The following is a 71,679-nucleotide window of genomic DNA, read 5'->3' as shown; positions in this document are numbered from 1 at the left end:
TGTGTTGTTATGTGGTCTTTCGTGGCTGGCTTCTTTCACTTAGCATGTTTTCGAGGGTCATCCATGTTGGAGCATATATCCATCCTTCCTTCCTTCTTTGGCCAAGAACTATTCTATTGTATGGAATACCACATTTTGTTTATTTATTCATCAGCTGATAGGCATTTAGATTGTTTCCACCTTTAGCTATGATGAATAATACCGCTATAAACATTCAGGCACAAATTCTTGTGTAGACGTATGTTTTTAATTCTTTGGGAAGTGAAACTAGGAGTGGAATTGCTAGATCAAATAGTATCTCTGTGTTTAACTTTTTGGGGAACTTTCTGACTGATTTCCAAGGTGGACGCACCATTTTTCATTCCCACAATGTATGAAGTTTTGAGTTTTCCCAAATCCTGGCCAACACTTATTATTATAGTCATGCTAGTAGGTATAAAGTGGTCTTTCATTGAGATTCTGCTTGTTGCATTTCCCTGGTGGATACCAATGTTGAGGATCTTTTTAATTTAATTTAATTTACTTTGAGACAGAGTCTCACTCTGTCAGTCACCCAGGCTGGAGTGCAGTGGTGCTATCTTGGCTCACTACAACCTCCACTTCCCGGGTTCAAGTGACTTTTATGCCTCGGCCTCCCAAGTAGCCGGGATTACAGGCATCCGCCCCCACACCAGGCTAATTTTTGTGTTTTTAGTAGAGACGGGGTTTCACCATGTTGCCTAGGCTGGTCTCCAACTCCTGAGCTCAAGCCTGCCTCAACCTCCCAAAGTGCTAGGATTACAGGCATGGGCCAGTGTCCGGTCCATTGAGCATCTTTTGATGTGCTTCTTGGCCATTTCTATATTTTTCTGTATTCCTTCCCTCACCACACCACACACAAACTGGTTTGGATCCTATTTCTATTACAATGGACCTTACATTTTTAACATAAACTTGAGGCTTTAAGTCAAACATGATATTAATAGTTCTTATTCTTCTCCCAAACACAGAGATCTTAAAAGAATTTATCACTTTATCCCATCTTAATGATTATCTAGTATTTTATTCCAACTTTATTTTTCACACTTTAAAAGTTTTATCATTTTTTAAGTCAGTATTTACTTAGTAACTTAACTAAATACTAATTTGCCAATTATATTGTTTACCATTGCTCACCACACTTCACTCTTTTCTTTGGGTTCAACTTCCTTCTTTCTGAAGGACAAGCAACAGGATTTTATCCAACAAGACCCTATAAGTGATAAATTGTGTTTATTCTATCAATTTAAAAAAACTATGTCATCATTCTTGAATGATAGTTTCTTTTGTATAGATTCTAATTGACACTTTGCTTTAGTATTTTGAAACATTATTTCATTTATTTCCAGCCCCTGATATTGCTGTTGTAAGTTTGACTACTGCTCCTCTAAGTAATTTGCCCTTTTTCTCTGGGTGCATTTAAGATTTTTTGTGTGCTTTGTTTCTAATATTCATTTTTACTTCTGCATATAGATACCTATATTTACATATTCTGCTCATTTCATTGTGTGTCTGAAACATGAAGATTCTTTTTTTTTTTTTTTTTTTTTTTTTGAGACAGGGTCTCAACTCTGTTACTCAGGCTAGAGTGCAGTGGCACAATCAGAGCTAACTGCAGCCTCATCCTCCCAGGCTCAAGAGATCCTCCTGCCTCCTGCCTTAGCCTCCTAAGTAGATGGGACTACAGGCACATGCCACCACATCCAGCTAATGTTTTTTATCTTTAGTAGAGATGAGGCCTCACTGTGTTGCTCAGGCTGATCTTGAACTCTTGAACTCAAGCAATTCTCCCACCTTGGCCTCCCAGTGCTGGAATTACAGGCACAAGCCACCATGTCCAGCCAAGATTCACATTTTTTTTTTTTTGAGACAGAGTCTAGTTCTATCACCCAGGCTGGAGCGCAGTGGCGTGATTCTGGTTCACTGCAACTCCGCCTCCCCGGTTTAAGCAATTCTCCTGCCTCAGCCTCCCGAATAGCTGGGATTACAGTCATCCATCACCACGCCCAGCTAATTTTTGTGGTTTTAGTAGAGACAGGGTTTCACTGTATTGGCCAGGCTGGTCCCGAACTCCTGACCACGTGATCTGCCCGCCTTGGCCTTCCAAAATGCTGGGATTACAGGCATGAGCCACCACACCCGGCCAAGATTCACATTTTTAATCAATCTGGAAATTCTCAAACATTACCCTTTCAAACTTTACCTTTTCTTCATTTTCTTTTCTTCTTCTGGCATCACACTGTTTGGCTCTCTCCCTTTTCTCCTCCATGTTTCTTATCTTCTTTCATTTTCCATCTCTGTTAATCTGTGCTGCTTTCTGGGTATCTACCAGAAGATTTAGCTTCTAGATCACTAGTTCTCTAGGTATCCCTAATTAGCTATTCAATCACCACTCACCTTTTACTTTCTAATTTTGTTATTTTTTTCAGACGGGTTCTTACTTTGTCGCCCAGGCTGGAGTGCACTGGCATGATCATAACTCACCACAGGAACTTCTGGGCTCAAGCAATCCTCCCTTCTCAAGTTCCCAAGTAGGGGATTATAAGCACGCACCACTGCAATCAGCTAATTTTTAAATTTCTTGTACAGATAAGGTCTCGCCATGAAAGAAAGAAAAAGAAGGAGGGAAGGAAGGAAGGAAGGTAGGAAGGAGGGGCCTAGGCTGGTCCCAAACTGCTGGCCTCAAGTGATCCTCCCATCTTGCTCTCCCAACATGTGGGAATTATAAGCATGAGCCACAGCACCCGGCCCACCTATTTCTTTTTTAGAAGTTCTATTTGAGACCAGGCGTGGTGGCTCACGCCTATAATCCCAGTACTTTGGGAGGCCAAGGATGGGAAGATCACTTGAAGTCAGGAGTTTGAGACCAGCCTGGCCAACATGGTGAAACCTCATCTCTACTAAAAGTACAAAATTAGCTGGGTGTGGTGGTGGGCACCCATAATCCCATCTACTCGGGAGGCTGAGACAGGAGAATTGTTTGAACCTGGGAGGTGAAGGCTGTTGTGAGTCAAGATCACACCATGACACTTCAGTCTGGGTGGCAGAGCAAGACTCTGTCTCAAAAACAACAACAAAAAAAGAAGTTATATATGGATCTATAAAACTTGCCTGGTCTTTTCTTAATAGTGCATTCTTTGCTATGGTTGTAAATTCTTCTAGTGTGTCTTTGATCACTTTGAACATATTTATTTTATATTCTTTCCCATTGTCATTCAGTTATCTCAGTTTCTTAGTGTTCTGTATTCTTGATTTTTATCACTCATAGCAGATCACTTCCCCATGGGTTCTGTGCCTTTTTAGGAACTCATCTTTAATGTGAGTTTTTTTTGTTTTTCTCTCTGACCACCTTTCCAAGTGGTTTGGTATTTGTTTGTGCTAGACAGAACTATCAAAAGCTTAGACTGACATTCATGTTACCTTCTCACCTGAGAAAGATGACTAATGACAGAATCAGTAACCAGGAAATTAGATCTGAGGTAAACAATTAGAGAGCAGATAGGTTGATACTTTTCCCCTTCTCAAAGTCCAAGCTGCTACAGACAAACCATTTTTTAACTCTACCTCTGCCAGTGAGTAGAGTTTTTTTTACTCATATTTATACATTTTTTAAATCAAAAGGCTCCCGATAAATCTTACAAACTATGTATTGTTGGTTTAAGATATAGATGATAGCAGCAGGCTATCACTCCTGCCTTAAGAAAGAAATAGAAAAAAAAAAAAACATGCTGGACACAGTGGCTCACGCCTGTAATCCCAGCACTTTGGAAGGCTGAGGGGGGCAGATCACGAGGTCAGGAGTTCGAGACCAGCCTGGCCAATATGGTGAAACCCCGTCTCTACTAAAAATACAAACATTAGCCAGGTGTGGTGGGAGGTGCCTGTAGTCCCAGCTACTCAGGAGGCTAAGGCAGAAGAATCACTTGAACCTGGGAGGCGGAGATTGCAGTGAGCCAAGACTGTGCCACTGCACTCCAACCTGGGCAACAGAGCGAGACCCCATCTCAAAAAAAAAAAAGAAAAAGAAAAGAAATAGAGAAAAACATAAGCAAAAATAAAAACCATATTTTAAGACACTGAAAAACTACAGAAACAAAATCTAGAGAAATTAAATTCCAGAGAGGGAGAAGTCCTTTCTAGGAAATTGGCGGTCACTTCTATTCTGTTGCTCTATGTGCAACAAGAGTAAGAGTAAAGGGTGGAGTCTCTCTGAGGGAAAACACTGACTTCAATCTCTATGGTCCTTTTATACATAATGTCTGACATATAATGAAAAAGTATGAAATGTGAAGCACAAAAAATTGTGACCTATAATCAAAGGAAAAATAGACACTAGAAGCAGATACACAGGTAACTCAAATAAATAGACAGATGCAATATATTTAATGCTTATGCACCTCATAACATAGTTTCAAAATACATAAAGCAAACTGACAGAAATAAAAGGAAAGACAGACAAATCCATAATCATTGCATATATTAATATATCTCCCTTAGGAAATGGTAGACCAAGCAGACAAGAATATCAGTAAGGATAAAACCGTCCCTATAAACTTTATAAAATAAATCAGGAAAGAAAGGAGGGGTGGGAACAAAAATAAACCAAGCTTGCAACACATTTAGCATTTAATCATTAGATCAGCTTCCTCTCTGACCCACTTCCTCACAATTGTTTGCCTATTGTCTTAGAATTATGTAGGCCCTAGATTATAGTTCTCTTGAACTGCTCTATAAACAAAACTTATTAAACATTATGCAACATTAAGTTTTTCTTTTGAGATATACTTTCAGGTCCTGCACACCAGTGAAACTACTGAAGTCAGCTGGTCTGAAGAACCCCACAAGGAGCTGACTCTCCAAAGAATGCAGTGTCTACATCCTGATGATTTCATCCCCCTTACCCCAACCAATTGATATCAATTTTACAGTCCCTTCCCCTTCATTATCCCCCTTAAAATCTCCAGCCCAGGCTGGGTGCGGTGGCTCACGCTTGTAATCCCAGCACTTTGGGAGGCCGAGGCAGGCAGATCACAAGGTCAGAAGACCAAGACCATCCTGGCTAACACGGTGAAATCCTGTCTCCACTAAAAAATACAAAAAAATTAGCTGAGCATGGTGGTGGGCACCTGCAGTCCCAGCTACTCAGGAGGCTGAGGCAGGAGAATGGCGTGAACCTGGGAGGCCGAGCTTGCCATGAGCCGAGATCGCCCCACTGCACTCCAGCCTGGGTGGCAGAGCGACACTCTGTCTCAAAAAAAATAAAAAATAAAAAATAAAAAATCTCCAGCCCAGAACTCCTTGGGGAGATAAATTTGAGGGTCTCCTCCTATCTCATTACTTAGTACCCTGTGATCATTAAACTCTCTACTGCAAACCCTGATGTCTCAGTGTATTACTATGCAGTAGGTATATAAACCTGTTGATCTTTTAACAGGGTATAAAATATTTGAGTACTACTAACCAACTTGATTCCATTGAAATTTACGAAATACTATACTCAAATATTATAGAACACATTTTCTTTTCAATTGTACATAAATATTTATAAAATACACCACATTCTGGAACATAAAGCCAGTCTCCATACATTTTGAAGGATTGAAATCATATAAAAATATGTATTGATCACAGTATAATTGAACTAGAAATCAGTAACAGAAAGATAACTAAAGAATTCAAAAATGGTGGAAATTGAGAGAGGAAGTCACAATGAAAATTGTAAATTTTATTTAACTAAACAATAATAAAAATTTTTCAGTTGGGCGCGGTGGCTCACGCCTGTAATCCTGGCACTTTGGGAGGCCAAGGCGGGAGGATCATGAGGCCAGGAGATTGAGACCATCCCGGCTAACACAGTGAAACCCCGTCTGTACTAAAAATACAAAAAAAAAAAATTAGCCAGGCATGGTGGCAGGCCCCTGTAGTCCCAGCTACTTGGGAAGCTGAGGCAGGAGAATGGCATGAACCTGGAAAGTGGACCTTGCAGTGTGCCAACATCATGCCACTGCACTCTAGCTTGGGCGACAGAGCAAGACTCCATCTCAAAAATAATAATAATAATGATAATAAATTTTCTATAAAAATTTGTGAGATGCAGTTAAATCAATGCCTAGAGGGAAAACAATAGTTACAATGCTCATTAGAAAAAAAAGTATTTTATTTCAGTGATCTAAGCTTCCATCTCAAGAAGCTAGAGGCCTTGTAAAGTAGCTCACGTCTGTAATCCTAGCACTTAGGGAGGCCAAGACAGGAGGATTACTTGAGGCCAGGAGTTCAAGACCAACCTGGGCAACAAAGGGAGACCTTGTCTGTCAAAAAAAAATTTTTTTTTTAATTAGCTGGGCCTGATAGCACATAAAATCTGTAGTCCCAGCCACTCAGGAGGCTGAGGTGGGAGAATCACTTGAGCCTGGGAGGTGGAGGTTACAGTGATCAGTGATCATACCACTGCACTCCAACTTGTATGACAGAGCGAGCTCCTGTCTCAAAAAAAAACAAGCTAGAAAAAAGTAGAAGATTACACTCAAGAAATTAGAAACAGGGGAATAAAATCAGAGCAAAAAAATTTCAACAAAATCAAAGACAAATATAAATAGGGGGAAAAAATCAACAAATCCAACAGTTTGTTCTCAGAAAAGATTAATAAAATTTTATAAAATTCTAGCAGGACTGGTAAAGAAAGAAAATACAAATTATCAATGTTAGAGAAGAAAAATGAGACATAACTATAGATCTCCACTAACATTTAAAAGGATACAAGATTATTCTGTATAACTGGATATTAACAACTTAGAAGAAATGGATAAAATTCTTGAAAAACACAACTTTCCTAAACTGATACAAAAACAAAAAGTGAATAATCCTATATCTGTTTTTTAAAATTGAATCCATAATTTAAAACCTTCCTACAAAAACATCTTCAAAGTCAGGTGGCTTTACTGGTAAATTCTACTAGCATTTAATGAAAAATTAAGCTATTCATATATAAACTCTTTCAAAGACAAGAACAAAAAGGAACAATTCCCAGCTTGTTTTATGAACTCGTATGACTCTGGTACCAAAACCTGACAAGGACATTGTAAGAAAATAAATCTTCAAACCAATATTCCTCATAAACAAAGACACAAATAATCCTCATCAAAATATTAACAAGTCAAACCCAATAATATATTAACAGGTATATTAAACAATGACCAAGTGGAGTTTATCCCAAGAATGCAAGGTTGGTATAATTTTTGTAAATCAATGAAATTAATCACATTAAGAGAATGAAGGGAAAAACATGTGGTTATCTCAATAAACACATAAAAGTATATAATAAAATTCAGCATCTTTTGTGATTAAAAAAAACTCTTAACAAACTTGAAATAAAAAAAAAACTTCTTCAACCTAAATAAATAGTTATCTGTGAAAACCTGCAGCTAACATTATACTTAATGATGAAAGACTGAATGCTTTGCCCTTAAAATCAGGAACAATGCAAGAATATCTGCTCTCATCACTTCTATTTATCATTGTACTAGAAGTTTCACTCAGTACATAAGGCAATCAAAATAAATAAATGCCATTCAGATGGTAAAGGAAGACAGTTTTAGCCCTTATTCACAGATGACATGAATCTAAATATAGAAATCGTAAGGTAGTCACAACCTCTTAGAACCTATAACTAAATTCTGCCGGATCACAAACTACAAGGTCAATGTTTTAAAAAGCAATTGTTTTTCTACATGCAACCTACAAAGAGTTGGAAATGACATTATTAAATATCATTGTCATACACATCAAATACCTAGATGTGTAAGGGTTCTACACTGAAATTTTAAAAATATTGTTAGGAAAAATAAAGAATAAAAAGACAGATCATGTTCACGTTTTAGAAGATTTAATATTGTCGAGATGATATTTGCTCCCATATTGATCAAATTATTCAATGTAATTGAAATGAAAATCCCAGCAAGAATTTTGTGGGAACTGACAAGCTGAATCTCAAGTATATATGGAAAACAAAGGGTCTAAAATAGCCCAAGATAATGTCAGAAAAAAAACCATGCTGAAGGATTTACATTATCATATTTCAAGACTTGATATCAAGCCATACTAATTAAGAGAGTGTGACATTAGTGTTAGGATACATAGATATATGGAATAAAAATGATTCCATAACTAGACCAACACATATTGGTTACTTGATTTATGATGAAGATCCATGCAATTCTGTAGGGAGATAGTCTTTTCAAAAGAAGGTACTGAAGCAATTGAGTATCAACAGAGAAAAAACATACAATTTTTGGCCCTTATCTAATACCATATACAAAATTTAATTGAGATAATTCATAGATCATAGATTTCAATGTAAAAGATAAAAGAACAAAACTTCTAGAAGGCCAGGCATGGTGGTTCAAGCCTATAATCCCAGCACTTTGGGAGGCCGAGGAGGGAGGATCATCTGCACCCAAGAGTTCAACACCAGCCTGAGCAACCTAGTGAGACTCCATCTCTACAAAAAATTTTAGGGAGGCCGAGACGGGTGGATCACGAGGTCAGGAGATCGAGACCATCCTGGCTAACACGGTGAAACCCCGTCTCTACTAAAAAATACAAAAAACTAGCCAGGCGATGTGGCGGGTGCCTGTAGTCCCAGCGACTCAGGAGGCTGAGGCAGGAGAATGGCGTGAACCCGGGAGGCGGAGCTTGCAGTGAGCTGAGATCCGGCCACTGCACTCCAGCCTGGGCGACAGAGCGAGACTCCATCTCAAAAAAAAAAAAAAAAATTTAAATTTATGTGGGCATAGTGGCTTAGATCTTTAGTCCCATCTACTCAGGAGGTAAGGCAGAAAGATTACTTAAGCCCAGGAGCTCAAGGCTGCATTGAGCTATGATAGCACCACTGCACTCCAGCCTGGGTGACAGAGCAAAACTATGTCTAAAAAAAAAGAAACAAACAAAAAACTTTTAGAAGAAAACATAGAAGACTATCTTCACCATCTTAGGATAAGAAAAGATTTCTTAAATATGAATCAAAAGCACTAACCATAAAAAAAGATTGTTAAATTGGACATCATCAAATTTAAAATGCCTAGATATCAAAAGATACCACTAGGAAAGCAAAAAGGCAACAAATGATTTTTATCCAAAATATATAAAGAACTCCTACAGACCAATAAGAGACAAAACAATTTCAAAATGGGCAAAATCAGACCCTTTATAAGAAGATAGCCAAATAACCAATAAGTATATGAAAAGGTGCTAACTTTATCAAGGAAATGCAAATCAAGGAAATGCAAATGAAACTAAAATGAGATACCTTTACAAACTCACTAGAATGGCTACAATTTTTAAAGATTAATAATTTATCCAGTTGGCCAGGATATGGAGCAAGTGAAACTATTGATAGACATAGAAAATGGTACAATGGCCTTGGAAAACTGCTTTGCAGTTTCTACTAAAGCTAAACATATGCTTACTCTATAACCAGAAACTTGTCTTAAAAATGCATACCCAAAATAAATGAGTACTTATGTCCAAAATGATTATACAAGAATGTTCTTGGCAGGTTTATTCATAATAGATTTAAACTGGAAATGATACTAATGCCCAAAAGCAGGAGAAGGTATCAGTTGCAGTATATTCTTCACTGCAATAAAAAGAATGAACTACTGTTACATATAACATGAGTGAATTTCCCAGATATTATGTCGCATGAAAGAAGCCAAGCATAAAGAATATATACTGAATGATTCCATTTACATGAAGTTCAGGAAACAACTCTATGAGGATAGAAATCAGGATGGCAGTTACTGCTGGGGACAGGTATAACCTGGGAAGGATCACGAGTAACTTTTGGGTTTTATAAATGTTTTCTAGCTTAATCTGAGTGTTGGTTACATAAGTGTATGGGTGGATGAAAAACTCAATTAGTGCACTTGACATACTTTATTATGTCATGCCTCAATAAAAAAACTACTTAGCATTAACACTTGTATTTTAATCAAACATAGACCTAAATGTGAAAGACAAAATAGTAAAACTTCTAGAAGAAAACACTGAGACTATCTTCATGATCTTGGGATAAGTGAAGATTTTTAAATATGACTCAAAAATACTAACCATAAAAAATTACAAGAGATTGCAATAAAGAATACCAGAGAGTCTATTAGTCTATCACCTTAACACATTTATCTACAGTTTATCCTGTGATTTTTTGAGGGTCCCAGCCTTGTACAGAAAGAGAAGATCAGTTCCAATCCCCTCCATCACAAGGCCTCAGGGCCTTCTCTCAGTCTTCATGTGAATGCTAAAACCCCAAGTCCTTAAGTCAACAACTCCCACAAACAGATCGCTAATTTTTTCTCCCTCCCCAATTCGGGTCATCAGCCTTACCTAATGTCTGATGCTAGGGGAAGGGAAATGTTCAACAAGCATTCTTCCTCATCTTTGCCTAAACCTTTTTTTTTTTTTTTTTAAGATGGAGTTTCGCTCTTGTTTCCCAGGCTGGAGAGTAGTGGCATGATCTCGGCCTATTACAACCTCCACCTCCCGGATTCAAGCTATTCTCCTGCCTCACCCTGGAATACAGCAGCTGGGATTACAGGCACATGCCACCAAGCCAGGCTAATTTTTTTATTTTTAGTAGAGACAGGGTTTCACCATGTTGACCAGGCTGTCTCGAACTCCTGACCTCAGGTGATCCACCCACCTTGGCCTCCCAAAGTTCTGGAATTACACTTTGGGAGGCCAAGGTGGAGCCACCACGCCCATCTTTGCCTAAATCTATATATTTGAGCTTAAGCCAAAAAAGAAGTGACATCTTTATTCTCTAGCTCTTTTATGACACTTCTCTCCACCCCCACCCACTGGGTTATCCTGTCCCATGGTCTTCCAACTCGAATAGGAAATATTAACAGCTGCAGGGAAAATGTCAGTTAACCACATTGTACCACATTTTATTCCAGTACATTTGAGAAGCAAAACTGGTAATATTCAGTGTTTAACTAAAGTGGGAAAAGAAGTCCAGGCTTTTGGTACATACGCTTCTTCATGTGATCTTTTTCATAGTTTCTCCTGGCAGTCAGCTATTCTTTCCTGACAGAATAATGAACCCCTGCCCATGACAGTGGAAAACAAATAGGAATGAATTCTACGACCACTGTGATAACTGAAAACTGTGGGAAAACAGTGAAGCAGCATCGTTGTCAGGGGTAGATACCTGAGGTTCGTTGTCTTACACCAAGGGAATCAAGGATGCTGACTCCTAAGAAGTGAGTTTAAGACCAGAGGTTTAATAGGCGAAGGAAGAAAAGAGAAGGAAGAAAAAGAAAAGAGAACTCCTGCAGAGTAGAGTATCGGGGGAACCCGCCCCCAATAGTTAATGGGTTCTTTTCTATTTCCCTAAGTGTCGGCTGGTTTGAGAAATAGAGGGAAAGAGTACAAAAGAGAGAAATTTTTAAAGCTGGGTGTCCATCACATGCCAGCAGTTTCTGTGATGCTCCCTGAGCCATAAAACCAGCAAGTTTTTATTAGTGATTTTCAAAAGGGGAGGGAGTGTACGAACAGGGTGTGGGTCACAGAGCTCACATGCTTCACCAGGTAATAAAATATCACAAAGCAATTGGAGGCAGGATAAGATCACAGGACCACAGGATGGGGTGAAATTAAAATTGCTAATGAAGTTTCGGGCATGCATTGTCATTGATAACATCTTATCAGGAGACAGGGTTTGAGAGCAGACAACCTGTCTGACCAAAATTTATTAGGTGGGAATTTCCTTGTCCTAATAAGCCTGGGAGTGCTACAGGAGACCAGGACTTATTTCATCCCTTTGGCTTCGACCATAAAAGACCTATGGTCCTGAGGGTAGGTCTATGAATGGACATTATCTTTCTCAGGGATGTTCCTTGCTGAGAAAAAGAATTCAGCAATATTTCTCCTATTTGCTTTTGAAAGAAGAGAAATATGACTCTGTTCTGTCTGGCTCACTGGCAGTCAGAGTTTAAAGTTATCTCCCTTGTTCCCTGAACATTGCTGTTATCCTATTCTTTTTTCAAGATGCCTAGATTTCATATTATTCAAACACACATGCTCTACAAACAATTTGTGCAGTTAACGCAATCATCACAGGGTCCTGAGGCAACATACATCCTCCTCAGCTTACAAAGATGACAGGATTAATAGATTAAAGTAAAGACAGGCATAGGAAATCACAAGGGTATTGACTGGGGAAGTGATAAGTATCCATGAAATCTTCACAATTTATGTTCAGAGATTTCAGTAAAGACAGGCATAAGAAATTATAAAAGTATTTATTTGGGGAACTAATAAATGTCCATGAAATCTTCATAGTTTATGTTCTTCTGCTGTGGCTTCAGCTGATCCTTCCGTTCAGGGTCCCTGACTTCCCGCAACAGTAGAGTAAGAGGGGTGCCCAAGTGGATCTTCTGGTTTTGTAAAGAAATGCACTGGGTTTTATAGACGTGCTTAAGGAGGTGGTGTGTGATTTACATAGGGCCCAAAGATTGGTTGGACCAGAAGTTCTATTTGCATAGCATGGGAAGAAGCTGGCTACACCACCCTAATCTTTCATTTTGTAGGTGGGGTCTCTACCTGGCCGGAGCCATGTTATTTGTTCCTTATTGTACACGTGGTTGGCAAAGAAAAGGGAGGAGGCTCATGCCTGTAATCCCAGCACTTTGGGAGGCCAAGGCAGGTGAATCACAAGGTCAGGAGTTCGAGACCAGTCTGGCCAATATGGTGAAACCCCGTCTCTACTTAAAATACAAAAATTAGCCAGGTGTGGTGGCGGTTGCCTGTAATCCCAGCTACTTGGGAGGCTGAAGCAGCAGAACCGCTTAAGCCCGGAAGGTGGTGGTTGTAGTGAGTTGAGATCACACCACTGCACTCCAGCCTGGCGACAGAGTGAGACTCTGTTTTAAAAAAATAAAAAATCATAGCTAACTGCTGCCTCAAACTCCTGGGCTTGAGTCACCTACTAGCCTCCCCAGAGTGTTGGGATTACAGGCAAGAGCCACGGTGCCTGGCCTTCTATGGTATCTTTTGATGAAGAGAGGATTTTAATTTTAATGTTGCAGAATGTTTGGATATTTTCTTCTAGTTGCTTTTCATATCTTGAATAAGAACACCTTCCTTACCATGAAGTCATGAAAATAGTCTCCAAGGCCAGGTGTGGTGGCTCATGCCTGTAATCTCAGCACTTTGGGAGGCTGAGGCAGGCGGATCACCTGAGGCGAGGAGTTCAAGACCAGCGTGGCCAACATGTTGAAACCCTGTCTCTACCAAAGATACAAAACTTAGCGAGTTGTGGTGGCCGGTGCCTGTAATCCCAGCTACTCAGAAGGCTGAGGCAGGAGAATCTCTTGAACCTGGGAGGTAGAGTTTGCAATGAGCTGAGACTGCACTGCTGCACTCCAGCCTGGATGACAAGAGCAAAACTCCATCCCAGGAAAAAAAAAAAAAAAAACAGAAAATTGTCTATTGTCTACTATACTACCTTCTAAAACATTTCATTTTACCTGTCACATAGGTCTTTAGCCCACCTAGAATTATTTTGATGAATAGAATAAGGAAGTGGTCTCATTTCTTTCTCTCTCTATCATCTCTATCTCCATCTCTATATCTCAGAGTTTGCTGATTTGTCCTAGCCTCATTTATTGTCAAGTTCATCCTTTCCCCACTGACACATCACGCAACCTCAAACATACACCCAGTGTTGACACATGTGGGTGTCTTTTTCTGGACTCTCCATTATGTTCCATTGTCTATTTGTCTGTTCCTGCTTCCTTTACCACACTCACATAATTACACATAGTAGCACTCTGTATTAGACTTGATGTCTCATAGAGTAAGGCTTCTAACATTTTTCTTCACCTTCAAGAGTGCCTTGGCCACCTTGAGCCCTTCTCATTTTCATATAAACTTTAGAATCAGCTTAAGTTCCACAAAAGATTGGGATTATATTTATTACAAAAATCAGTTTAGGGAGAATTGTCATCTTAACCATATGGAGTCTTCCAACTTGTAGGCTTAATATACCTCTTCTGTTAAACACATTTTCTTTAATATCAGTAACATTTTATTATTTTATTTGAAGAAGTCTTATGTAGAAAGTAAAAAGTTTCCTCTTCAAAGTTTTCCTTCTTGTTAAAGAATAAATCATAAGTGTTAGAAATAATAGTTTCTTTTAAAGACTTTCTCCAAGCCTCCTTGCTTTGTGCCAATAACTCTTTGTTAAGCCCTATCCTATGTAACTGTTGGACGTGCTCACAGACACATTCCAGCTCACAGCCTATGCCCCTTCCTTATCTGGAAATGTTATTGCTTCCTTAAACCTTTCGTAAGCAACTTCTTTGTTCTTCCCTGCACTTAACTATTTAGGAAAGTTTCAGGTTATTAGTAAATCGGGTATCAGTTTAACATTGTGAGGTCCCACTACAGTCAATGGATGCAGGACACAGAAGTAAGCATGACTCAAATGCGTAAGGGATAAATATGTCTGCTTTTCTTTTGTTCAAGGGTGCTTTTGCCATAGTTCCATCTGCAACTGAGCGCCCTTTCTGCAGAAAGTAAAGATGGCCTTGCTGAGGGATCTTTTGTCTCTGTGCTGACTTTTCTTCATGGCACCAATTATCTCTTTCTAACAATTTTGGCTGTTATGCCCAGACTGTTTGTTCCTCAAAGACCACCAGAGTCCAGAGTCAAAGCCAAGCGGCAAGGATCTTTACTACAAGTTCGAACCTGGTCCCTCCTTTACACAGTATACAAGAGGGCCCCGAACAATGCGAGTGTTTGCTTTTTATAGCCCGAAAGTTGCAGGGGAACAAAGAAATTCTTTTGGCTCCTGCGCTTTCAGTAACCTTGAACGGCTGTCCCCTTATCGGAGACTTTCCAGGTGGTGTTTGTACTGGGCTCAGGGAGTTTGAGAGATATATGGTGGTGGGATGGGAGGATGGGATGTGTTTGTGCTAGGCTCAGGGAGTTTTGAGCCCGGGGGCTGAGGAATGTGCCCAGCTCCTTTCATTCCCCCCTTCTTTTCAGGTATCTTTAGAGCCAATCTTGGGTCTTATAAGTCTGATTCTGTTTCAGCGTTTACAGGTTGGTATTGGGCTCTGAGGACCATGAGTTGTACGGTGTCAAATCTCTCCTTAACAAATTGTAAAATTCTGTTAACAACACAAGGTCCTACGGTAAGCAGAAATAGTAGACTTAGCAGGGGTCCAAGGAAGGGGGCTAACAGAGAAAACATAGAGGAATTCCACCATTGGTCTGCAGCTGAAGCAAACTGCCGTGTTTTTACTTCAGTGCTTAACTTGCGTAACTGTTGGACCCGGTCCTCTACAAGTCCTGATTCATTTATGTAGAAACAACAGTCTTCTTTTAGAAATATACATGTACCACCTTTTTCTGCAGTGAGTAGGTCTAGGGCTCTCCGGTTCTGCAAGGTTACCTGAGCTAGGGACGTGAGCTGCCACTGAAGGGAGGCAAGGGACTCAGCTGACTCCTCCATAGCAACGGCAAATTGTTGGTACAACTTGTTACTTTCTATGAGGGTGTGACCTAGGGTTCCCCCCGCCAGTCCGGCCTCAATGAAGGATGCGGTGAGGGAGATTCCTGCAATGAGGGGGAGAAATATGGCTCGTGCAGGTCTTGGTCCAGGGTCTGGGTGAATAACAGCACTAGTCCAGTTACTGGTATACCCTAGGAACTCGTCAGCAGTTAGTAGAGTCAACCGGGGAACTAATGTAACAGGGAGACACAGTAGGTTATTAATAGAAGGACTAGGTAGGTTCTTAGATAAGGTTCCATTACACCAGAAGAATATGCCCGATGGAGCCCTTAAGGTGATATTAGGGGGCGTTGCAGTGATGCTGCAAAGGCTGGAATTGGTTCCTGAGAAACAGTAGGGAAACTTCTCCTGACTGGGGTTTAGGTATAGGGGCACGTTCAGGATAGGAGCATACGAGAGGTTTCGGAGGTTGTTAGCTTGGGCAAAGGTAGAGGATCCCCATGGCAGAGGGACAGCGGTTAGCGGTGGACGCCTTAGAGTGGCGCACAGAAAGCAGCCAGACAGGCTATGAAGTCCTGTAAGGTTAGCAAGTTCTAGTCCTTTTTGTAATAACTTTAACCAGGAGAAAGGACGTAAGTCTTGTGTTAGTCTGTTTTCCTGTCGTTGGATATTCCTGTGGACCAGGGGCAGTACTTGCACTAGGCCTCACCACAGATAGAGGTGACTGCTAGGCCATGTGGAGGAGGGGGAGTAGTATACAGCCCCATGTTGAGGCGTGGTCTAGCGGGAGTTCCAGGGGTCTCTAACTATCCATGTATATGAAAAGTCTCTATCCCGTCTACGATGGAAGGGCCATTTAGGGTCTAACTGTTTTCTCTCTCCCCAATAACGGGGTCTATGGATGTTACAATAGTTATAAGGAGAGCCGGCATTTTGGTGCCACCAATAGTGTTTACAATTGTATTTAGTCTGATCAAACTCAAAGCATATTATTGGTGTCATAGGTTTGGCTATTTGAAAACCAGTAAAATTTAGTAGAATTGGGCTGTTGCACCCTGAGGAAGGGCAATCAGCACTGGCCAATAATTTTCCGGGCTTATGAGGTTGCCCAGGGTGGGTTCGGTTTTCATAAAGCCAGAATCTCCAGACAAAGGGATTATGAGCTGGTTTTGTGATTTCTCCAGCGGCCACTAGGGCGACTAACGTTAGGGTTAGACTACCTAACTGCATGTTTGCAGTGAGCTATGCTGCCGGCGCAGGGTGAGTTTTAAGGGGTTGTTCCTAGCTCTGTCCACAGTCCACTTGTCCGGTGCTTCAGCCGCTGCCGTGATTGGTCCCAGAAGATCGGAGGTTGGGTCCACTGGCTTGACGTGGGTGTAGTGGATCCACGATGCGATGCCTTCTATCTTTAGGGCGGTGGGTGTGGTTAGGAGTACCTGGAGTGGTCCTTTCCACCTGGGTTTTAGGGTCTCTTGTCGGTGTCGCTTGACCAGGACCCAGTCTCCCGGCTGGTACGGATGGGGTGTCGGCGGGGGACCGGTCTCATATAGTTCCTTCAGCTTGGGCCAGATTTCTTGATGAATTTTCTGCAAGGCTTGTAGGGAAAATAAGAGTTCAGAGACATTTTCTGTTTCAGACTTGAGCAGATCATTTTTTTTAGGCCGGGAACTAAGCGTGGGGGTCTGCCATACATAATTTCATAAGGAGTAAGGCCTAGTCTGTAAGGGGTATTACGGGCCCAGAACAGAGCATAGGGGAGAAGGACCACCCAATTAGCGCCAGTCTCCATAGTTAATTTAGTTAAGGTCTCTTTTAAGGTCCGATTCATTCTTTCTACCTGTCCTGAACTCTGGGGCCTGTAAGCGCAATGTAGTTTCCAATTTGCCCCAAGGATGGAAGCCAAATCCTGACTTACCTTAGCGACGAAGGCCGGCCCATTATCTGACCCTATCTGGACGGGGAAGCCATACCTGGGGAGGATATCTTCCAGGATTTTCTTTGCTACAACCTGAGCAGTTTCTTTCTTGGTGGGGAATGCTTCAGTCCACCCTGAAAAAGTATCTACAAAGACAAGTAAGTACCGATACCCGTATTTTCCTGGCTTTATCTCAGTAAAATCTACTTCCCAGTAGATACCGGGCCTGGTTCCCCTGAGCCTTGTTCCTGTTGCAGCCTGGGATTGGGGGTAGGCATTATTAAGCTGGCAGACTTTGCAACTTGTCACGATGTTGCTGGCCATCCCGGCTGTATGTCTGAATTTGAGCTTAGAGCGTCTGATCAGGTCTATCATCTGCCGAGCACCCAGGTGGGTGGTTCGGTGGATGTGTTCTAACACTTGTCCTAATTTTTTTGGTAGGATGGTTTGGTCATTAGTATCAGTCCACCACCCATTCTGGATCTGTTTCAGGGGAAGCTTGTCAATTCACTGGAGATCTTGTTCTGAATAATCAGGGAAATATGGCAAGTCCCGGGGGCCCGGGTCAGGGAGCTGGAGTGCAAGGAGTTGGCTGGGAGCCTTCACCACCTTTCTTGCAGTTTGGTCCACCAGAAAGTTGCCTTGAGCAGTTGGAGTAGTTAGTTTCTGATGCCCTGGGCAATGCACAATAGCTAACTTTTCTGGCCTCCATAGGGCTGTTAGCAGGGCTAGGATTTCTTGCTTGTTTTTTATCTCTTTTTCTTTAGCCGTCAGTAACCCCCGCTCCCTGTAAATGGCCCCATGTATATGCGCTGTTGCAAAAGCATATCGGCTGTCTGTATATACCGTCAGCTTTTTCCCCGCCCCTAAGGTAAGAGCTTGGGTGAGTGCTATCAATTCGGCCTTCTGGGCCGATGTCCCCGGGGGCAGGGGTTCCGCCCAGATTACCTCAGTCTCTGAAGTCACTGCCGCTCCAGCGTACCTCTGGCCCTGATGCATGAAGCTGCTCCTATCAGTGAACCAGACGAGGTCGGCGTCAGGAAGTGGGCGATCCTGCAGGTCTTCTCGAACTCCATGCACCTGAGCTAGTATCTCGGTGCAGTCGTGGAGTGGGGCATCCAGGTCCGGGTTGGGCAGCAGCGAGGCAGGGTTTAAGGTCATTGGGGGCAGGAAAGTTATCCCAGGTCTTCATGGAGGGCCTCATCGAACAGGGTAGGAGAGTTTTTGAATCTTTGCGGCAGTCTGGTCCATGTTAGTTGGCCACTTATGCCCCTATCAGGGTCATTCTACTCGAAGGCGAAGAGCTTTTGGCTCTGAGGGGCTAAAAGCAAACTGAAGAAAGCATCTTTTAAATCTAAAACAGTGTACCATTGATGTTTAGGGTTTAGGGTACTCAGGAGGGTATATGGGTTAGGCACAGTTGGATGTATGTCTACAATCCTCTTATTGATTTCTCTTAAGTTTTGTACAGGTCTGTATTCTCTACTATTAGGTTTTTGTATTGGCAACAATGGAGTATTCCAGGGTGAGTGACATAAGCGAAGGACCCCTTGGTCAAGGAGCCGGCAGATATATGGGGCAATTTCTTTCTTGGCCTCTAGGGGCATCGGGTATTGGCGTACCCGCACGGGGTCTGCCCCAGGTTTAAGTTCAACAAATAAAGCAGGACGGTGTTTTGCTAGTCCTAAGCCCCCCGTTTCCACCCAAGCTTCTGGATATTGCTGGAGCCAGGTTGCTATGTCCTGGTCAGGGGCCGTTTGCTCCTGGTGGAGCCAGTATTCATCTTCTAGGGTTATAGTCAGGACGGACACAGGTTGATTGTGGGAGTTTGTCACGACGGGTCCCTCAGGGAGGAAATGGATCTGTGCTCCCATATCGACTAAGAACTGGACTGGGGACCCCTCCACTTGCAAAGTTTTCCTAGGTTCGGGGAGGGGATCCGAACCCCGTCTTTTCTAGTCTTTATCTTGAGTGACTAGTACGGGTGTAGACCTAGGGGGTCCCTGTCCTCGTTGTTTCTTTTTGGGGCAGTCTCTTACCCAGTGGCCAGCCTCCTTGCAGTAGGCACATTGGTCTTTTTTCAGATTATCATGCCTGGGGGGCTGCCTGGGTTGGGTGTACTCTGGCTGTAGATGCTCTTTCTGTACTACTGCTGCCAGGACCTTGGTCATTTTTTCAGTGGCCTTAAATTGCCTTTCTTCTGGAGTATCTCTGTTATTGTAAACCCGCTGGGCTATCTGAAGGAGGTCTTGGATCCGCTTTCCTTCTAAGTCTTCTAATTTTTGGAGTTTTCTTTTAATATCTGGGGCTGCCTGATTGACGAAAGACATTACAACAGCTGCCTGACTTCCTGAAGCCTCTGGATCTATGGGGGTGTACTGTCTAAAAGCTTTCATTAATCTTTCTAAGTAGGTGGCTGGACTCTCTGTCTTTTCTTGCAGAATAGAATATACTTTAGCCAAATTAGTGGGCTTGCGAGCAGCTGCCCGGAGACCTGCCATTAGAGTCTGGCGATAAAGGCGTAGCCGTCCCCTACCTTCTGCCGTGTTGTAGTCCCACGCCGGCCTGGTCAGAGGAAAGGTCGCGTTTATGAGGTCGGGGTTGGCAGTCGGTTGACCGTTGTCCCCCGGGACCAGCTTTCTAGCTTCTACCTGTATTCTCTCTCGCTCCTCCGTGGTAAACAAGATTCGGAGGAGCTGCTGACAATCATCCCAAGTGGGCTGGTGGGTGAACATGACACTATCCAGTAAAGCCAGTAAATCTTTGGGGTTGTCTGAAAACCGAGCACTCTGAGTTTTCCAGTTATACAGATCACTGGTGGAGAATGGCCAGTACTGGAGCCTGGGGATTCCTGTGTCATCTGGGGGTCCTATTTCCCGGAGGGGTAAAGCCACCGTGGAGTCAGGCGGCTGGGGGGGGCTAGTCCGCGAAGTGCGCCCTCGCGTCCGCCCCGCCAGCCCCTCAAAGTTACTTTCCCTTTCAGCAGGCCCGTGAGTGCCGGCCGCCTCCCCTCCGCCTGCTCTCTCCCGCTATCTCATTCGCGCACGCTCTCTTTCTCTCTGTCATCCCGTGTCCTTTCTCCTTTACACTCAGTCTCTTTTTCTTTCTGTCTCTCTCTCTGACTCTCCACGTCTGCCGTTTCTTCCCCTTTCTCTTTCCGATTTCCCTTCTCACTTTTTCCCTCTCCCCAGTCTCACTTTCTGTGTCTCTTCCTGTAAAGGAATGTGGGTTAGAATCCTTATAGAGGAAATCTGATCTGACTTATTAATGATAGCTAGTCGCAGGCGCGCCTCGGCAGCCCGGGGACCGGGGCCGGGAGCGCGGCGCCGGAAGCCAGGAGCCCGGGGACCGGGGCCAGGAGCGCGGCGCTGGAAGCCAGGGGACCGGGGCAATTCAGACCGCAAGCGCACACCCGGGGACCGGGGCAATTCAGACCGCAAGCGCGCACCCGGGAACCGGGGTCAGAGTCAGCTGTTGCTCCGGCAACTCAGATCGCAATTTAAATCAGAAGAGAGCCAGGGGACGTCTCCCACCGGTCTCCACTGGCCGTCCTATAGCGCATCCGCCAGGACTGTGCCAGCCTCAGTTTCAGACCTCGCGAGTCACAGATTCAGATTCAGAACAGACACACAGACACAGACAGACAAACGGAGACGAGCCAGCTCACCTATCAGTAGATCGATCTTAGCAGATCCGTTGACCAGGGGTCTGGTGGGCTTGGGGAATCCCGGACGGGCCCCTAGATGTTATGCCCAGACTGTTTGTTCCCCAAAGAAGACCACCAGAGTCCAGAGTCAAAGCCAAGCGGCAAGGATCTTTACTACAAGTTCGAACCTGGTCCCTCCTTTACACAGTATACAAGAGGGCCCCGAACAATGCGAGCGTTTGCTTTTTATAGCCCGAAAGTTGCAGGGGAACAAAGAAATTCTTTTGGCTCCTGCGCTTTCAGTAACCTTGAACGGCTGTCCCCTTATCGGAGACTTTCCAGGTGGTGTTTGTACTGGGCTCAGGGAGTTTGAGAGATATATGGTGGTGGGATGGGAGGATGGGATGTGTTTGTGCTAGGCTCAGGGAGTTTTGAGCCCGGGGGCTGAGGAATGTGCCCAGCTCCTTTCATGGCATTTCTAACAATTTTGGTGGCAACTGTATGGGGATACATTCTCCTTCAGGGCATCTCTAGTCCTCTCTCATGAGGCCCCACGCTGCCTCTTGTGGTGGCCTCAGGGATAAGGGGCTGAGACCCACCCAGTGTGATGAATAAGCCCAGACTCTCAGCAACACGGAAAGAAACTGGCCAGCAACCTGGGGTAAAGGATCCTCATATACCACGGTGACGACTCTGCACACAGACCAACGAAAAAGAAGCCACGAGAGTCGATAAAGTACTTCCTTGGTGGTGAAATTCCACAGGGCTGAATGTGTATGTGTGTGAATGATCACAGACGACCCTGCTTGCCGTGTTGTTTGTGTGACAAGTCCTGCTGCTGGATGGAGTGAGTGGGTCCCCTCCGGGGTCCCCTAGCTACCTCATATGGCTTAGGGTGGATCCTGCCGTGGGATTTATACCGGAATGCCAACACTAAGAGGGGCCTAATTCTCCCTTGGGGAAGCGGCCAGAGAGGACAACATGAGTGGGAAGTGTGCAAGAGACCTTCTGAGGGGGAAAGGGAGGAAACAGGTCAACCTCCCATGGCAGGCAAGGCAAGACATCCCTGGTTTGAGGGGTTGAGCTTTCCGCTAATTTCAGGAGACTGAATCTTACCGGGTACCCACCAAGGGAAACGTTTCCAGTAAAATGAGTAAAATGAGGACAGGGAGTAAAGCTGACTCAGGGAGAGGTGAAGGTGATCAGATTCCTTCTGGTAGTCCTTTAGGGCATATGTTAAAATATTAGAAGGATAATGAAAGGCCCAAACACAAGAAAAAAAAGCTGCTATTCCAGCTTTACCCTCCTTAAGCAGCCATTCCACCTTGTTGTCAGTGTAAACAAGGGCATAGCCTTGGTAATACCCTAATCAAAAATCCTTAACCCAGTAACCTGTGGATGGCCCAAATGCATTCAATCTGTAGCGGCAATTGCTTTGTTGTAGGAAAGTAGAAAAATAACTTTTAGAGGAAACCTGTTTGTGAGCACACCTCGCCAGGTCAGAACTACCCTGTCAAAAAAAAAAAAAAAAAAAAGCAAAAAGGTAGCATGACTGACTCAAGAACCTTAAAGTATGGGGCTGTTCTCTTAGAAAAAGATGATTTAACATTAACCACTAATAATTCCCTTAACCCAGCAGATTTTCTAAGAGGGGAAGATGGGGAGGCATCTAAATCTTAATTAATTACCATACAAAGGTCCGACCAGACCTAGAAGGAGTTTCAGGACAGGACAATAGATGGTTCCTCCTGGGTGATTGAGGGAAAAAGACAATGGGTATTCAGTAAGTAATAGGGAAACTCTTCTAGAAGTAGAGTTAGGAAAATTGCCTAATAGTTGGTGAGTTGTTTGCACTTAGCCAAGCCTTAAAATACTTACAGAATTCAGGAAGGAGTCACCTATACCAATTCTAAGTTAAATTTGGACTAAACAAGGTCTTATTAATAGCAAAGGATAATTGAAATCGCAAACTTACAAGGTTTTCAACAAAAGTAAAGTTTCCTAAAAGTTAAAAGTGTCACATGCATTTTATCCTAACTTCTAATCCTGTGGCCTTAGGCAGTGTAGTCCACAGACATGAAGGAATTTCGCTTTGGAAAAGAATGGTTATCATCTTAGAGATTTGTTTTAAAGGTTTAAGCAAGCTTTGAAACATTAATTGTAAAGGAAATTCTGTGTGTAAACATTGGCTAAAGTTAAAGGGGTATCACCCAGTTTTTCTGTGAACTGGACATTAAAAGCACAACAGGTTTTTCTTAAAGCACTAACCTGCTCTTTAACAACAATTCTAAAAGGTTAAAAAGAGTCTTTAAAAATCTTACTTTATGGTCAGACATTAAAATTGGATAAATATGTCTACAAGGCTTTGTTAAAATTAAGTGTAACAATAACACTAATGTAAAGGTAAAATTCAGTTTATTTGGTATAAAATCATACAGGAAGCATTGTCAAATATAAAATGGTGTTTGGCTTTCTTTGGTCTAAAAAACTAATAAAAATAGGTGCTAAAGAAATTTCTCAGCAAGAAGGCACTAAAGGACTATAAAGTCCACTGCTGATGTCCCCATATTTAAAACAAAAGATCAATTTCTCGGAAATTATATACTTGGTTTACCTTCAACCTTCTCTTCCCTTAAAACAAAAGGTCTTTTAGCACAGGCACCACCCTTGGAGTTTCCAGCACCACCCTGGGGATCACATCCTCATCAAAACGTAGAAAGAAGGGAAAATCAAGCAAGCCTGGGAAGGACCCTACCTTGTGCTGCTAACCACCAAGACTGCCGTTCCTACAGCAGAAAGGGGATGGACACATCACACCCAAGTCAAGCAAACGCCATTATCATAAGAATCATGGGCCATTGTTCCTGGATCAAGCCCTACCAAATAAAAGCTAAGAAAAGCTTAGTCTATCTATTCCTTTCCTAACCCAGTTGCTACATCCATTACTACTCCTACCACTAGCAACTCTAACCCCACTTTAGAGCATTTCTGCGCTCTAGGAGCAGAGGTCACTGGAAAGGATCCTATAGGCTTCTTTAAGATGCGCTTTGTTCTCCCTCCTTCACCTCCTACAACTGCCCCTTTCCCAAACCTATGAAATCAAACTATGCCTTGCCTCATGCCAGATGACAAAAGTAAGGTCTCAGCAGTAGAAATAGGAGACCTAAGGTAAACCATAGCCATTGAAACAGGGTATAAAGATGTAAATGCCTGGTTAAAATGGATTAAATATTCCTTTCACACTTCAAACAAAAGCAACTGTTAGGCTTGTGTGCACGGTAGGCCAAAGGCCCAGGTTGTTCCCTTTCCACTGGGGTGGTCCTCAAATCAAGCGGACATGGAGTGCATGGTAGCTCTTTTTCAAGATTCCACTGCCTGGAATAACAAATTGTACCAAGCTCTTTCCCCGCTATTTCCTGAAGCGCAACACCCTGTGGGTCAGCCCCTGAGGGCCATCCAGTCTCCATCTTCCAAAACCAACTTTACCTTGTGTCTCTAATGACAAGAGGAAAATTTTGGCATTCCTTGGAGACTTAACAGGATGCAGTGAAGTCAGGCACTTCCAAGAGCTGATCCATCAGTCTGCCCTTACTCATTGCTGAGCGGATGTATGGTGGTATTATAGAGGACCTTTACTGGACACTCTGCCAAATAATTAGAGCAGTACTTACACTTTAGTTCAATTGGCTATCCCTTTTACCTTGACATTTCATCAACAGAAAAAGAAAAAAACTGTAGCCTCGATTCTTACCTCTTTAACAACTATAATAAGTGTACTCTACTCCTTCATCTTAGGTATTATGTTGTACCACACATCCAGGAGTTAATCAAAACAACTAAGCCAACACATGTTAATCAAGTTTGAAGAGGACAATTAAAAGAGGAGGGATTGTAGAAAGTAAAAAGTTTCCTCTTTAAAGATTTCCTTCTTGTTAAAGAATAAATTATAAGTGTTAGAAATAATAGTTTCTTTTAAAGACTTTCTTCAAGCCTCCTTGCTTTGTGCCAATAACTCTTCGTTAAGTCCTATCCTATGTAACTGTTGGACGTGCTCACAGGCAGGTTCCAGCTCACAGCCTATGCCCCTTCCTTATTTGGAAACGTTATTGCTTCCTTACACCTTTCGTAAGCAACTTCTTTGTTCTTCCCTGCATTTACCTATTCAGAAAAGTTTCAGGTTATTAGCAAATCAGGTATCAATTTAAGATTGTGAGGTTCCAGCCTGACCAACATGGAGAAACCCATCTCTACTAAAAATACACAATTAGCCAGGCATCGTGGCACATGCCTGTAATCCCAGTTACTAGGGAGGCTGAGGCAGGAGAATTGCTTGAACCTGGGAGGCGGAGGTTGCGGTGAGCGGAGATCGTGCCATTGCACTCCAGCCTGGACAACAAGAGCCAAACTCTGTCCTAAAAAAAAAAAAAAGATTGTGAGGTCCCACTCCAGCCAATGGATGCAGGACACAGCAGTAAGGATAACCCAAATGCGTAAGGGATAAATATTTATGTCTCATTTTCTTTTGTTCAAGGGTGCTCTCACCATGGTTCCATCTGCGACTGAACGCCCTTTCTGCAGAAAGTAAAGATGGCCTTGCTGAGGGATCTTTTGTCTCTGTGCCGACTTTTCTTTGCCGCACCAATGATCTATTTCTAACAATTTTGGTATTTCTAACATCTTTTATATCCTTATTAGATTTACTCCTAGACATATATTTTATGCCATTGTGAATTGTATCTTTGAAACATACAATATATTGTTTGTTGCTGAGAAATAAAAATGTACAATTTCCTGTTTGTTGCGGGGAAATAGAAATCATATTTATGAACAGATTTTTATCTCCAGCAACCTCCCCAAACTCTCCTGCTAGTTCTGATACCTTATCTGTGCATGCCATTGGAGTTTCTATTATTGGAGTTTCATATAATCGTCAAATAATGACAGTGTTATTTCTTACTTAGTAGTCCTTATATGTTTTCTTTCTTTTTCTGATTTATTGAGATGGCTTGTGACCTAAAGCACTGACTCTAAGGGTGATTGAATTTAGATTCATATTTTGAAGGTAGAGCCAACAGGATTTGCTGACTGACTGTATTTAGACTATGACAGAAAGGAATCAAGGCTGAGTTCAACGTTTTTCCCCTGAGCAACTGGAAAAATGGCTTTGCCATTTACTGCAGGCAAGACCAGTAGTTTGTTGAACATGTAGTGCAGTTAATTAAATGAAGAAAAAAATGCTCACTGATATTTATTAGCAATGATCTTTCTAACAGATGTTAGCCTGGTATTCCACTTTCGAACTAACTCACTCCAGTCAGGATTTACATTCACAAATACTCCCGGGAGGGTGTAGCTTATGGCTTTCTGTTCAGCCACTGCCATCTACAGGGGGCTTCTCTGAATATAAACTGTGCATGCTGATTATAATCTAAAAAATATCCAGGCAGGGTGGCTCACGCCTGTAATCCCAGCACTTTGGGAGGCCGAGGCAGGCCGATCATCTGAGGTCGGGAGTTTGAGATCAGCCTGACCAACATGGAGAAACCCTGTCTCTACTGAAAATACAAAATTAGCCTGGTCTGGTGGCACGTGCCTGTAATCCCAGCTACTCGGGAGGCTGAGGCAGGAGAATAGCTTGAACCTGGGAGGCAGAGATCGCGGTGAGCCAAGATCGTGCCATTGCACTCCAGCCCGGGCAACAAGAGTGAAACTCCATCTCAAAAAAAAAAAAAAAAAAAAAAAAAAATCAAAAAAATATATGGGATAATTTTCCCCTCCAGCCTCCTCAACCCTTCCTGTTTCCACAACACACACACACACACACACACACACACACACACACACACACACACACACACACACACACACACTCCTACCTTGTTTTCAATCCTCCCCCAGGTCAGACAACTGTTAAGAGAAACTCCTACCTAGGAAACTGAGTCCCTGCAATGCACTTACAAGTAGCTTCTCTGAAAAGAAAGAGATCATGGAAAAGCCAGCTGCATTTCCAGGGAGTTAACCTAAGAACAATAAAGAAACAGTGAGGCCGGGCGCGGTGGCTCAAGCCTGTAATCCCAGCACTTTGGGAGGCCGAGATGGGCGGATCACGAGGTCAGGAGATCGAGACCATCCTGGCTAACACAGTGAAACCCCGTCTCTACTAAAAATACAAAAACTTAGCCGGGCGAGGTGGCAGGCGCCTGTAGTCCCAGCTACTCGGGAGGCTGAGGCAGGAGAATGGCGTGAACCCGGGAGGCGGAGCTTGCAGTGAGCTGAGATCCGGCCACTGCACTCCAGCCTGGGTGACAGAGCGAGACTCCGTCTCAAAAAAAAAAAAAAAAAAAAAAAAAGAAACAGTGAAGTGGTGCCAGGTGCGGTGGCTCATGCTTGTAATCCCAGCACTTTGGGAGGCTGAGGCGGATGGATCACGAGGTCAGGAGATCGAGACCATCCTGGCTAACACAGTGAAACCCCGTCTCTACTAAAAATACAAAAAAAAAAAAAAAAAAAAAATTGGCCGGGTGTGATGGCAGGTGCCTGTAGTCCCACCTATTCAGGAGGCTAAGGCAGGAGAATGGTGTGAACCTGGGAGGCAGAGCTTGCAGTGAGCAGAGATCAGGCCACTGCACTCCAGCCTGGGCAACAGAGCTAGACTCCGTCTCAAAAAAAAAAAAAAGAAAAAAAAAAAAAAAAAAAGGAAAGAAACAGCGAAAGGGAGACTCCTGCAAAAGAGATCCAGGATCACTCAATAAGGCTTCATTGTCCTAGCTAGAATACCAATTTGACCATCCTTTATCACCTGGCTGTCAAAGGATTGGTAAAGCCTTAGGTGTTGTTGCACAAAGAAGCAAAATTCTAAAAGCTTGCTCATTTAACAATCCAAAGTCCCACTAACCTACCCACCCTGATATTTATTCAACACACACATCGGCTATCTCATTGGAGTAAGGGTGATGAGTTGGCTACCTCTCCCCTCTTCCACTTCTCACCCACCACCCAGTCTCAAAAATGTAAGCTCCAAATAGGCAGTGACAATTGTCTTGTAAACCCCTCTGTCCTCAGTATCCAAAATGATGCCTGTCATACAGTAGGCATACAATATTTCAGAATTAACATTTTAAAGGCTTTTAAATACTTAAAAGAGCTAGATTTTCACTTATAGTAAATAAAATCAGTGTTGTTTAAAATCAGTGAGTCAATAAATAGCATTGTCACTACCTGAGATAAATGTTACAGGAAACAGCTGATGGAATTTAAAAACTTTGCTTTTAAGGATTGAAACCCTATTGGGAAGCGACTGCTGTTTTTTAAACACAGTTTTTACCACTATAATTTTTATTATTACGTGCAATTACTTGTCTACATGTTTACATTATACACATATGCAACACATTTCCAACATCCTAACACGATTATTCATTTTTGTGTGATCTGCCTTATCCATATATACAAACATTCATATTAATACAGTTGTTTGCAATCATAGCTATGTATTTTTACATCTGGTTTTTTTTTTCACTTCACATACTGTTTCCTAAACAGCTTTCTGTGTTTCTACACTCGTCATAATAATTCTCAATGACTGCATGATATTCTAACATGTTAGTGTAGCACAATTTAGCTAAATAAAGTGGAACATGTAAGGTTTCCATTTTTTGCCTTGGAGATAATGCTGATAAGAGTGGCAGACACGTGGTCTCATCTGTTTTGCGTCTTTACTTCTGATTAATCATATTCTCGAAATCCATCTAAGCGTCTCCATATCCAGATTAGGGACTGCGAGCGACCAGCCGGCGCCAGCACAACCGGGACCAAGGACCTCCGCGGCTGAGCGGCCACTCCAGGAGGGGCTCTGCGCGTCCCCGCCCCGCACCGCGTCACCGACGTCCCGCTAGGCTGAGACCTGCGCGCGGCGCGCCAGTGGCCGCTTTTCCGCGGACAAGCGGGCGGTGGGGGCGCCAGCAGCTCGGAAGGCGGGCACGCGGGCCATGGCTCCCTGGGCGGAGGCCGAGCTCTCGGCGCTGAACCCGCTGCGCGCGGTGTGGCTCACGCTGACCGCCGCCTTCCTGCTCACCCTACTGCTGCAGCTCCTGCCGCCTGGCCTGCTCCCGGGCTGCGCGATCTTTCAGGACCTGATACGCTATGGGAAAACGAAGTGTGGGGAGCCGCCGCGCCCCGCCGCCTGCCGCGCCTTTGATGTCCCCAAGAGGTAACCGAGCCGCGGAGGCCCAGGCGCGGAGAGTTCAGGGCGCCCCGGCTCGCGGGCAGCCGACAGGGGGCAGCAGAGGCGGGACCCGGCCTAGGAGGCCCCGGCGGGTTCCCGGGCGCAGCACGGCGCTCCCTCCGCCAGACCCCGGCCATGCCCGGGCTGCTGCGTGGCTCGGGGGAGCAGTGCCCAGGTGTCCGCGGACGCCGAGGGAGAGCGGAGCCGCTTGCACTCGGCTGGAGGAATGTGAACTGATAGCCGCACGGAGCCTTTCCCTGTGGGAAATGGCGACGCATCCGAATTTAGGCCTGGTCATCCGAATTTAGGCGGCAAAATGAAGTCCCCCTTGCCCCAGATTCTCCTCTTGCCCGTCCCCTGCACTCCAGTGGCTCATACCCTAACTTGAGGTCACCGGAATCATTTGTGGAAATGAAGTCAGGCTGGCTCTTCGGCCTCGGCTTCCCCCATTTCTCTCCCCAACCCTCGCAGTGGGAACAAAGGACTGAGTCGCCCTAGCCCGCACCTAGGCAGGTGCCCCTGGGGAAGGTGATCCAAGGTGCACGTCATAGGCAGGCCCGTCCCGAAGCTCCATTTGACTTTCGAAAGATTCTGTAACCTAGTTCAGCGAAAGATTAAATCGTCAGGGTTTGAATAGAATCAGAGATTGTGAGACCTGTTATAATTTTCTTCTCCTTTTTCCACTTTGAATTCAGGACACAGCTGGAAAGAGTTGGCCAAATACTATTCGAGATGGTAGAAATAGAACAGTGCCTCTTAAGATGCATTTTAGGCCGGGCGCAGTGGCTCACGCCTATAATCCCAGCACTTTAGGAGGCCGAGGCAGGCGGATCGCTCGAGCTCAGGAGTTCGAGACCAGGCTGGGAAATATAGTGCGACTCCGTCTCTCCTGAAAATATAAAACATTGGCAGGGCGTGGTGGCGTGTGCCTGTAGTGCCAGCTACTTGGAATGAAGGCAGGAAGATCATTTGAGATCAGGCGGTAGAGACTGCAGTGAGCTATAATCATGCCACTGTACTCTAGCCTGGGTAACAGAGAAAGACCTTGTATTAAAAAAATTTTTTTTTTAAAGTTTAAAAACATCTGGGTTATCCCTTGAAACACTCATAGGCAGTGCCCCAGGTCCGCAGGCAACAAAGGGACGAGTATAACGTGGCTTCTAAAACTTGGATAATCTGTGAGTTTTGACTGTCAGAGAAAGATGTGTCAGGTGTTAACACAGAGAAGGGAGAACCAGGTCATTCTGAGGCACCCTAAAGGGAAGAAGTAGAAGTACATGAAACAAACTGATCAAACCTCCTGTTTCCTAGAGGCTCTCTTTAAGCAAAAAATTACCTGTTACCCCATTTATAATCAGGGTTAAATCCTTTTAACTTCGCAGCAATTTATTTTCTGAGTTTTGAGAAAGGTACTAGTCTAGTGTACCTGGATTAAATGGCACCTGTAAAATCATCCCCTGAACTTGCATACACACCAGCTGTTGCAACTCAAGTCTGTTATTATATGACAGTCAAAAAAGAGACTTGGTGCCTTATCCTTAATCATTACTGTAACAATTGGTACTCTTTGGACTTCCTGTAATTTCTACTGTATTGTGAAATAATTTACACCTTTTTCTTCTTCCAGAATTCTACAGTAGAACCTCCCATAGTGTTCAAGTGCCCTTTTTTCCCTCTCTCTCTAAATTTAAACAGACGTTTCTTTTAGTACTGGAGAAGGTACAAAATATCCAGACCAGTAATGAAAGGCATTTTTATTCCAACAAAAAAAAGATAACTTGCATCAAAACTGGCAGTGTCTCCAAAAAATTAATACATGTATTACTCTCTTTTCAAATTTTGTACCCCTGTTTATATGAAAAAGGGAGATAGACTTGGGTGGAGGTAAGAGTCTATGGCCTCTTTTTTATATGTCTCTGTATTTTCCAAAGAGTCTTCATTGACAAGATGCTTATCACTTTTACCATTTTAAAAAAATGTGTTAATGGCTAAGGAGCATGTAAGAGAGATTTTACTGGTTTATTAATAGTAACCACCATTGACTAAGTGCTTACGTATATGATTATGTGATGACTACTAAGGAGTACATGCCTTTCCTCACTTAATCCTCACAGTAGACCTGTGAGGGAGATGTTATTGTCATTATTCCCATTTACACATGTGCAAACTCAAACTTAGAAGATCGCACTTGTGCAATGATGCTAGTACTAGCAAGGGTGGTACCTGAACCCTGCCTGTTGGAATTTAAATCCCAAGCTCTTATGCTCTGGTATACTTCATGGGAAATATCTTGTACCATGTGAAGCTCAATCTGTGTGAAAGATCAAGTAGGAATGGATTTATCCCAGATGGTAGCATTTAGTAAATATCTTGGTTAATCCAAATTTAAAATCATTTGGTAACGTTAACCTTGATACTTATATTTGAATATTTTTCCTGTGCAAAATCTAGTAGTACTCTTTTTTTTTGAGATGGAGTCTCACTGTCACCCAGGCTGGAATGTAGTGGCTTGATCTTGGCTCACTGCAACCTCTGCCTCCTGGGTTCAAGCAATTCTCCTCCCTCAGCCTCCTGAGTAGCTGGGACTAGAGGTGCACACCACCATGCCCAGCTAATTTTTGTATTTTTTAGTAGAAATGGGGTTTCAACATTTTGGCCAGGCTGGTCTTGAACTCATGACCTCAAGTGATCCACCTGCCTTGGCCTCCCAAAGTGCTGGGATTACAGGCATTAGCCATTGCACCTGGCCCTCTAGCAGTACTCTTAAAAATGAAAAGAAGTTCATAATTGCTATAGTTAAAAATAGGCAGTTGTAAATCACATTTCTGCAAATAAGGTAGTATGTAGGTAATTTTGTTTGGAATTGTTTTTTTCTTTCCTAAGGAGGCAAGAATAAAACCTAAAATCGGTTCTTGGAATGTTTGTTTCCATGACTCCTGTCTGGTAGATTTTTTTTTTTTTTTTAATTGAGGTGATGGTTGCTTTTTTTTGTTTTCCTTTTGGTTCCTAGAGTCTTGATTTCCCAGAAAGTCTGAATAAACAGGCAACCTCGAACATGTATCATGATGCTCTGGGTTGCATAGTGAATGTAGAAGAACTTCTTAAATTTCAAAATGATTCCAAATGGTGTCGAAGCTTTGCAATTGAATTGGGCTCTAGAGGCAAAAAGAGCTGCCCAGACTTTCCCCACTGGAATCCAGGGAGCATTAACTGGAGGTTCAGAGGATCTGTGGATAGAATTCAGGGCAAACTTGGATTGGAAGAAAGTTATGTCTTTATTTTCACTAACCTCTAGCTGAAATTTAGCATTGCCTTAATTATGAATATAATCTACAAACCACAGTAGAATTAGCAGTACCTGCAACTCTGTGATAGTTTTTTTATATTACATTAAGAATATTGATGATACCTCAAAATATTACTGTTTTCATCGCTATGAGAACACTGTAGTCTTTCACCACTAGATCTTGTTATTAGACACATTAAGAAGTATACATATTACAGGCCAGGTGCAGTGGCTTACGCCTGTAATCCCAGCACTTTGGGAGGCTGAGGCGGGTGGATCACCTGAGGTTGGGAGTTCCAGACCAGCCTGGCCGAAATGGTGAAACCCCATCTCTACTGAAAAATACAAAAATTAGCCAGGCATGGTGGTGAGCACCAGTAATTCCAGCTACTCGGGAGGCTGAGGTAGGAGAATAGCTTGAACCTGGGAGGTATAGGTTGAAGTGAGCCAAGATTGCGCCACTGCAGTCCAGCCTGGGCGACAAGATTAAAACTCTGTCTGAAAAAGAAAGAAAGAAATATACATATTACTATATTGCAAATTTGTTTTTTAGTAGTTGCATTACTTGTATGTCACTATAATTGGTTTCCTTTGTAAGCCCGCTGCATTTTACTTTATGCTTGTATAATTTTTTTTGTAAATTGACAATTTATCATCGTATAAATTTATAGGTTACAAAGTGATGTCATAAATTGTGGATGAGATGTGGAATAATTAAATCAAGCTAGTTAACATATCCAACACTTCAGATACACTTCTGTGATGAGAACATCAATTTTGAAATGTGTAATACTCCATTATTAAGTATATGCAACACACTGTACAATATAACCCAAAAAAGGCATAAAACATATTTTTCCTGTATAAGATTTTGTACCTTTCGACTATCATTAATTTTTTTTTTTTTTTCAGACGGTCTTACTCTGTCATCCAGGCTGGAGTGCCATGGCCCAGTCTCCGCTCACTGCAACCTCCACCTCCTGGGTTTAAGCGATTCTCCTGCCTCAGCACCCCCAGTAGCTGGGATTACAGGCATGTGACACCACACCTGGCTAATTTTTTTTTGTATTTTTAGTAGAGATGGGGTTTCGCCATGTTGTCCAAGCTGGCCTGGAACTCCTGACCTCAGATGATCTGCCCACCTTGGCCTCCCAAAGTGCTGGGATTATAGGTGTGAGTCACTGTGTGCCTGGCCTAAATTTTCTTTTTTTTTTTTCTTTTTTTTTCTTGAGACAGGGTTTCACTCTTGTTGCCCAGGCCGGAGTGCAATGGCGCAATATCGGCTCACTGCAACATCTACCTCCTGCGTTCAAGCGATTCTGCTGCCTAAGCCCCCCAGCAGCCGGGAACACAGGTATGCACCACCATGCACAGATAGTTTTTGCATTTTTAGTAGACATGGGGTTTCACCATGTTGGCCAACTGGTCTTGAACTCCTGACCTCAGAAGATCCACCTACCTACCTCGGCGTCCCAAAGCACCGGGACCACAGGCGTGAGCCACTGTGCCCGGCCTCGCCTAACATTTTTATGAGACAAAATATCAATTTCAAACCAGCATCAAAAAGTGAGCAGGCCAAGCACGGTGGCTCATACCTGCAATCCCAGCACCCTGGGAGGCCAAGGCATATTTTTCTGTGCTAAAAATATGTATTTGTCTCTACTAAAAATACAAAAAAACAAAAAAAAATTAGCTGGCCACTCAGGAGGCTGAGGCAGGACAATCGCCCAAACCTGCGAAGCAGAGGCTGCAGTGAGCTGAGACTGTGCCACTGCACTCCAGCCTGGGCAACAAGAGCAAAACTTCATCTCAAAAAAAAAAAAAAAAGCGGGGGTGAGCATATTTAACCATCCTCAGCTCATAATAGAGCAAATAGGTCAACAGAATAATAATTCACGCTCTTGCATGTGTAATGAACTGGCAATAAGAAAAAGTTCGTCGAAGAAAGGCAGAGGAACTGTCTTATAAGAATTAGAATCGAGGGGCTCCATAATCATCTGGCATTCATTCAATGTTGTATCTATGGTTAGAAATGTACATGATAGGAACTCCAGGAACCTTAGGGATTCTTCTTTTAAGGTCCCAGTCAACTGTGGCCACAATATAACACTTACGCTGAGTTACTCTCTGTACTAAGCAGTCATCTGCATAGGTTCCTTTGTGTGTACATGGTAATCCTTCAAATCTTGGATCCTTGGTGATTCTTAGAGTCACTTGATACTTCTGCTCCAATTTCTCAATTTCAGGCATTATATAATCAGTTATACAAGGAATACACTTGGCATACAGACAGTCCATCATGGACTGCACTAAGTCCAGTTCGGCTTTTATGGAAAAGTTGGCAAAGGTTGGTATCAATGAGGATGTGGTAAGGGGGACCCAGCTGTGTATTATATTGGAAAAATAAGCAGGTAGGGTATTGGGGAATTTCTCTTTCCTTTAACACACTGGGATCCTTCTTTTCTTTCTTTTTAGGTTTTAATCTATCCTTTTCTTTAAGCCTCTGATCTCCGAGACTAAGCATTCGCTTCATGGTCGCATATTTCCTGGTTTTCTCTTGCTTCCCCATGGTCATGCCACACTCCTGTGCTTGTATAATATTTGGAGAAGGGCTGTAGCCTTCCCCAAACTGTCAAAGGGGTCTATGATGGAGAAATGGTGAGAACCCCTGCTCTAGACTGTAAACTTTTCATGCGTTTATATTTGTCTTGTTTGCTACCATATCCCTAGCTTAACGCCTGACTGGTAATAAGGACCTTGGTCAGTGTGTTTTGAATGAATGACAAAAAGTAGTTTGAGGTTTAATTAGTTTGTCGATTAGCTGGATGCCTACTCTGAGAGTAACTTCAGAAGAGGTGCTTACCTTCTCTCATTCATTTATTTAACTAGTGTTTATAGATACCTACTGTGTGCCAGGAATCATTCTAGGCTCCTTAGAGCTTATCTTCTAGGAAGGCAGACAGTAACATGTCAATAAATATTGTAAAACCAGCCAGATAATTTCAGATGACTACAAGTGCTTTAGAGGAAATCCAGCAGGGTTATTTGATCATGAGCAAGACTGGAGTGGGCATGAGTGACAACATAGAAGGATGGATGGGGTTGGGGGGACAGCAGCTTGCCGGGGCCTTGCAACCTATGCTGGAGTTTGGATGTTATTCTGAGTGAGTGGAAGCTACTGAGGGCTTTGTGTGGGAGGGGGAGGCATTGCATTGTGTGATTTATGTTTTAAAGGATGATTGGCCATCATGTGGAGAAGACTGGATAAAAGGCTACTGTGGTGGTCCAGGCAAGAGATGGTGATGGTGTGCATTAGAGTATTAGCATAATAGTGAGAGGTGAAGCCACCTGGACTTCCTGGGTCGAGTGGGGACTTGGAGAACTTTTCTGTCTAGCTAAAGGTTTGTAAAGGCACCAATCAGCGCTCTGTAAAAACGCACCCATCAGCGCTCTGTGTCTAGCTAAAGGTTTGTGAACGCAGCAATCAGCACTTTGTAAAAACTGACCAATCAGCATTTTGTAAAATGGGCCAATCAGCACTCTGTATAATGGGCCAATCAGCAGAATATGGGTGGTGCCAATTTAGGGAATAAAAGCTGGCCACTGGAGCTGGGAGCGACAACCCGCGCACTTCTATGCTGGGAAGGTTTGTGTTTTTGCTCTTCACAATAAATCGTGCTACTGCTCACTGTTGGGGTCTGTACTACCTTTATGAGCTGTAACACTCACCACGAAGGTCTGTGGCTTCACTCCTGGTGTCAAGTGAGACCACCAACCCACTGGAAGGAAGAAACTCTGGACACATCTGAACATCTGAGGGAATAAACTCCAGACATACCATCTTTAAGAACTGTAACACTCACCGCCAGGGTCTGCAGCTTCATTCTTGAAGTCAGCAAGACCAGAAACCCACCGGAAGGAACCAATTTTGGACACGATAGCACCTGTTGGTCTCATTGGTGGTGATATTAAAGCATTCAGCACAGGGCCAGGGATCTAACCAGAACTCAGTAAACATTAATTCCCCTCCTTAATCCCATAACGCCTCTGACTGGGGCCTGGAGTCTGTTCCAGCAGTCAGCAAGTACATTTTTGTTTGTTTGTTTTGAGATGGAGTCTCGCTCTGTTGCCCAGGCTGGAGTGCAGTGGCACAATCTGGGCTCACTGCAGCCTCCCATCTCTGGGTTCAAGTGATTCTCTTGTCTCAGCCTCCCAAGAAGCTGGGTCTACAGGTGTGCCCCACCACACCTGGCTAATTTTTGTATTTTTAGTAGAGATGGGGTTTTATCATGTTGGCCAGGCTGGTCTTGAACTCCTGACCTCAGATGATCCGCCCACCTCAGCCTTTCAAAGTGCTGAGATTACAGGTGTGAGGCACTGCGCTCGGCCAGCAAATGTGTATTACTATTAAAAATAGATTATGTCTTGTAGGCCCCAAACCGTAGAGTAGCTTCTAACTCACAGTAAAAGCCCAAGACCTCATATGGTCTCATTCCCACTACCTTACTGACTTTATCTCTAGTTTGCCCCGTCTGGCTCTATTCCAGGTTTGAGGGCATTTCTGCTAGTTTTCTCTCCTACCTGCACTGCCTGTTTCCCTCTACCTGGAAAGGCCTTTCCCTGCATAGCCACGTGGTTTATCCCCTCACTTCCTGTAATTCTACTCAAATATTACCTTCTCAATGAGGCCCCTCCGTGTCTATTTTGTTTGATATTATAATTCTGCCATCCAAGCATTCCTTCTTCCCCTTTTCTGCTTTAGTTTTCTCAGTAGTATCACCTGACATGCTATAAAATTTACTTTGTGCGTGTGTGTGTGCACGTACGCTTGTGTAAGCTCCACAAGGGCAGGAATTGTCTGTTGCGTTTGCTGCTGTATCCCCAGAGCCTGGAGCAGTTGTGACTTAAAGTAAGCACTCAAATGTTTGTTAAGCGAGGGAGGGCTCACTCAGCACCTTGTATTATCCTATAAGGATCACCTTATCCCTACTTGCAAGGACTTGGACAACAGTGCTACAAGTAAGCATAGTGCCAAAGGAGGAAAAAAGGAGAGTGTCCAAAACAGACGACAGTGGAGATTTTAGATCAGCTTTTGGAGGTTCAAGCTGGGTCTTTAAAAACAAACAAGAGCTATGACTTGCTCTAAAGAATAGAAAATGTATAGGCCTGGTGAGGTGGCTCATGCCTGTAATCCCAGCACTTCAGGAGGCCAAAGTGGGCGGATCACGAGATCAGGAGATCCAGACCATCCTGGCTAACACTGTGAAACCCCATCTCTACTAAAAATACCAAAAATTAGCCGGGCGTGATGGCAGAAGCCTGTAGTCCCAGCTACTCGGGAGGCTGAGGCAGAAGAATGGCGTGAACCCAGGAGGCAGAGTTTGCAATGAACCGAGATCGTGCCACTGCACTCCAGCCTGGGCGACAGAGCGAGACTCAGTCTAAAAAAAGAAAAAAGAATAGAAAATGTATGGAGGGAAATCAGGCAAGCAAAACAAAATGTGGGAATAAAAAGCAACACAATATGCCCGTGAATGAAAGACACCATGACACAAGTAGAGCACAGCATGGTGTAGCCTAGCAACTTACACAAAACCCACTTGAGTGATATGCTTGACTTTAGGCTTGATATAAATCGGTACGTGTAACATAAGGATAGAAAAGCAAGTTCAGGCATGCCTAGATTGCATGAATGAGAGCACAATAGTATGATTTTAACTTCACAGTCATCAGGGCTGCCGCTTACTGTCTGACATTGGATAAGTAACTTAACCTCTCTGAGCCTTGGGTTTCTCATCTGCCACATGAAGATAACAATATAAGCTTCATAGGATTGTTATGAAGAGGAATTAAATAGTCTTAACTGTTTTGCCACGCTCTACCTGGTACCTCTTACCCCCACAACTAGACTATTCTCTACGTAGTTACCAGAGGGATATATTTTCACTTAAAGAATAATGAAATATATGACCAATGCTTTCTTTTGCCTCCTTTTTTTTTTTTTTTTTTTGAGACAAAGTATTGCTCTGTCTCCCGGGCTGGAGTGCAGTGGTGCAATCTCGGCTCACTATAACCTCTGCCCCCTGGGTTTAAGCGATTCTCCTATCTCAGCGTCCCAAGTAGCTGGGATTACAGGCATGTGCCAGCACGCCTGGCTAATTTTTGTATTTTTAGTAGAAACAGGGTTTCACCATGTTGTCCAGGCTGGTTTGGAACTCCTGAACTCAGGTAATCCACCCACCTCGGCCTCCTGAAGTGGTGGGATTACAGGCCTGAGCCACCGCACCCAGCGTCTTTTGCTGCCTTTTAAAATGTTTTTATTGTGGTAAAGTATACATAACTTAAATTTTACTTTTTAAATTTTTTTAAATATATAGTTAGGTAGCTTTAAATACATTCATCTTGTTATCCAACTATCACCACCACCTATCTCCAGAATCCATCAGCCAGAAGGATTTTTAGGGTTTTGTTTGTTTGTTTGTTTTGAGACAGAATCTCGCTTTGTCACCCAGGCTGGAGTGCTGTGGCATGACCACCACTTACTGCTTGGCCTCCCGAGTAGCTAGAACTACAGGCATGCATCATCACACACGGCAAATTTTTTTATTTCTTTTTTTTTTTTTTTTTTTTTTTTTTTTTAGTAGAGATGGGGCCTCATTATGTTGCCCAGGCTAGAGGGATTTTATTTATTTATTTATTTATTTATTTATTTAATTTATTTGAGACAGAGTCTCACTCTGTTGCCCAGGCTGGAGTGCAATGGCGCGATCTTGGCTCACTGCAACCTCCACCTCCCGGGTAGGCTAGAGGGATTTTTAAAACGTAAATTACTGCCTCAAGTCACTCCTCTGCCCAAATGGCTCCTCATTATAAAAACTAGTGGCCTTACAGGGCTTCATGTCCTCTCCCCACTCCTGCCTCACCTTCTACGCTCACCGTTGGCCATGCCACAGCAGCTGCACAGATGTCTTTTAATGTTCCTTGAACACTGCTAATATACACCCACCTCATTGCCTTTGCAGTTGTTATTTCTTCTGCCTAGAAAGTTCTTCCCCTGGAAATCCAAAAAGATGACTCCTTCTAGCCAAATGTCACTTCCAGAGAAGCCATCCTTGACCACCCATCCAGAACAGCCTCCCCTCTGCACCCTCTGTCCCCTGACCCAGCATTATGCTAGATGTCTGCAGGTTTAGTAGTTGACTGTCTGACTCTCCACCGTAAGGTAAACTCCATCAAGGCAGAGACCTGGTCTGTTTACTCCCTGCCGAGTTCCCAGCTTCTAGAATATTGCCCAACACATTCGAAGTGCTCAGTAAATATTTGTGAAAAAATTAAGTAGGTAAAGTGGCTGGTCGAGAAATTGTCCTTCAGAAGCTGTCCCTCCTGCCTTTTCCTGGGAGCCTGCAGAATAGCATGTTCTTGACCTTCCACTCTGCTCCACGAAGCTTAGCCCATACCTGGGGTCAGTTGTGGGAAGCGTATCTTAAGGAAGACCCTGTGGTATAACTGAAGATCAGTAGCCACGGGTGGCGATTGACCTTGATGCGTGAACTTCTGTGAAAAGTAGGCTCTTGAGCCTGGAGAAGATCCCAATTGGGAATCACAGGATGGCTCTCTTCAAATAGTTTAAGAGCTGTTGTGTGGAAATAAATTCTTGTTCTGTGTGGCCAGAGATGGCAAATCCAGTGGTAGAATTTTATTTATTTATTTTTTAAGACACAGGGTCTTGCTCTATTGCCCAGGCTGCAGTGCAGAAGCAGGATCATAGCTCACTATAACCTCAAACTCCTGGCCTCAAGGGATCCTCTCACTTTGGCCTCCCAAAGCCCTGGGATTACAGGCATGAGTCACCATGCCTGGCCAGTGATAGAATTTGCTAACAGTAATTGGCAGAGTGGAGTGGGTTGCCATGGAGTGATCAGGTTGGATCAGAGTTTATCAGACTGAGTGTGTAGGCATGATCTCAGGGGCTTTGCATCCTCTTACAAGCATATTCTGGATCATCTGGAGGAGCCCCTGAGATTATGTTTAATCCTCTTTTGGTGCCAGGTTGTCTTTTATTGTCATAGACTAATGAGAAAAAGAAAAGAAGGAGTGGGATTTAATATATACACGATGCATTGAAGACCAGGGAAAGCCAGATGACCGCCAGGCACTCTATAGAGTCAGAAAGATTGCAGAATGAATAGAAAAAAATAGAAAAGTATACATAAACAGACCTCAAAAGAACCCATGAGGGGCTGGACATGGCGGCTCACACCTGTAATCCCAGCACTTTGGGAAGCCAATGTGGGAGGGATCTCTTGAGCCCAGGAGTTTGAGACCAGCCTGGGCAACATAGGGAGATCGCATCTCTATAAAAAATTTAAAAGGTAGCCAGGCATGGTGGACTACTACACGCCTGTGGTCCCAGCTACTTGGAAAGCTGAGGTGTGAGGATCACTTGAGCCTCAGAGGTCAATGTTGCAGTGAACTGTGATCACGACACTGCACTCCAGCCTGGACGACACAGCAAGACCCTGTCTCAAAAGAAAAAAAAAAAAAAGAAGAACCTGCTAGGCCCTAGGCCCTTGTGTCATATAGGGTGATTTTTTTGTTTCAGCAAATCAACATCGTCTTTCACATTAAATTAACATTGCTAATTTCAATTGCATTGGTTTTGTGGTCCTGTTTGTATTTAGTTTGTAGATGTGTTGATTGCAAAACAGGCCCTATAGTTGTCTGAGAATTATAACCATAAGGAGTTAATACCTAGTTTTATGATTGTAGTATTAGTCATGGTATAATAAAAGTAATTTAGGTCAACCTAATTTGGAAAAACACTGAGTCATGCCTAAAGATCTTTTACTTCCTCTAGCCCCAAGTGTTTGTGATTATGCAAATCGTGTGTAGCAGTTGTATGGCTATTACTGCAATATTGTTTGCGATATAGAAATCAAAATCTTTCACAGATTTAGCTTGTTTTAGCACAATCTAGGTTCTCTTTGCAAGGACCTGCAGCCTCCGTTTTGGGAACTTGAACCCAATTCTGTTACCCAGCAATCTGAGAGATTGCTAACTAAACTTTATTCTAAGTTTAACACAGTCGGTTGCGTTCTTGTTAACCTCAGAGAGGCCTCTTTTTCCTGAAAGTTAACTGGTCCCATTATTTGAAAGGAAATTTTAAAAATCTGAACACCTACAGGATTCGGATTCTATTAAAAAGCAAAAGTATACTTTGGGAATGGAGGGGTAGGGAAAGACAGAGAAACTAAAAATAATCTTCCCGTATAACAGCTTAAAGTGGATTTAACCTAATTATTGCCTCACTTGTTTTCCTTTTGCAGATATTTTTCCCACTTTTATATCATCTCAGTGCTGTGGAATGGCTTCCTGCTTTGGTGCCTTTCTCAATCTCTGTTCCTGGGAGCACCTTTTCCAAGCTGGCTTCATGGTTTGCTCAGAATTCTCGGGGCGGCACAGTTCCAGGGTAAGCACTCCCCCGGCTTATGACAACACTGCATCCTATTCCTGTCGTTCCTGTCCGCAAGGGAGCGGTTTTTGGCATTTTGTCTCCTCTCTCAGGCGCCTCCTCAGAAGGGCCTGGGAAGTGGAGGATGAGGGCAAAAAAGAGCTTTGCACGGTTCATTGCTGGATGGCCAAAGGGATGTCCCTAAGCCCTTCCCTGAGAAGGAGACAGAGCCAAGAGTTAGCACTTCTGACTTCCCAGCAAGTGCTGTGCTGTGTACAGAACTGGCTGTCCTCCCTCTGGTATTTTTAGTACTGTTGATAAATGTATAAAGAAGTCTTTACACAAAAGGGGGAAAGCTTTTAGGATCCATCGGTTTTGTCTGGAAACAGTTATCATTTATACTGTTCCAACCAAAATCATGACTTAGAACTCCAGAAATGTGATTTAAAAATTACTTTTTCATTCGTACCTGTAATCCCAGTACTTTGGGAGGCCAAGACGGGTGGATCACTTGAGATCAGGAGTTCAAGACCAGCCTGGCCAATGGGGTGAAACCCTGACTCTACTAAAAATACAAAAATTAGCTGGGTGTGGTGGCAGGCGCTTATTGTAATCCCAGCTACTCGGGAGGCTGAGGCAAGAGAATTGCTTGAACCTGGGAGGTGGAAGTTGCCATGAGCTGAGACTGAACTACTGCACTCCAGGCCTGGGCAACAGAGGGAGACTTCATCTCAAATAAATAAATAAATGAATGAATAAAATAAATAAAAATTACTTTTTGAAAAACATGGAAAAAAATGTTATGCTGCAAGGCTTTGGTAGTATAATAAAACTGACTAAACAGTTGTTGAACAGACGATTACAAAATAACCTTTAAATTTGCCATCCTCAGCATCAGGATGAAGAATATGTAAAACAGTTTTTTGTTTTTTGAGACGGAGTTTCACTCACGTTGCCCAGGCTGGAATGCAATGGCACGATCTCGGCTCACTGCAACCTCTGCCTCCCAGGTTCAAGCGATTCTCCTGTCTCAGCCTCCTGAGTAGCTGGGATTACAGGCATGCCTAGCTAATTTTGTATTTTTGGTAGAGAGATGGGGTTTCTCCATGTTGGTCAGGCTGGTCTCAAATTCCCAACCTCAGGTGATCCGCCTGCCTGGGCCTCCCAAAGTGCTGGGATTACAGGCGTGAGCCACTGCGCCCAGCCAGCACAGTTTTTAAAATAACGAACTGGGCCGGGCACAGTAGCTCACGCCTGTAATCCCAGCACTTTGGGAGGCCGAGGCGGGCGGATCACGAGGTCAAGAGATCGAGACCATCCTGACAGGGTGAAACCCCGTCTCTACTAGAAATATAAAAATTAGCCAGGCGTGGTGGCGAGCGCCTGTAGTCCCAGCTACTCGGGAGGCTGAGCCAGGAGAATGGTGTGAACCCGGGAGGCAGAGCTTGCAGTAAGCCGAGCTTGCCCCACTGCACTCCAGCCTGGGCAACAGAGTGAGACTCCGTCTCAAAAAAAATAACAATAAAAATAAAGAATTGAAGGTGAAAACTATGAAATGTCCTCAATTAAGGTCAGGCAGAGTGTGAGGGGCAGAATTAGAAACAAATTGTTCTGGTTTTATCTCTGTCCTTTGTTCCAGTGGCCAAACCACTGGCACCCTAGAAACTGTCCTTTTCTGTATAACCAGAGAAACTGGTTGCAAGAGATGACAATTAGAAGAGCAAACCCCAGCTGGGTGTGGTGGCTTATGTCTGTTATCCCAGCACTTTGGGAGGCCAAGGTGGGCAGATCACTTGAGGTCAAGAGTTCAAGACCACCCTAGCCAACATGGTGAAATTCCATTTCTACTAAAAATACAAAACTTAGTTGGGTGTGCTGGCGCATGCCTGTAACCCCAGCTACTCGGTAGCCTGAGGTGAGAGAATCGCTTGAACCCAAGAGACAGAGGTTGCAGCGAGCCAAGATTGCGCCATTGCACTCTAGACTAAGAGGACAGAGTGAGACTCCATCTCAAAAAAAAAAAAAAGAACAAACCCTGCTGGGCACAGTAGACAGTGACTCATGCCTGTAATCTCAGCACTTTGGGAGGCTGAAGCAGGTGTATCACTTGAGGTCAGGAGTTCGAGACCAGCCTGGCCAACATGGTGAAACCCTGTCTCTACTAAAAATACAAAAGATTAGCTGGGCATGGTGGCACGTGCCTGTAATCCCAGTTACTCAGGAGGCTGAGGCAGGAGAATGGCTTGAACCCAAGAGGCAAAGGTTGCAGTGAGCTGAGATCATGTCACTCCACTCCAGCCTGGGTGACAGAGCAAGACTCCATCTCAAAAAAAAGAGCAAACCCGTGTACATCCTCTTTGGGAGGGCAGGATACATCAGTGGATCTCACTCCACTCATTAAAACTTCATCTCTTCATTTGTTTACTGTGGGACTGACTGGGGTGGTTTCGTATTTGGAGGGTTGGTTGTGAGGATATGAGGAATTCTATTTGTTTGCTTTAACTTGTTCCTAAGGAGTTAAAACTAAGTTTTAGTTCATTTAAAATACAAAAACAGTCAAAGCTAATCTGTGCTGATAGAGGTCAGGATAGGGGTTGTTCCCCATGGTAAGTTTGGGGGAGGGGTAGTGCCTGGAAGGGAACACTAGGGGGTGCTGGTCGTGTTCTGTTTCTTTTTCTTTTTTTTTTCTTTGAGAGGGAGTCTGGCTCGCGCTGTAGCCCAGGCTGGAGTGCAGTGGCCGGATCTCAGCTCGCTGCAAGCTCCGCCTCCTGGGTTTACGCCATTCTCCTGCCTCAGCCTCCCGAGTAGCTGGGACTACAGGCGCCCGCCACCTCGCCCGGCTAGTTTTTCGTATTTTTAGTAGAGACGGGATTTCACCGTGTTAGCCAGGATGGTCTCGATCTCCTGACCTCGTGATCCGCCCGTCTCGGCCTCCCAAAGTGCTGGGATTACAGGCTTGAGCCACCGCGCCCGGCCCTTTTTTTTTTTTTTTTTTTTTTTTTTTTTTAGTATGGAGTCTGGCTCTGTTGCCCAGGCGGAGTGCAGTGGCCTGATCTCAACTCACTGTAACCTCCCTCTCCCGGGTTCAAGTAATTCTCCTGCCTCAGCCTCCTGAGTAGCTGGGACTACAGGCATGTGCCACCATGCCTGGCTAATTTTTGTATTTTCAGTAGAGACGGGGTTTCACTATGTTGGCCAGGCTGGTCTCGAACTCCTGACCTCGTGATCCACCCACCTTGGCCTCCCAAAGTGCTGGGATTACAGGCATGAGCCACTGCACCCAGCCTGTTTCTTTTGTTTGTTTCATTTTTTTCTTTTTCTTTTTTTTTTTTTTTAAGAGAGAGGGTCTCGCTGTGTTGTCCAGGCTGGAGTGCCATGGCATGATCATAGCTCACCACGGCCTTTAACTGCTGGGCTCAAGCGATCCTCCCTCCTCTGCCTCTTGAGTAGTTGGGACTACAGGTGCATGCCATCGTGCCCAGCTAATTTTTTTAAATGTTTTTAGAGATGGGGGACCTGCTGTGTTGCCCAGGCTGGTCTCAAACTCCTGGTCTCAAGCACTCTCCTCCAACCTCAGCTCCCTAAAGTGTTCTGTTTCTGGATCTGAGTGCTGTTATATGGGTGGGATTGGTTGGCTTAATTTGTAAAAGTTAATTAAGTTGCATCTTTATGGTGTTGTGCATGCGTGTGTGTGTGTGTGTGTATATGAGACTTTTTTTTTTAAATGGAGATACAGTCTCACTCTGTCTCCCAGGCTGGAGTGCAGTGGCCCGATCTTGGCTCACTGTAGCCGCCACCTCCTGGGTTCAAGCAATTCTCCTACCTCAGCCTCCCGAGTAGCTTGCTGCCATGCCTGGCTAATTTTTTGTATTTTTAGTAGAGATGAGGTTTCACTCCTGAGCTCAGGCAGTCTACCCGCCTCGGCCTCACAAAGTGCTAAGATTACAGGCATGAGCCACCGCGCCCAGCTGTGACTTATTTTTTTTTTTAAGTGACAGGGCGTGGTATCTCACACCTAAAATTCCAGCACTTTGGGAGGCTGAGGCTGGAGGATGGCTTGAGGCCGGGAGTTCGAGACCAGCCTGGGCAACATAGGGAGACCCTGTCTCTACAAAAAAAAAAAATTTTTTTTAATTAGTCAGGCGTGGTGGCACATGACTGTAGTCCTAGCTACTCAGGAGGCTGAGACAGGATCACTTGAGCTCAGGAGTTCAAAGCTGCAGTGAGGCCTGACTATGCCACTGCACTCCAGCCTAGGTGACAGAGCAAGACCCTGTCTCAAAAATAAAATAAAGAAGTTGACACATAAAATTAACCAAAAAACAAAAAATAAAAAGAGAAAAACTAAGTGTGTGCTTTTTAAAGCCAGCTTTTCTTCAGATTTTTTGGTGGGCAGGTCGTGAAAGACAGGTGGGGAAGTAGATCTTGGGCTCACCATCCCTCTAAAAGTATAATTTCTTGTTTTTAATGTGGAAAAAAAATGCATAACTCTGTTTCTGTTCCTGTTCCCATCTCCGCCTCTGTGGTGCCTGAGATGCTGGGAATCCCATGGCTGGGGCCACTCAGAGGCCACTGGGAACTCTTCCAGACAGTTTGCATCTGGCTGTTAGTGCCAGGGACCAGAGACCCACAGACCTCTTCACAGACCTCCTGACCACGATGTCCCATGAAGCCTGGAAGGCTGTCAAACAATGAAGCAGAGTCGAGGGATGGGTGTTTGGGCCAGCCCTGTCACTAGATTACTGTATAACTGTGTAATCTGAGTGAAGTCAAATTCCTTGACTTCATTTGGCCCATTTCTTCCTTACTACCAAAAAGGAAGATGTTAGACGGAATTTCATACTCTACTTAACAGTAGGGAAAAACAAAACTTTGGATTAATCCCGGAAGAGAAATGCTGACCCTGTCGCCTTCTGAATTGTAGGAGGGGAGCTGGCGCTGTCTGCATTCTTAGTGCTAGTATTTCTGTGGCTGCACAGCATACGAAGACTCTTCGAGTGCCTCTACGTCAGTGTCTTCTCCAATGTCATGATTCACGTCGTACAGTACTGTTTTGGACTTGTCTACTATGTCCTTGTTGGCCTAACTGTGCTAAGCCAAGTGCCAATGGATGGCAGGAATGGTGAGTGGGTCCAGCCCTGCCAGGAGCTCCTTCCCACCCCAGGGTATATGAGGTGCTCTCAGGGTTTGTGCTCTGCTAAGCATTGTAAGACATGCAAAAGAAAGAGACAGGCCCAGTGCATTTTGCAGAGTTTTGAGGAGGTGAGCCTCAAATCGATTTTAAAAGGCCGGGCATGGTGGCTCACACCTGTAATCCCACCACTTTGGGAGGCCGAGGCAGGTGGATCACTTGAGGCCAGGAGTTCGAGACTAGCCTGGCCAACATGGTGAAACTCTGTCTCTACTAAAAATTAAAAAAAAGTTAGCCAGGCGTGGTGGCACACGCCTGTAGTCCCAGCTACTGGGGAGGCTGAGGCAGGAGAATTGCTTGAAACCGGGAGGTGGAGGTTGCAGTGAGCCAAGATGGCACCACTGCACTTCAGCCTGGGCAACAGAGCGAGTCTCCATCTCAAAAAAGAAAAGAAAATGAGGGAAGGGAGTGGTGCTTGCATGGAGTTGGGATTTGCAGAGGGGGTGGGGAGCCGTTTTGTTGCCACTTAGTTCTTGTGATTGTTCCCATCACAACAGAGCTTTTCTTCAAGTGATGCTGCCTGAGGGGAGAGGACAAAGAGTACTGTGGTAGTGAAAATTGTGTTTTAGTCTCTAAGCTCTCACTAGCCAGGAAGAGGGAAGCCAAACCATGACCTTGTTTAGGAGAAGGAAATGAAACGGATTTTTTGTTTTATGGGGGGAGGAGGGGACGTTATCTAACACATATGACTACCATTTTTGTAAAAACAATGCATGATTATAAAGAAATCAAGTCACTTGGGGTGATGGAAATGAGTTTATAGTGCTGAGGTTAACCTGACCTTGCAGCCCTAGTATCTGTCAGTCTAGACCCTATAGGTCTGTAATGACCATTGTCTCTAAACCCAGGGCTCCATGTTTCCAGCTGCCCTATCCATCCTCGTAAACTCTAGTGATTTCCAACAATCTGTGAGTGAGCTTCCTCCTCAGGTTAGATTTTGGTACGAGTGCCCCATGAAAGTCTTCTCTCTTTTGCTGTAGCTCAACCTAAGGCCTCTGACTAGAGGAGTGATTTTAAAGGAGGATTTATTGACGATCTTTCTCAATTCATGAATTATTCATTGGCTCCAGCCACTTAGCTAGCATCTCTCTGTCTGATTCCTCTGAACTTATTCCTCCCTGGCATGTCTGTGGTGGCATTCTGCCAGCCAGTACAATGGAAGGGGCTGTCATTCCTGGTGGGCAGTGCTGGTTCTCCCCCTAAAGGAACTTTGCAGAGCGCTTGGTGGCTGCTAGCTTTCAGTGTGTTCATGTCTGTTGGCATTACCTGCCTCTCCCAGAGTTTCCTCTACTGGCTGCATCTCAACTTCTGTCTTCCCTCCTGCATAGACAGTCAAGGAAGAGGAGCCCATAAAAATAACTTTCCAAGCACTCCTTTCTGAAGCTGTTTTCTGTTTCACCTCGTGTCCTTCAAGGGTCATCTGGGATCATTTGGGACAATATGGGGAAAGTTGGTTTCAGTAATTCATTGAGAGAAAACACATTGGGGCATTTGCCAACCAAAGGGTGTGATAGAAATAACATGGGCTCCAGAGTCTCATGGGCCTGCATTTGGCTCATTGAGCTTCTCTGAGCCTCAGAGCCTTCATTAGTAATTACTGACACATACTGATTTCACAGGGTTCTTCTTAAAGTGAAAAGAAGACTCTGCAAACTAGGATGTAACTCTATAAGGACTGGGATCTTGCCTGACTTATTTCCTGCTTTATCCTTTGTACCTGCAGCAGGGCCAGGCTTAGTAGGCACTCCTTAAGTAACTAGTGAATAAACAAATAATTAAATACTGAGTAGAACTAAGGAAATGTGACCCTTCCATCTGCCTCCCTTTTCCTGCATTATAATTCTGGTGTTACCCTTAACAAATCCTTTTTCCCATAGGTAAATTCTCTGCATTTAGAGTAAAGGACTTGTTAGTGATTTGAAATTCCAGACACTCTAACTTTTCATCCTGTTGACTTGCTCTTGAAGCCTATCAGATTTAAAACTGTATTTTTAATATTTTGCTTATTTCATTTTTGTAGAGACAGGTTCTCCCTATGTTGGCAGGCTGGTCTCAAACCCCTCAAGTGATCCTCCTGCCTTGGTCCCCCAAAGTGCCAGGATTGCAGGTGTGAACCGCTGTACCCAGTCTGTTTTGAACTTATAAAAATATAACCTAGTAGTTAAATGCCTAAACTTGTAAACACTAAAAGACTATAGTAGATTGATTATATAAAACAAGCTTTTAAAAAATAAACTGACACAGGTAGACCAGTGGATTTTCATCAGTCCTTAACTGATTCCTGCTTCGAGGTGGCCATGTGGAATTGCATGATCCTTGGTTCTCTTACTTGAATCAGCTTTTCAGGGTTCCCCCTTGGCTCCAGAGCCTCAGGCTCTTGCCCATTATCAGTGGACACATTTGTTTCTTCAGTCAAGCCTCAGACTAGGCTGTTTCCTGCTGCTCAGAGGGAAGTCTCTGTTTGCTTTTCTGAAGCCAGTGGTTTGCTCCACAGGTCATCAGGTGGTCTGTGTTTTTCCCTTCTTCCTAGCAGCCAGTGAAGAAAGTGGAAGATGATGCTTTGAGTGTTTCCACTTCTGAAACTCAGTCTCTCGACTGTGTTCTCTCTCATCCAGACCTGGATGGCATCGAGTTGTTCATCTTGTAGTTTACTGTCCCCCTCTTTTGAGAAAGCCCCCTGGTAGCCTTTCCACTGGTGATTTCCTTCATTGGCCTGAGCTAGTCGAGTCAGCATTCTGCTTTCACGCTCTCCCTAGCAGGATGGTATCTCAGAGAGAGATTTCCTTAGAAAGTGTTTTTCTTCACTGTAAAACATAAGAAGACTGGCCGGGCGCGGTGGCTCAAGCCTGTAATCCCAGCACTTTGGGAGGCCGAGACGGGTGGATCACGAGGTCAGGAGATCGAGACCATCCTGGCTAACACGGTGAAACCCCATCTCTACTAAAAAATACAAAAATCTAGCCGGGCGAGGTGGCGGGCGCCTGTAGTCCCAGCTACTCGGGAGGCTGAGGCAGGAGAATGGCGTAAACCTGGGAGGCGGAGCTTGCAGTGAGCTGAGATCTGGCCACTGCACTCCAGCCTGGGCGACAGAGCAAGACTCCGCCTCAAAAAAACAAAACAAAAACAAAACCAAAAAAAAAACATAAGAAGACTTAAAACTGGACTTAGCAAGGTAAACACAAAAGAGTCTTACCATGCGAAAGTAGATCACAGTAGGGGAGCTGAACTTTGTGCTTGAACCATTTAGAGAAGAAGCAAGAGAATGTGTCTGTATGGAATTCTCTGCCAGGGGGACTGAAGCTGCCCGTAACTGATGAACATATCTCCTTTGTCCAGAGAGACAGAGCTCTGCCTTCTGTACTGGGAAATTACATCAGGAAATTCCATCGGGATATTGAGGAACAGGTTCCCCTCTTTGTACTTGGGAAATTACATTAGGATATTGAGGAACAGAATAAGTGGATAATTGTGTTTCTGCTGACTAAATGATTTGTTTAATTCCCTGAGCCTGTGAAATTGTTTAGTGTTGGCTAACAATTCTTATTCCTATAGCCTACGTAACAGGGAAAAATGTACTGATGCAAGCACGGTGGTTCCATATTCTCGGGATGATGATGTTCATCTGGTCATCTGCCCATCAGTATAAGTGCCATGTTATTCTCGGCAATCTCAGGAAAAATAAAGCAGGTGAGACCTCTTTTAAAGCCTCCGCATATGGATTTTAACCCTCAGAAGTTAGTTCTCCATGGGCCTGCATACTTTTCCTTCCTGCCCTAGTTAGTCGACTATATCAAATATTTATTTTTGGCAAGACACTTCTCTGGGCCTCGATCTTCCTATCTGTGAAAATGAGAGCCTTACATTGAAAGACCCCTCTGGACCCAAGTAGCCCTGACATTCTGTGATTCTACATTTTGTGTCTCATCAGCATGTGAGAACTAGTGTTACCATGAGTTAGTACCAGCCACAGCATAAAAACTTGACCTTTAAGTTAGTTTGTGTTGACTTATCACAGGTACAGTTTCCATTAGGTTTTTTGAAATACTAGAAATTGAATAGGCCAGGCACAGTGGCTCACGCCTGTAATCCCAGCACTTTGGGAAGCCAAGGTAGGCGGATCACTTGAGGTCAGGAGTTCAAGATCAGCCGGGCCAACATGGTGAAACCCCGTCTCTACTAAAAATACAAAAATTAGCTGGGTGTAGTGGTGTGGGCACCTGTAGTCCCAGCTACTTGGGAGGCTGAGGCACTAGAATCACTTGAACCTGGGAGGCAGAAGTTGCAGTGAGCCGAGATCGTGCCACTGCACTCCAGCTGGGGTGACAGAGCTAGACTCTGTCTCAAAAAAAAAAAAAATTGAATAGTTTTATTTATTTTATTTTAATAAAATGTGCCCCAATTACAGGCGTGAGCCACTGTGCCTGGCCTATTATTTATTTTATTTTATTTTATTTATTTATTTTGAGACAGACTCTCACTCTGTCACCCAGGCTGGAGTGCAGTGGCGCCACCTCAGCTCACTGCAACCTCCGCCTCCTGAGTTCAAGCGATTCTCATGCCTCAGCCTCCCAAGTAGCTGGGATTACAGGCATGTGCCACCACACCTGGCTAATTTTTATATTTTTAGTAGAGATGGGGTTTCATCATGTTGGCCAGGCTGGTTTCGAACTCCTGACCTCAGGTGACCCACCCACCTCAGTCTCCCGAAGTGCTAGGATTACAAGCATGAGCCACCGCGTCCGGCCAAAAAATTGAATAGTTTTAATATTTATCAAGTACTTACTTTGTCCCAGGCTCTGTTCTGAGTGCTTTACATACAGCTTCATAATGCCGACATGAGATGACAGACCAGTCTTCATTTTACAGAGGAGGAAACTAAGGCACAAAGAGGTTAAGCAATTTATCTAAAGTTACACAGCTAGTAAGTGGGAGAGCCAGGATTTAAACTTGTGCAGTCTGACTCTGGAGTAGTCTGAGCTCTTAAGTAGTAGCTTGGAGGATTGCTGGAGTAACTGGCTTTTCTCTTGTGCTTATTGACAGTTGACAATTTAACCTAAGCAGATGACTCTTCAATATGTAATAGACTGACAGAAGTGTGACAGGATGGTGGTTTACACACATCTATGATACTCTTCTAAATAAGAGTTTCTGGGCTGGGCAGGTTGGCTCACACTGGTAATCCCAGCACTTTGGGAGGCTGAGGTGGGAGGATCACTTGAGTCCAGCGGTTTGAGACCAACCTGGGCAACATAGGCAGACCCTGTCTTTACAAAAAAGTCAAAAAATGAGCCAGGCATGGTAGTGCGTACCTGTGGTTCTAGCCACTGGGGAGTTTGAGATGGGAGGATTGCCTGGGCCTGGAAGGATGAGACTACAGTGAGCCATGACTGCACCACTGCACTCCAGCCTGGACAACAGAGCAAGACTGTGTCTCAAAAAAATAAAAACAGTTTCTGTAAATGATTTGGGAGTGAAGTGGTGAAACTTTCTTTTCAAACCTTTAAATGCTTATGAGATCTTCTTTTACCCTTTCAGGAGTGGTCATTCACTGTAACCACAGGATCCCATTTGGAGACTGGTTTGAATATGTTTCTTCCCCTAACTACTTAGCAGAACTGATGATCTACGTTTCCATGGCTGTCACCTTTGGGTTCCACAACTTCACTTGGTGGCTAGTGGTGACAAATGTCTTCTTTAGTCAGGCCCTGTCTGCCTTTCTCAGCCACCAATTCTACAAAAGCAAATTTGTCTCTTACCCGAAGCATAGAAAAGCTTTCCTACCATTTTTGTTTTAAGTTAACCTCAGTCATGAAGAATGCAAACCAGGTGATGGTTTCAATGCCTAAGGACAGTGAAGTATGGAACCCAAAGTACTGTTTCGGCAGAGCTGTTTAAAACTCTCCGTTCCATTTCTATACCCCACAGGTTTTCACTGAATGAGCATGGCAGTGCCACTCAAGAAAATGAATCTCCAAAGTGTCTTTAAAGAATAAATACTAATGGCAGATCTGCGATTTCTGGGTCCACTTTCTGAGATGCTTTATAAAACCAACAAACTGATAAAAAGTAGATGAAAGGGGCCGGGCACGGCGGCTCACGCCTGTAATCCCAGCACTTTGGGAGGCCGAGGTGGGCGGATCACGTGATCAAGAGATCGAGACCATGGTGAAACCCCATCTCTACTAAAAATACAAAAAATTAGCCGGGCGCAGTGGCGGGTGACTGTAGTCCCAATTACTCGGGAGGCTGAGGCAGGAGAATGGCGTGAACCCGGGAGGCAGAGCTTGCAGTGAGCTGAGATGGTGCCACTGCACTGCAGCCTGGGCAACAGAGCGAGACTCCATCTCAAAAAAAAAAAAAAAAAAAAAAGTGGATGAAACTTCTCCAAGCTGCTTCGCAAGCAAACTAACCAAAAATATACAAACAGCTTCACAGACACACACACACACACACACAAAGGAAGAGATAAGGTCATCAATGGCTGCGGTAGCCTAGTAGGAATGGACTATATAATAATATAGTAGGTGCTCAATAACCGTTTGTTGCATTTCAGTAAAGGCAGAATAACCTTTCAAAATAATAGGCTGGGTGCAATGGCTCACATCTGTAATCCAGCACTTTGGGAGGCCAAGATGGGCAGATTGCGTGGGTCCAAGAATTCGAGACCAGCCTGGGCAACATGGTGAAACCCTATCTCCACGAAAAAATATAAAAATTAGCCAAGAGTGGTGGTACATGTCTGTAGTCCCAGATATTTGGGAGTGGGCTGAAATGGGAAAATCGCTTGAGCCTAGGAGGTCAAGGGTACAGTGAGCCGAGGTCATGCCACTGCACTCCAGCCTGGCGTGGGCAACAGAGCAAGACCCTGTCTCAAAATAATATATAATTTTCCACCAAAAGTTTCAGGGAAAAATGAGTTTGTTGGAGTTCGTTTATACTTTCGCATGTTACCACAAATATCTCCAGTTAAATAACTATCATTAGCCATTTCCATTCATCTCCCCCTCAAATCATAGCCTAACAGAACACTTTGAAAGCTCTTTAATTTTTTTTAAGTCCCTTGTAGGGAGTACTTCAAAAGTGAAAGCATCAGAAGAAAAAATATTTTTATATTTATGCATAGCAAGCCTTCATGAACGGAAGTGACACACTCCGGATTGAATAATACTGTAGCCTCATTCATATGTAGTTATTCAAATTGGATTAATGTCTGTGTGAGTTTACTTGAACTAGCAGAATGCATCTGAAAATATTCAGGAATACAGTTTATACTTAAAATAGTTTATGTTAAAGAAAGTACCTGTGATTCATTCAGAGGGAAATAAATGCATGGTATAAAACAAAACCAAAAACTTAAAAATAATACTATAGCCTGAGCAACACATTAAAACTGCACATTTGTGCAGCATAAGATTCTCTGGCTTATTGGCTGAGGTGTTAAGTGTATTCCTTTTACGAAGATGTCCTATTACAGTCAGCTAAGCACTAAAGCTTTGCATTTATATGTACTTTGCTATGGGGGAAAGAACCTTATGATTAATAAGATACATATCAAATGCATAGTCAATCATCCCCACCCCCCATCCCTGGAGCTATAACCCGAAACCGTTAAACTAAGATTCTTTTTTTTTTTTTTTTTTGAGACAGAGTCTCATTCTCTCACCCAGACTGGAGTGCAGTGGTGGGATCCTGGCTCACTGCAACCTCTGCCTTCTGGGTTCCAGCAATTCTCCTGCCTCAGCCTCCCAAGTAGCTGGGATTACAGGCGCCTGCCACCATACCTGGCTAATTTTTGTATTTCTAGTAGAGATGGGGTTTCACCATGATGGCCAGGCTGGTCTCGAACTCCTGATCTCAGGTGATCCACCTGCCTCGGCCTCCCAAAGTGCTGTGATTACAGGTGTAAGTCACCACTCCCGAATGCATGTCAAGCACATTTGAAAGTTCTTATAACAATTCTGATGGAGCATTTTCTCTCCCATCAACCAAACACCACTTAAGATTAACCTGTGGCTCACACTACTTAAATAAATGCCATATTTATTTTACTTACCATTTAGAATTTGTCCTTGTCAGGAACAAAACTCTTTGTACATTGGAAATGGAAAGCATATTGCAATTTGGTCTTAATTTCCACACGAATATCAAGTGTAATTTTTAATAAATTATTTGGAGAAAAATGTATTTTATTTCAGCATGCAATTTTATGCCCAGGTTAGACTAGAGATTTGGCTGATGTTCTGGAATCTCATTGTACTCTTAAGTAAAATAATGAGCATCCGATGACGCACCCTGTCAGGGGTTGTGAGAAAGCTGCAGTGTCCAGTTTCCCACCCCTGTTTCCTGCTGTCTCTCTCCCACTCATCCCTGTTTCTTACTTTCCCTTTTCCTTCTTTGCCCAAACATCACATTTCTAGGCAAAGATAAAAGAGGAAATAGTGATGGCCTGAAAGGGGTTCAGAACAACGTAGCATGGCCTTTGGTGAAAGCGTCACCAGTAGGAAATAAATGAGAATTGAGCAGTGCTTGCGGTGTCAGAATCAGCACTGTTTTTTGTGTTGGTGAAAATATTCCATGTGCCTAGAGGGAGAGCATCAGGGATTTTGCAGATTCTTCACAAGGACCCAGAAATAGCTTAAAGGTAGAGATTCATGATTTTCCTGTTGGCTTAAATAGCCTTAATCTTTCATTTTCTACTACCATTAAGTCAGGGGAAATGACATTGAACTACCTCATTAGCAGCCTTCCCTTGATTAACTACTGACTAAAAGTGTGCTGAAAATGGCCTTTGTTTTTGTGAAGCTCATCCTACACACTAACATTTGCTTACTCTAACATGGATTATTTTGTCTCTAGAAAGCTGTGCCCTGTATTAGATTTTTACTTCAATGAGTGGTTATTGCTAGAATTCCTACACACACACACACACACACACACACACACACACACACAAAAAAAAAAACCTTTGCAGATATTTCTGTATGTAGCTTAATAGATATCTGGTTTAAGGAGACTGCAACATTTGCATAAGGTGCCTGAAAACTCAAGAACCATTGATAAGTGAGATCTCTCAAAATGAGCTGATATATTAAAGAAGACCATAAAACAGTAAATGAGCAAGTCGAATTTCTTTACCCCTGTAAACTATTTAAGCAACTTCTGCCCACTCTTTCACATTACTTATCAGGGGAAAAAACAAAACAAAACAAAATATTCAACTGGTTTTTCATAAATATATTAGTCTAATCTAAGATTTTCCTGATAGACAAGAAACAGTGGAGAGACCAGTGATCCATAAATAATGCATATGATACCTCACCGTTTTTCTCAAATAGCAGTGATCTAGAAAGCCAAGTATTGGTTTTGGGAGAAGTAAAACCTAATTATCCCAATGAAACTATTATGTCAAGAGCTACTTTATACATATAATTGAGAAAGTATAATATCGGGTCTCTTCATTCAAAAAGACTGAATGCTTGAAGCAATCTGAGGATACAAGTCCACAAGGGATTTTTTCAACAAAAGGGCACATCTCCCTCAAGCCCAGCCCTCTGGCTTAAACCTCATGGTGCATATGCAGTCTTTATCAGAGCTCGCTGGCCTACGCAGCACCTTTCTGGGAAGTAGAAAAGGCATGACCCAAGGAACAGCCCCATGGTGGCAGGGCATGAGTCTTTGTGGGCCAAAAATGTCAACTGGTGATGGGGCCACAGTCAGTGAGCAGAGTTTGGGATGGATCTCAGCCCGGTGTCCCTTGTGCAGTGTACAAACTGCACAACCTTCCACAGAGACCCTGCTCATCATGCTGCCTGCCTGTCTGCAGATTTTGTTCACTCTTGAAAAAACAAAACAAAACAAAAAAACTTGATTGCATGGAATCATCACATTGAGAGAGACTAGAAGGAATAAGTAAGCACTCCATGCAAAACATCTGTCCTCCTACACACAAAAAGGGGAGTGTGGTGGTTAGCAGGTAAGTGATCCTCGAACAATAGAATGTCTGTTCAGATGCTAGAATGCCGACCCCAAACAGAAATAGTGTTGTTTTCTTCCTTTCTGACTACTAACACCTGCCTTTCCAGCTCATTGTTTTAGTACTGCAAATCCAACAATCTGTCAACTCTACTGGGATCTCCAGTCTTTTGATCTCATCACATTTTCACTGTCATTCATTTCTCATGAATCTTCTCTTACCTCCTTACCTGGATTAAATTCCTAGTAAATCATTATAATCAGTCCTTTATATATATCCCCAACTCTCTTGCCTCCTTACATTGCTTTTGCCTACCCACTTACCAAAGCCAAAATCCTGGTTAATTCAACCCTCCCTCCTTTGTGTGTGCACCCATGCAGTTGAACTGTGCCTGGAGAAATTCAGTACATTAACAGCTTACTTTAAATTCATGACACTAACCGCAAGTGGCTTTTTTTTTTTTTTTTTTTTTTTTTGAGACAGAGTCTCCCTCTGTCACCCAGGCTGGAGTGAAGTGGTATGATCTCCGCTCACTGCAGCATCTGCCTCCCGGGTTCAAGCAATTCTCCTACCTCAGCCTCCCAAGTAGCTGGGATTACAGTCAAGCGTCACAACGCCTGGCTAATTTTTGTATTTTTAGTAGCGACGGGGTTTCACCATGTTGGCCAGGCTGATCTCAAACTCCTGACCTTAGGTGATCTGCCAGCGTTGGCCTCCCATAGTGCTGGGATTACAGGCATGAGCCACTTTGCTTGGCCTCAAGTGGCTTTTAATGCTGCAGTCATATTAAAATTCTCTAGTCCATTTGCCACTCTCCTAACTATTTTACATCTCTTCTTTTCTCAGAAAAGTGAAGCTATTGGAAAGGACTTGCACTGGTTGGCACCACCACTTCCACCCACCTAAGCATCTGTGTCTGTGTGCATTACCTTCCCTCGTGTTATTATTGTTGAAGTTGAAGAATCCTTTTTTTTTTTTTTTGGTAGAGTCAATGTCTTGCTATGTTGCCCAGGCTGGTCTTGCACTCCTGGCCTCAAGCGATCTCCCCATCTCAGTCTCCCAAAGTGCTGGGATTACATGCACTGCACCTGGCCTCTTTTTTTTTTAAAGAAAAAAAAAAGTTTCTCATATAAATTCTCATATAAATATAAAATGAACATGTGCCAAAGATTTTACTTAACTCACTAATAAAGGAACCACTAAGATGTTGGAACTAGTTTAAAAAATAATCCTAAAAACAGAAACATATATAGATATGAGGCATGTCAAAATGAATTTGCTTAACAGATGCACAACTGGCCTCTATAATGGGGGAGGGTAATCAACTGTGCCTCCACTGGGCAAAATTCACTATATGTCTATGGAAAAGAATTATTTGCATTTCTATCAGTTGTCTGCCACTTACAGAGTTGTAAAATACCTCAAAGACAATGAAAGATACAGATAATAACTTGAAGAGACTACTAGATAAGACATCAGTAATATTTCTTGTTCATTTCGTCCATTTACATTTTTTTTCCTGAAACTGTAAACAAACTTTGAATTTCTACCCAAAACTCAGCCCTCTTGGGCGCTAGATTGGATTCCTTTTCACCTACTTAAGGACATTGAGCATTCTTCCCTCTATTATATCAATTTTTTGCCCTCTTCTCAACATTCCCACTTTCCCATCAGAAGATAAATCTGTTTTTGAGACAGGGTCCCCTTCTGTCACCGAGGCTGGAGTGCAGTGGCATGATCACAACTCACTGCAGACTTGACCTCTCTGGGTTGAGGTGATTCTCCTGCCTCACCTTCCTGAGTGGCTGGAATTACAGGTGCACACCATCACACCGGGCTAATTTTTGTATTTTTTGTAGAGACGGGGTTTCACTGTGTTGCCCAGGCTGGTCTTGAATTCCTGGGCTCAAGCAATTGGGCCGCCTTGGCCTCCCAAAGTGTTGGGATTACAGTCATGAGCCACTGTGCCTGGCCCAAATTTTTTTTTTTTTTTTTTTTTTTTAAAGACAGTTTTGCTCTTGTTGTCCAGGATGGAGCACAATGGCGTGATCTTGACTCACTGCAACCTCTGCCTCCCAGGTTCAAGTGATTCTCCTGCCTCAGCCTCCCGAGTAGCTGGGATTACAGGCATGCGCCATCGCGCGGGGCTAATTTTGTATTTTTAGTAGAGACGGGGTTTCTCCATGTTAGTCAGGCTGATCTCGAACTCCCGACCTCAGGTTATCCACCCACCTCAGCCTCCCAGAGTGCTGGGATTACAGGTGTGAGTCACCGCGCCAGGCCCAGATATCTTGATATTTATTTTACTTATTTATTTTTTTGAGACAGAGTCTTATTATGTCGCCCAGGCTGGAGTGCAGTAGTGTGATCCCAGCTCACTGCAAGCTCCACTCCCAGGTTCAAGTGATTCTCCTGCCTCAGCCTCCCGACTAACTGAGATTATAGGAGTGTGCCACCACGCCCAGCTAATTTTCATATTTTTAGTAGAGATGGGGTTTCACCATGTTGACCAGGCTGGTCTCAAACTCCTGACCTCAAGTAATCCACCTGCCATGGCCTTCCAAAGTGCTGGGATTACAGGCATGAGCCACCGAGCCTGGCCCCAAATATCTTTTTAAAACCTAACTCCATTTCCCTCACCAGATACCACCTGATTTCACTAGTTCCTTGGCAGCAAAGCTCCTGGAAAGATTAGTCTGTTCTAACATCAGTCCTTCCCTCCCACTGCTAAACCCCCTATAGTCACTTTTTTTATTTTTATATTTTTAGCTCTCAGAACTTTATTAAACTGCTCTTGAAAAGGTCTCCAATGACCACACTGCTAAACCTGACAGTTGTTTCTCAGTGTTCATCCCAGCATAGTAGCAGTTGGTTACCTCATTTAAGATGCGTTCTTTAATTGGTTCTGAGACATTACACTGGATTTTCCTCCTACCTCCCTGGCTGTTCCTTCCCAGGTTCCTCTGCTGATCTCTTCTGTTTTCTGATGTCTGAATGTTGAATTGCCCCAGTTCTCAGTCCTGGGTCCCTTTCTTTATCAATACTTGGTGAACTCATTCAGTCTCATAATTTTAAACACTATTTATATGCTGACAACTCCTAAATTTATATATTCAGCCCAGACATCACCCTGACCTCTAGACTCATATATCCAGTTGCCTACTTAACAGCTCTACTTGACTTGAACAGCACTAGCTGTTCTTAAGTTCGACATGATTAAAGGTGAATTTCTGATTTTCCTCTTCCCCGCACCTGAGCCACCTACATTCTTCCTGTTTTTTCACTTACTCGAACCAAAAGCCATGGAGTCTTCCTTGACTCTTCTTTCTTTCACAATCCAGAAATGAGTGGGTGTACGTTTAGAGCATGTCCAGAATCTACCTCTGTTATCATCTTTCTACTAACTACCATCGTGATTTTCATTCATTTCTTGCCTAGATTACTGCAACCGACTAAGTGAGCTCTCTGCTTTCCCCCTTATACCTTACAGACAATTCTCAACACAAGCTAGAGTGATCTTTCACAAACATAAATGAGATCATGCCACTACTGTCGGCAAACCCTGCAACACAGCTGCCAATTTCTCTCGGAGTAAGGCTAAAGTTCTAATAACCCACTAGGCCCAATATGCTGTGGCCTCCAGTCATACACGTTACCTCGTCTGCTGTTCTCCTCAGTGGACTGTAGATGATCATGTATATGATACTCCTTATACACATCAGTCATGCCATGCTTCAGTGTCTCTGCACTGGCTTTTCCTCTGCCTGGAATGCACTTCTCCAAGACAGCCACATGGCCTTCTCACTCAGCTTCTTCAAGTCTTTGTTCAAACATCACTGTATTAGTTATCTACTGCTGTGTAACAGTCTTTAGTCCCCTAAGACTCCAAGTCTTAGGATCTAAAAACATCTATTATCTCATTGTTTCTGGGGTCAGGATTCCAGGTACAACTTAGCTGGGTGCCTCGGCCTCAAGGATTCTCTGCAGTCAAGATGTCCCCAGGGCTCTTGCTCTCCTGAGGGAGGACCCACCTTCAAGCCCACTCACATGGTTGTTAGTGGGGTTCAGTTCCCCATGGGCTCTTGAACTAAAGGCCCTAGTTCCAGGCCAGGCACAGTGGCTCACACCTGTAATTTCAGCACTTTCGGAGGCCAAGGCAGGTGGATTGTTTGAGCTCAGGAGTTCAAGATCAGCCTGGGGAACATGGCGAAACCCCACATCTACAAAAAATACAAAAATTAGCCAGGTGTGGTTGCTTGCACCTGTAGTCCCAACTACTTGGGAGGCTGAGGTGGGAGGATCTCTTGAGCCCAGGAGGTAGAGGTTGCAGTGAGTCAAGATAACCCCACTGTACTCCAGCCTGGGTAACAAAGGGAGACCCTGTCTCAAAAAAAAAAAAAAAGAAAAAGAAAAAAAAGAAAGAAAGAAAGAAAAGAAAAGGGCCCCTCATTGGCTGGGGCCTCCTTCAGCTCCTTGCCTCTATGGAGGGACCTCTGCATAGAGCATCTCACAACATGGTACCCAGCTTCCATCAGAGCAAGCAAGCAAGGGCGCCCACAAAGGAAGACAATCTCTTTATAACTTAATCTTGGAAATTAAAGCAAGCAAGGGCGCCCACAAAGGAAGACAATCTCATTATAACTTAATCTTGGAAAAGTCTTGTCACTTTTGCCATATTCTCTTTGTTAGAAAGGAGTTACTAGGTCCAGCCCATACTCAAAGAAAGAGGATACTCAAAGAAGCCCAGGAAATTCAGACTACTGGGGACCATCAAAGAGGCTGCATACCACAGCTGCCTTCTCAATAAGGTGATCCCCTTATTTAAAATTGCAACCCAACCCCCTTGTACCTCTCCCTCTCTCTTCCTCTTCCTCTCTCTCTATCGCACACACATTTCCATTTTCCTTTCCATTTGCTCTAGTGAGCAATAATAAATACTTACTGTTTTGAGTCACCTGGTTTTGAAGGTGGTTTGTTCTGTAGAAATAAACCTCTACAATGTACTTTTTCACTTACGTGACTGACTGCCACTAATACTGCTTGAGACTGTCATTACAAGACTGAAGGAAGGGACGGATGTAGAAATGTCAACTTAAGACAAAAGAAACTATTTTAAAGGAAGGGGAACCAGGAAAGAAGAGAGCTCCCTGCTTCTAGTGAGCAAAGGCAGTCCCTGAGTTTTCACAGCCCTTCTTATTTATTGGGTAGAAAGAGCAGGGAGGAGGAGGTAACGATTGGTCAGCTGTTTAATTGATCACAGATTCATATTATTACTAATAGGCTTCAGATGTACCTAATCACAATAAACACTGTGCTTGGGGCATGACTGCTCTCAGCATTCCTTCTAGTGGCAGACGCAGTTTGTCAGTTTGCCAACATTCTGCGTTTATGAGAAAGTTTGCTGTTTACTCATATAGCCTCCAGTGGTATACTGAGTTGATCATGACCCTCAACCTTTTGGCCTCCAACACACTTAGGTACATTTTTTTTGCTTGTGTTTCCTCAATGTAATGTGAGCTACATGAGGGCAAACATTTTTGTTTTTGTTTTTATTGTGTTGTTCACAGATATATCCCCAGCACTATTAAAGTGCCTGATATATAGCAGACACTCAACATTTATTAAAAATATGACTCTGTTACTGTTATCTGCATAAGTAACTAGTCCTCTGGCTTACTTTACTCTGTTGCAGAATTGCAATAATATCTTTCTTTCAAAGATTGAATGCAGTTTATATTGACACGTGTGAAATGCATCCAATTGTGCATTTATATTACCAAGAATCTGGTAACAATTCTCATAAAGAGGAAGTAAAATGAAAGCCAAAATACTTGTCTGGGAATCCATAAACTGTTACAATCTTATCCACATCTTTTTGTCAGGTTTTTCGATTTTTGGTTTTTTTTTTTTCTTTGAGACAGGGTCTCACTCTGTCACCCAGGCTGGAGTGCAACGGCATAATTACGGCTCACACCAGCCTCAACCTCCTGGGGCTCAAGCTGTCCTCCCACTTCAGTCTCCCGAGTAGCTAGGACTATAGGCAGGGGCCACCACACCCAGCCTTTATCAGGTTTTATTAGAGAAATACAGCATTTGTGGGAATTGGAATAAATATATTTACCCTTCAAAATATTAAGATTAAGACCTGTTGGTGAAGAAGACAGTGATTAGTCTTTAGAGACTGAGATCTTTAATATTTGTTCTTCCCATAAACTTAAAAAAAAAAATCAGCACTTTGAGATTTCTTGCTTCCTCACATCTAGACCTATAATCCTGTGATCTGCTATTAATTAATAGCATGACTAGTGATCATGAATTTTTTTTTCCCAAGACGCCCAGACTGGAGTGCAGTGGTGGGATCTCGGCTCAGTGCAACCTCTGTCTCCCGGGTTCAAGCGATTCTCCTGCCTCAGCCTCCCGAGTAACTGAGATTACAGGCACTTGCCACCATGCCCCACTAATTTTTGTATTAGTAGAGACAGGATTTCACCATGTTGGCCAGGCTGGCCTCGAACTCCTGACCTCAGGTGATCCGCCAGCCTCGGCCTCCCAAAGTGCTGGCATTACAGGCGTGAGCCACCATGCCCAGCCAATCAGGAATTTTTGACATGTAGATTGTGTAAAATCTTTGAGGTTAAAAAAAATTCATGCCACAGGAACCATGTAATCCAGTAAATGGGAAATAACTCATTCCTCTATAATGTTATCCCTCCTTTCTGTCCTTATGCAGTGAACGTAAATAATGTTCAGTGCAAAATGTAGCCCATAGTAATAGATGGAAAAGGATGGACTTTAGCTTATTAGGTTAATAAGTTACTTCTTATTACTTTAAGTACTTTAGCTTATTAGGTTAATAAGTTTCATCACCCTTTCTCACCTAATTGTCATGGCCAAATTGTACTTCCAATCCTTTTTCATCCTCCATCTGAAATTGTCTATAGAGTTTCCTTCTATGATTTTGCTTCTAAGACACAGAAACAAAGGGGAAAAAATGAAATCCATCATGTTCCGTATGTGCAAGCAAAACCAGGATTCTCCTCTACCAAACTCAGGAAGTTTATACAGGGCACATTTGTGGAAAGAACACAGAAAACACAATGCTTACTAATGATATTTCTCCTCCTGGATCAGACAAGAAGATCAGATTTTTTTATACCAGTTTTGATCAGTTTAATGCCTTAAATAAAAGGACCACCTGTTCCCAACTCTTTACACGTTACCCTTCTGAAACCGAAGAATAGCAATTTATGTGTTCAAACTAATGTACTTAACATCTGCTATATGGAAGGCACAGAGGTAGGTCCCATGGGGAATACAGGGCTGCATAAGACAAGATTCTTGCTCTCAAAGAGCATACATTTCAGTATGAAGATGATGTAGATTTATCAACAACCTATTGCTTTAAGTTAAGATCATGGAGGAAATCTGTCAGTGCCCATCATTTTCTTGTCACCTTATCCTCTCTTCTACAAAAAGTCCAAATCCTGACACCTAATAGACTATTTATAGGACCATATGCTGTGCAGTTGCACTCTCAGAAGGGGCCCATGCTTGGTTTAATCCTCTGCTGTTGCTGTCTTGGAATTCTTAGTGATTTTATCTTTGAATTTGTGTTTGGCAAGTGAAGCCAGTGAGACAATGAAGCATGCACATGAGCAGTGGAAACACCCCAGCCAGGAAGGCATGCATGTGTGCATGATTCAGGGCAGTCCAGAGTGCAGCTGAGCCAGTACCTGGGCCCAGTTGCAGTGGTAATGGTGGCAGCAGCAGAAGTAACAGTCAGGAGAGTGGTGGCTGTGGCTCCAAAGATAGGAAAGGGCTCTGCATATGGGCATTGCCAGAACTAGCAGTGCTCCCACTGGTCGCCTGAGAAGGGACCAGCTCGCCTGTCCCTTCCCAGAGCTTAGCCCTGCATCACCTGCACAAATAGTAACTCTCCACCCTGAGTACTGGGACAGGAACTCATTCCGCTAACTTGTCAGTAAATTAGTACAACATGTATACAATAAAAGTGTATACATGAACATAGTCGTAGCATAGCAGGGGGTTATTAGAATTCTTGAAGCATTGAGAATGTCTAGTTTTGAAAACTACTACAACACTGCAAAGCAAATAACCTCAGGCTTAGAAACAGAAATTAAGTTTAAAGATTGTCACATTCTACAGAAAAGAATGCTATTTTCCTAGGAAGTACAAACCAATTGTTTAGCTTGTTTAGCAGAAAGATAATTAAACATTTTTTTTTCTTGTAATTGAAGAGTCAGTGACAGAATACATAAACAGGCCTTATGAATTATATACAAATTATGAAGCCACTTTCAGTTTCTTGTAAGACCTCCACAAGTTTCAGGAAATATTTCCTTATGTCTGCAGAAACATTAAAATATCATTGTATAAATTTATACTTAAAATTAAATTGGGATTTTTACTTAAAACTGAGTTGTCTAAGGAGTTAAGTCCCTTTAGAAAAATTATTCCACAAGAACCAACAACTCTAGAAGTACTAAAATTTATATTTCAAAATAATTTATCAGAAATTTATATCAGTGCTGTCACAGTTTATGAAACACTCTTAACAGCTGCATCAGTAGAAAGATCCTTTACAAAATGAAAAATTATCAAAATTTATTTGTGATTTTATATTTCCCAAGACTGGCTGGTGTTGCTTTCAGTCTTATCTATTGGTAAAGAAATTGTGTGACATAAATTTCATATCTATTGAAAATGAAAGTGAAATGAAAAGAATAAATTTTGATGAATTTGCAGAAAAATGAGCCAGAAAAATATAGTAGTCAGGACATCACATTAATAAATGATTATTGTTTATTGTATTATATAAAATTATGACATCACAGCTATTAGTTTTGCAATGTTTAAGCTCATGTAGTTACTCCAGTATCACTATTATCCCTATTACATTAGTATCTTTAACTGTATTTTTTCCTGTTTTTTACAGAGGAGGTCCCATATTTTCATTTTGCACTGGTCTCAGCGAATTACATAGCCAGCAATGACCACAAGTAAGAGTATTACAGATTTTTGTTATAAGCCATCATAGTAGAAAATGCATGCCTATGAATGCTTAAGGAGAGTAGAAAAAGAGCAAGAGATGCAAGAAAATGCATGTTCTGAATGTGTGCCATACAAAATTTATCAGGTAATAGGCATTTAATCTATGTTAAGAGTAAAGCAATATAGCCGGGTGCGGTGGCTCATGCCTATAATCCCAGCACTTTGGGAGGCCGAAGCAGGAGGATCACAAGGTCAGGAGTTCAAGACCAGCCTGACCAATGTGATGAAACCTCGTCTCTACTAAAAATACAAAAATTAGCTGGGCGTAATGGCGCACGCCTATAGTCCCAGCTACTCAGGAAGCTAAGGCAGGAGAATCGCTTGAACCCGGGAGGCAGAGGTTGCAATGAGCCAAGATTGCGCCACTGCACTCTACCCTGGGCGACAGAGAGAGACTCCACCTCAGGGAAAGAAACAAAAAAAACAGAGTAAAGCAATATAATACTGTGGGCTATAGTGCAGAATTTGTCATAAGGAAAAATCTGTTTGCATTTGATCCAGGACTGATGTCACAAAGCAATTGGGGACGATGCCTTCAATGGATGCCATTCTCATTAAAATTAGGAGTTTCGGCTGGACACAGTGGCTCATGGCTGTAATCCCAGCATTTTGGGAGGCCAAGGCAGGAGGAGTGCTTGAGCCCAGGAGTTCAAGACCAGCCTCGGCAATGTAGTGAGACCCTCATCTCTACAAAAAATAGAAAAAAAACTAGCTGGGTATGGTGCCACGTACCTATAGTCCCAGCTACTTGGGAAGCTGAGGTGGGAGGATAGCTTGAGCCTGGGAGGTCGAGGCTGATGTGAGCCGTAATCATGCCGCTGCACTCTAGCCTGAGCAACAAGAGGGGACTCTGTCTCAAAAATAATAACAAAAATTTAAAAATTACGTGTTTTGCTGTCCAAAGCATAAGTTTGACAGGGATAAACATCCATTCAAATGGGAGTCAAATTCAGGTGTCTTATAAATAGCAAGACTGTTAGATTGTCCTTCTATGAGCATTCTTAGTTTTCAAATATGGAGAACTATTTTTCTAAAGATCAGAGAAATGGCCACCACAATATGGGCCCACCTCATCTATTTTTGGTTTCTTCAAAAATGATGACTCCAATGAACTTTGCAGTAAAAACAAAATGACAATAAAGATGACTTACTCGTGAAAAGTAAAGAGCAGGGAAAAGCACTGAAGCCAGATAAACCAAACCTGCTTCCCATAAAGCGAAAAAAGATCCACTGAATTATAATTGTTTTTATTTTTATATGATGATGTTTGCATAAACATAACTAATTTGTTGCTGAATTAAGAAATACAAGACACACATTTACCCTAAATAATTTTAGTTCTATCTTCTGGCTTTTAGTGAAATTATCGATTTCTAGGCGATATAATTTGTGTGCTGGCTGGGCACAGTGGCTCACACCTGTAATCCTAACACTTTGGGAGGTGAAGGCAGGAAGATCACTTGAGCCCAGGAGTTCAGTACCAGCCTGGGCAATACAGTGAGACTGTGTCTCTAAAAGGAATTTAAAAATTAGCTGGGCATGGTGGTGCAAGTGGGTAGTCCCAGCCATGCAGGAGGCTGAGGCAGGAGGATCGCTTGACCGTGGGAGTGAGCTGTGATCACGTCACTGCCCTCCAGCCTGTGTAACAGAGTGAGACCCTGTCTCCAAAAAAAAAAAAAAAAAGAAGAAGAAGTGTGTCAATGCTTTTTTTTCTTCCTTCTTTTCATTTTTATTTTTTCCTCACTCTGTCACCTAGGCTGGAGGACAGTGGTACAATTATATCTCACTGCAGCCTCTATCTCCTGGGCTTAAGTGATCTTCCTGCCTCAGCCTCCCAAGTAGCAGAGACTACAGGCACATGCCACCATACTCAGCTGTTTTTTTTTTTTTTTAATTTTTTGTAGAGATGGAATTTCACCATGTTGCCCAGGCTGGTCTCAAATTCCTGAGCTCAAGCAATCTGCCCACCTCAGTCTTCCAAAGTGCCGGGATTGCAGACAGGAGCCACTGTGCCTGGCCCAATGCTTTTCATGGGCCCATTTTAGCCACATTTCTAGTACTTATATTATTCAAATAGACTCAGAAAAGCTGTAAGCCTGTACAGAATTACAGTGTAAGACATCACAACCAATGTTTTAAAAATTAGAAAAACCAATTACAATACTTATAAGAAAGAAAAAATAAATATTCACAATATATAAACCGCTCTTACAAATCAGTGACAACACAACTTTACAGCATGACAGCTTTGAAAGAGGAGCACCAGATAAGAACTGTCTGGGGTGAGTATAGAAGAGTCTCACCCAGTAGGGTGAGTGAAATGGTTGGTGATTATAGGCTGCCAAAGCCCTGGGCTTTTTCTTAGCCCCAGCTCCCTGCCTTCTCCCCTCACTGCCCCCTCCTGTGACTCTAAATCACTACCTAGCAACTGAGGTTTGGGTTTTACAGTGAAAATAATTTTCTGAGTCAGAAAGGAGTCAGAAAAGTGTGTTATCAGATAGCATTCCATCAGCACAGTGGTAAAAGCAACACAAACAAAAAACAGGACTCTTTCTCTACATACTGTCTGGGACTTTGGGACCTTCACTGCAGACCTCTTGTGGCAGTGTATGTGTGATTCCAGTCGTATGGTGGGTATGTGGTTAGGGTATTATTACATCGTAGGTCTATATAAAGGGCCAGATCCCTTGCTCTGACATGCAAAGAAAGGACTGCAAACTGGCAGGCTGCAGGTCATACCCTGCTCATAGATAGCTACTATTTTGTATGCATAGTTTTGTAAAATTGTGAATTAGTGTAATGGTTAATTATATGTGTCAACTTGGTTAGGCTATGGGACTCAGTTGTTTGTTCCAGCACTAATAACGATGTGGCTGTGAAGATATTTTGCAGATATAATATCTACAACCAGTTGACTTTAAGGAGTCTACTGTCAATAATGTGGGTAGGCCTCTTCTAATTAGTTAACAGCCTTAAGAGCAAAATCCGAGATTTCCTGGAGAAGGACTGTAATATAAAAATCTGGCTTGAGTTTCCAGCCTGCTGGTCTTTTCTAAGATTTCAGATTTGCCGTATGCCTCCTATTGGTTCTGTTTCTCTGGAGAACCCTGACTGATATAGTTACTATGACACAGACTATTAATTGCTGACCTCAAGAGTCTTTCTCCCTTTATTCCCTATAGAAAGCGCCTCTGAAATAGAGACTACATTTCCCAGCTTCCTTTGCAATTAGCTGTCACCATGCAGCTAAGTTCTAGCCAATAAGATGGAAGCAGATGTGTTTTGCGGCAGTTCCCTTAAAACATACCTGAAGCATACCCTGTGTCTCCTTGTTTTTCCAGCCAGTCCTCCATCCTTCTGCTGGGAAGTTGGATGCTAGAGCTCTTGCAGCCACACTGGGCCATGAAGATAAAGGTCACCCCCTAGGAATGATAGAGCAGAAGGCTGGAAGGAACCTGGATCCCTGATCTCTGTGGAGCCACTGAACTGCCTCTAATGAAGGAAAACATTTCTCTCTCATTTATGCTGCATGTTCTTTTCGATTTTATGTTATATTTAGTGGAGTATAATCCTAATTTGATGCAATTGCCAACTTTTAAAAATTAGGAAATTTCACACAAATATTCAGCTCTCTGGCTTTTCTCTTGAAAATTTGGTGCATCTGACAAAACTTGAGGTCATGCTTTCCATTGCAGCAATTGACCTGGCAGAATACTGGATGCCTACTTCAGACAGGGCTGGAGACCCCGCCAATTTTTTTTCCCCTCATTTAGACTGGGGAGTGGGGCAAGATGGAAAAATTGTGGATGCCTACTTTATAACTTTGTCTTTCTCCCTGCATCCTTTTTAGCAAGAACATTTCAACATTGATGTAGTCTACAAGGGAAGATACTGCGAGAGGAGAAAGGAAGAAACCTTTCAGGCATCAGTTAGGGTGGGTCTTTGGTTAAATTATTTCAAACAAAAGAACGGCCTGAAAAAATCAAGCTGCAGGCACAGATAAGGAGATCTGCACAGGGGGCCTTGCCTAAGACATCCAACAGCCACACAGATATAAAAGCCTACAGAGATGACTTGCCCAGATATGCATGCAGTAGAAAATTCCATCCCCTAACACATGCGCAGTAAAGGGAACAAAGCAATACGGAGTAAAACTTTAGCTAAGGGCCCACACTCACACTAGAAGGATGAGGTGGAGCTACCAGAAATTCATATCTTATGCAAATGAGATGCCCAGTCCTCACCAGTTTCTTTTTTTTTTTTTTTTTTTTTTTTTTTTTTTTTGAGACGGAGTCTCGCTGTGTCGCCCAGGCTGGAGTGCAGTGGCCGGATCTCAGCTCACTGCAAGCTCCGCCTCCCGGGTTTTTACGCCATTCTCCTGCCTCAGCCTCCCGAGTAGCCGGGACTACAGGCGCCCGCCACCTCGCCCGGCTAGTTTTTCGTATTTTTTAGTAGAGACGGGGTTTCACCGTGTTAGCCAGGATGGTTTCGAACTCCTGACCTCGTGATCCGCCCGTCTCGGCCTCCCAAAGTGCTGGGATTACAGGCTTGAGCCACCGCGCCCGGCCTCTCACCAGTTTCTTATAAAAGCCTTTGCAGTCACCTGTAAAAACAGCAACCCTCTTCCGGGTCCGCTCTCCACTGTGGAGAGCTTTCTTCCTTTGCTTATTAAACTTTTGCTGCAACTTCACCCTTTGCATCCACGCTCCTTAATTTTCTTGGTCATGAGATGAAGAACTCCAGGTGATACCTCACAATGAGATACTGCTACATTATGGTGCACTGGTGAAAATGTAACATTTCTGATGGTGGTGGAAGCAGAGGCCATCCTTTGCCGTTTCATGCCCAATTCTGTAGGCCTGCCTCAGGGAGAAGGGGTGCACAGGTCTCAGCATCCATAGACTTTTCATGGCGGTGAAGTTCTACTCTCAAGGTTTGGGAAGAGGGAATGAGAGGGTCTTCTACTCCATGGCTGCAACTTTTTCTCATTTTAAAGATCCTCATCTAGTCTAATGGATTTATATTTCTCTGGCTGATGTAATTTTGATCCTACTTCTTGGTAATATCCAAGCCTTAATTTGACGAAAGAGTATCACTCCCACCTAATTTCCAACCACCTCTCTGCCCTGAGTAGCTTCATCAAACTTCACACTTTGACTTGACAATGGAGAGAGGATTTCCCCTAACCTGGGGGAGGACGGAGAAGATGGAGGGGATGGAGGGTGGAGCCTCAGTTGCTGTCAGACCTAAACCAGACTTGGCAATAATTGGGGGAGGTGGAGTGCCCTGGGTTGAAGGATTCTTGGTGAGTTACAGACCCATTATTGTCTTTGGCTGTAAATGAACTCAAAGTCGCTAGGAAGTGAGCAGAAAGTCAGATGAACTC

General features: G+C 43.3%; 2 protein-coding genes and 1 pseudogene across 13 annotated transcripts; 1 reads left to right on the top strand and 2 right to left on the bottom strand.

The window, feature by feature from the left end:
* Positions 1-17,858: 17,858 nt before the first annotated feature.
* On the bottom strand, positions 17,859-20,105 carry LOC144341190 (uncharacterized). Its single transcript, XM_078003577.1, has 2 exons — positions 19,987-20,105; positions 17,859-18,782 (listed from the first exon to the last, which is right to left on the bottom strand). The coding sequence occupies exon 2, from the start codon at positions 18,609-18,611 to the stop codon at positions 17,958-17,960; it is 654 nt and encodes a 217-aa protein (XP_077859703.1). The 5' UTR covers positions 18,612-18,782; positions 19,987-20,105; the 3' UTR covers positions 17,859-17,957.
* Positions 20,106-28,989: 8,884 nt separating this feature from the next.
* On the top strand, positions 28,990-70,983 carry SRD5A3 (steroid 5 alpha-reductase 3). 12 transcript variants are annotated; one of them, XM_078001502.1, is made up of 8 exons: positions 28,990-29,305; positions 33,519-33,638; positions 33,843-33,960; positions 41,933-42,075; positions 46,982-47,179; positions 50,801-50,935; positions 66,178-66,241; positions 69,635-69,914. In XM_078001502.1, exons 1-8 carry the CDS (start codon positions 29,239-29,241, stop codon positions 69,717-69,719), a joined length of 930 nt encoding a protein of 309 aa, XP_077857628.1. In that variant the 5' UTR covers positions 28,990-29,238; the 3' UTR covers positions 69,720-69,914.
* On the bottom strand, positions 34,440-35,178 carry LOC106998395 (rRNA-processing protein FCF1 homolog pseudogene; annotated as a pseudogene).
* Positions 70,984-71,679: the final 696 nt, after the last annotated feature.

This window comes from Macaca mulatta, chromosome 5 (genome assembly GCF_049350105.2).
Source record: "Macaca mulatta isolate MMU2019108-1 chromosome 5, T2T-MMU8v2.0, whole genome shotgun sequence".
In the NCBI taxonomy this organism is placed as follows: Eukaryota; Metazoa; Chordata; class Mammalia; order Primates; family Cercopithecidae; genus Macaca; species Macaca mulatta.
This window is presented reverse-complemented; position numbering and strand designations above follow the sequence as displayed.

Excerpts from the sequence above, each read along its gene's own strand:
- LOC144341190 (XM_078003577.1), bottom strand. The coding sequence starts at position 18,611 with ATGACCTTAAACCCTGCCTCGCTGCTGCCCAACCCGGACCTGGATGCC.
- SRD5A3 (XM_078001499.1), top strand. The coding sequence starts at position 29,085 with ATGGCTCCCTGGGCGGAGGCCGAGCTCTCGGCGCTGAACCCGCTGCGC. Across the intron at positions 33,639-41,932 it reads CCCAGTAGCTGGGATTACAG|ATATTTTTCCCACTTTTATA; the intron begins GCATGTGACACC and ends TTCCTTTTGCAG. Across the intron at positions 42,076-46,981 it reads CGGGGCGGCACAGTTCCAGG|GAGGGGAGCTGGCGCTGTCT; the intron begins GTAAGCACTCCC and ends TCTGAATTGTAG.